Genomic DNA, 72,089 nt, shown 5'->3' on the forward strand with positions numbered 1-72,089 from the left:
TTAACAAAAAAACCATATATATTAATTTTTATATTTGGGAAAAATTAAAAATATCCCTTATATTTCTTATTTGACATCCATGTCCTACTTTTTAAAAGCGTATCTAGTATTTTCATTTTATCTTTTTTTAGTATAAATAAGATTGAACTCAAATTTTGTTTCTCATACTTCTCACTATCACCCATTTGTAAAAAAAAATGTAATAAATAGTTAATTAAAATAAGATGATTAAGATATTTTAGAGGTATTTTAGTTATCTTACTTATTGAAAAATTTCGTGTTTATGTATTTTAAAGGTGTGTGATAATAAGAAGTATGAATACTCAAAATTTAAGCTTAATCTAATGTATAACAAAATTAAAATTAAAGTAAGATACATGCACTAGAAAGTTGCACGAGTATACGAATATTGAGAATAATTTTTAAAGGAAAGAGTTATAATAGAGCCGAGGCTCTAAATAATCAAATTAGAGTCCACGTAAAAAATTTCACTAGAAGAGGTTGTTTTGATGCCCAAGTATCATCAAATTGATCATTTTGACATCAAGATGCATGGACATGATAAACCATTTTGGTTTTTGAAAAACAAAAACTAGGCATTTTCGTTTTTTTTTTTTTAATTATTAGGAAATAGAAAAAATAGGTATAAGTGTAATAATAAAAACTTGGAGATAATCCCATAATAAAGATAAATATGACAAATATATACGCAGATATACCAAAATTTATCGTTTAAAACCCTTATACTCATATTTTATTTTACCCACACAATGGATATAATAAGTCTGTAGTGGTGCATAAAACTCCAACCCTACTTGTTGTACATGAGGGTAATGCATATGCATTTTGGTGCTTTTGAAATGCTTCTTTGCATAATCGTACACATCCCCACTTGCATCGTGAACAAGGTACCCACTTTATGAACATGCCAATAATATATAGCGTTCTCTTGCGATGCATTGTGTTTGACTTTTGATATATATATATATTTGAACCACCCTTAGCCAGGGCATTAGCCACATAGTTTACTTAACGATAAAGAGACCGATAAAGGGTAAACAAGATCTAAAATATGCAACTATAATGGCCGTAAATCCCATCGCACACATTGCTCCTTGTTACGCCACTTTATAATATTCAGAGAGTCCCCTTCAATCCAACATTTGTTACCATAATTCCTTTCGATAAAAATTTTCAAACTTTCAAGTAACGCGCTAAGCTCCGCACAATTTACAGTTGCAACACCTATAGGTTCAGCATTGGCAAAAATGGTGTTACCTAAACAATCGCGCACCACTCCTCCAATTCCGGCTAAACCATGATTGCCAAGAGAACTCCCGTCAAAGTTGAGTTTCAAGGTACCTGCTGGAGGTGCAATCTAGATATTTATCGGTCTATTACTCATACAACCAAGACAAAAAAGTTTGTTTAAGTTTGCCATAACATCCACTTTAGAGATACCCCATCGCTCTTTTAAAACAGATAGCCATGGCCATATTGAAAATTTGATAGCATGAATTAGTATGTCAATAGCCATAGAAGTCCCTTCAAAGGTCATTCTATTTCTTTCTTTCCAAACCTCCCACATGATTACGCCTTTAGCAATCCTTCAGATAATCGTATTCACCTTAGGTAAATGAGGAAGGGAAAATTGGGAAACTAACCCAGGAAGTGCTAAATTGATAGCTAGAACACTAAACAGCCAGTTCCAAATTCTCACCGTAAAAGAACAATGGATAAAAAGATGTACACCAAAATCACCATCAGCTTTGCATAGAAGGCACACATTCGGTAAAAATTAACCCCTTTTAATCAAATTATCAATGGTCAGTACTTTATTTATAGCAGCCAACCAAATAAAAACTTTTACTTTATGGGGTATCGGCCATGTCCAAATTTGAAGCAATCTGTGGGCACGACCATCTCCATTCGATCGTAAAAGAAAAGACTATGACGAGATTTAATAATGAAAACACTATCACTTTCGATCTCCCAAACCATAACAAGATTTGACTTTTGATATTTCTCAACATGAAAAGAAGGGAGGAAATGATGGAAATGGTTGAAGAGTGCCAGAGTGGTTGCGATAATGTCACAGACATGCTGTCTATGATGGTTTGGATACCTCTTGAACACTAAATAGGTGTCATAAAGAAGACCAGGAACCCTTGAATCCTCACGGCTCTTACCGTGTCGACACCGTAACGGTCCTGATACATCTGTGGTGGTTTAGTCGCCTCCTGGACATTGAAAAGGCATCCTTAAGGGTTTTCAGGAACATCTGAATCGCTACGACTCTAATAGAGACGCAGCGAGGGGTGAAAACCAAAGCAATGGGTGGGTTTGAGGTTTAATACACTGCCACAAACCTATTATGTCTGTGGTGGAGGCAAAAATGTCATTTATAAAAAAGGAAAATATAGCTATGGGCGTATTAAACGGTAAATTTTGATATATTCGAAATATAAAGAACTTTATAGGATATATATGATAATTTCCCTTCAAAATATCCCTAATATTTCTTATTTTACATTCATGTCCTACTTGTAAGAGTATGTATAGTTTATTAATTCTATATTTTTTAATATAAATTAGAGCTCAAATTTTATTTCTCATTCTTCTGACTATCACATATTTGCAAAAAGAATAAGAAGAAATAATTAATTAAAATGACTAAGATATTGGTACAAATTTTAGAGTTATTTTATTTATTTAAAATCTTTATGTTTGTGTGTGTTTAAAGGTGTGTGGTAGTGAGAAATATGAATACTCAAAATTTGAACTTAATTTGATGCATAAAAAAATTGAAATTAAAATAAAAATTTGTACATTTGCATATTTACAAAAGAAAATTTGTTTCATACAGCGAGTGTCGCATTTCTACATTTGCGGTCCCCGAGGTAGAAAGCATCCATCTTAAAGATGGATGCAAATAGGTGGTTCATCTAAAAATAATTAAAACTAATAATCAAAATGTTTTTTTAATAAAATTATTGTTTTTAATTTTCAAAATTTATTTATTTTTCCATATTAATAGTCTCCATGTTAGCGATTACATATCCTTAAAAATTAAATCTAAAAATCCATTTCAGAAATAGATTTTTAAGGGGTGACTCATATTTACATGGACATGTAGAAACCATGCCTTTTAACAAAATGGAAAATTGTTTCATGTGAGTTGGACCACATTTTTACATAGGACCCAGTTTCTATGCAGCCAAGCTCGCATAGGTAGAAATGCAGGCCTCTTAATAAATCTATCTTTAATATGAGTTTTCAGACTTAATTTTTGAGGACATGTAATCTCGAACATGGAGATCATGAATATGAAATATAAATAAATTTTTAAAAAGATTGTATACAATGATATCATTTACCTTTGATACAAAATAATTACAATTACTTACAACTATCCGATGTGAAATTTGATAGCTTGAATGTGTCACAAAATTTAAAAAAATTTATCTTCTAGTTTGAACTTTGATCCTTGGAATAATTGATCTCTCGACCTAAGATAGATGGTCTCACTCTCCACTTTTCCATTTTTTTTTAAATAAATAATATTAGCAGTTTTTATTGTTTTCAAATGAAAGGCATGTTTTCATCCATCTTTAAAAAGGAAGGTTTAGAACCGCATAGGTAGGTCAACACTGTAGCAGTGGCTATAAAAGAGGCGACGAAAGTCTAAGCGTAGGCCTTGACAAGACTAAACACCGTACGTAGATGCATGGCCCACCCCTCCCAACGTATGGTCCAAATTCCTCTGCGGGTTGAATTTTTCTCCGTGGATCTCAGGAATTCATCTCATTCGGTCAAAGCGCCGCGCTTTCTGCGGGAATACCATTCCTCTCTCTCTATAATTCCATTAAAGATATGCACCTTCACGCGCTGTCCTTTGGGACATCAGGGTAGACTCCATCCAGGTCCTGGTGTACGTTCAAAATTTGAACTACATGGGGCGGGTCCAGATCCAAATCTTGGACTCGGACACTTTTCACTGTCTAGGTATTTTTTGGGTTTATATTTATAAAATATACTTTAATACAGGTAAATACATAGATATTTTTAATTTTTTAGGTTGGGTCCCTTCGGATCCACGTCCTACACTATATTTTCAGGTTTGGATCCGACTCTCACCTGACCCGACCTTTTGCTTCCCCTAGCTTGGCCCCAAAAACACTAGCACTGGCCCATATGTGCCTATGGGTTGGACTTAGGCCAAGCCAAGATATGTCCCGCCCGGGTTTGACCTTTACTCTCTTCTTCTTCTTCCTCTCTTTTTTTTTTTTTTTTTTTTTAAATTTTTTATTTAATTTCCTTAAATTTTACCCGCTAAGATATATGTCCAGCCCGGTTTATCCTGGCTAAGCCTTTACATTTTCATTTTTTTTTTAAATTTTCTTAAATTTTACCCGGCCCGATCCTAATAAGGCTAGTTCTCGGCCCAGTCTGGCCAGGGCATAGGATGGCGTTAGACATAGGGCGGGCCCGGCACGTCACCAGCCCTACAAGTGATTGAAGGTTTTGAGAGAGACACGTGGAGGTGATCGTAGAGAGAGAAATAACAGGGAGATGAATTGTAGAGAGAGAAAGGACATGAGATTTAAAACAAAGGAGCCCGGCACCAGCGACTCTGTGCGCTGCGTTACCTGAGTGGAGTACCAGTAGAGGGTCATTGAAGGCTTCTCATTTGTGTGTGCAGAGCACAGAAAGTTCGATTTTAATTGGGGGGCTTGTCTTTTTCTCTCTCTTATTAAAACTCGTCTTCTCTGCTCTGCTCTTCTCTGCTCTGCTCTGTTATATACGCGACACTTCGTGGAGGAGAGAGAGCGACGAAACGGGGTGCTGTAGCGTTCATTCTCGGAACACTTCTCTCTCTCTCTAGGTTTCCCTTCGTCTCTTTGTGGTTGATTTCTTGTCTTTGCAAGTTGGAGAAATATGGCGGAAGAAGGTACTGGTCTCACTCGCAGGGTGCTGTTTATCTCAGCAGGAGCCAGCCACTCTGTAGCCCTTCTCTGTAAGTTCACTGCTGTCTCCTCTAATTTACAGAGAGAGAGAAAGATGCCTTTATTTCATTTTCTCAATGCAGAGCTCTGGTAGTTTTACTCCTGGTAAATGTAACTCTCTCTCCATCTCTCTCTCTTTCTCTCTCACGTCCCCCCTCGCTCGCTCGCTCTTGTATTTCTGACTTGATCTGGGTTTAGGAAAAATTGGGTTGGCTTGGGATTTAAGAGGTGTTCAATTCATCAATGTGGAACACTTATTTTTTCCCTTTATTTGTAGTTGACCCCAATTTATTCGAATTGTGGGGTTGGTCTGGGAATGTTAGTCATATCAGCAGTTCAGTGGTTGTTGTTGTTTGAGTGTTTCTCCTTTTTGTCTCCTGGGAATCAGATTCAGGGGATAAAAAGGATGTAGAAATGGGGGTTCCCATGGAGTGTTAAGAATTCAGATGAGCCTTTCTCCAATGCATGTTACATAACTAGGAGTTGAGAAGCTGAAGTAGCTTGTTTGTTTATTTGGTTAATATGAAGCTGAAGTCATATGGTGACAAAAATTTGAAGGCAATATTTGTTAGTGTGGATGGTGGAGAAGCTTAGAAATGATTGAACATTCTCATACCAAAATCTGAGTGTGAATCATTTCTGGTTGGATGAAAATTTAGACATTGAGACGCATATTTATGTCGGCCATTTCTTAACTATGAGAGCATTCGAGTTATCGATAACAGTGCATTCTGCAGTTGCCTGCCATTTTCTTTTTATTATCTTAATCATACCACTCCTACACCATTATAGGGAATCTCCATGGTCAGTGAGTATGATCAGCTAGGACGTAAAGATGCTAATCCTCCTTGATATCCATGGGTTCATATTTAGCTAGAGGAGAGAAAAATTTCCCACTGTTATGAGATGACTAAATGATCTCAAAACACGTCTCACCACTTTCATACAAGTATGGGTGGTGAGGTAATTGGTGCATTTGCCCACCTCAACTTCTAAATGGTTTCCATTTTCCCCATGTTCTACAGGAGGATGTGCTATGGATGGTTCTTGTCCAAATCCCTATATGCCATGAATTATATTAATGGTGAATATGTCCTTGTGCATTGCATTTTGTGATGGCCGAGATCTTGCATATATTAGTAGAGAAAATTAGACATCATTTGAGGGTTTTGGGGGAAGTGTCCATTGAAAAAAAGCATGGGTCAAATACTACTAACCAAGGGAAGCCCAACGGAAACTGTCCTAATCCCTGAACTGAAAGATTTTTAAGCCCATGCCATCTTGACTGCCCTTGTTATCACCTTCCAGTTTTTTATATTAAAGCTGATAGGAACATGAGGCAGGTCAGACATTTAAGAGGACCTCTGAAATTCTTTAGAGTGATTGAGGCAGATACAAGGACTCTGGAATCTAGTCTCTCATCCTTACCCACTTCTAAAATGACCATCAAATGGGCTCTACTCTCACCACAGATGCTTGGGCCAACATAGAGTGGACAAACGCAAAGAAAACTTGTTCTTGACAATCGCATTACAACTGGCTGGCCTAGATTGCAAGCTCTGGTAGTGCTGTGCTTGAACATGTTAGCTTTTTGCTTTAAAATTGTTTCAAAACAACCATTTGTTAAAAATTTGGATGGTCCAATTTTATTGTGGTGGACCTTAGGTCCACCATTATTTGCTTCCAGTTTTTACATGAGGAGGTTGGTTTTTACCACCTCTTATGTGGCATCTTAACACCCCCATTTGATGTTTTATTGACACCTCTTAACTGAGGTGTTACAAACGTTTATCTCTCCTATCTTTTTTATGATGAGACTCTCTCTCTCACGTTATGGGAATTAATGCCTCAGGGGCTTTCTGTTATCTTTGCAGTGAGAGCTCTTTCTCCTCATGAGTTTTTTTTGATGTCTCTCTCATGAGAAGTACTAGCCTCATGCAGATTTTCAGGTAAGAGGAATTGTTACATTTAATGATTTATTTTAAGGTGTGGGTTGATCATCTATGTACTTTTGTTTCCTAATCGATCTTAAAATTGTTGTTATATTACCTGATTGGAAGACTTATTTTAGTCAGAGAGAGGATGTTCCCAATTGATATTTTATTGTAATATTTACCGATTGGATGATAAAGTTTTGTAGTAAGAGAGTGAAGTCCCTTTCCAATTGACTTTTGTAGAACCATACCAATTGGAAAGACACATCAATATTTTTCGTGACTGTGCTTTTCTACGGGTCTCATGAGTAAGCAACTCAGGGACTCAAGAATTATTTTCCAATTTGGCTATATCCTGGGAGTGCACTCACCAGGACCCATTTGCACCTTGGAATTTTATTAAGATGGGGGCATTTAACACTTCGAAGAAAGTGAGCTCCTCTAGTGCCTCCAGATCCCCTGTTTATGGTCCAATTATTTGGGAGCTTATGAACAATGTGATGCATAGTTAACTGCAGTGAGACCCCGAACAACTAACAGAACAATCACGCAAGGAGATGGACAAGTTGTATTAGGATGATGTGGGAGTAGGTCTTGTGAAGAAAACCCTAGTATCTCTTGCAGATTTTGGCTTGATGTCTGAATGCGCCAATCAACTGTTTATTGCTTAGGTTTTTCCATGCCTCGTGCCATTCAAAACTCTATGTTGAGCAAGCCTTGACTCCCTACTCAATTTGGGAACCAATGCTACGTAAGATAGTTCCCCTAGTTCCAGTCTAGAAATATCTTGCATCAAGTGCTTGCGGGCATGCATGAGATCATATGATATGATCTGGGTGACTTATAGGTGTGGGCTTAGCTCTTTTAAGAGTGGGCTTCGTAATGTGGGTTTAGTGATTGTTGGAATGGGGTTGGTTATATAGAGTTTGTAATTTGTGATTTGGTTACGAGGGACTGCATTTAGTTATGTGGGATTGAGTTGGTAGAATCAGGATTTATGATGAGAGACAAAGTGAGTATACAAATTGGGGTAGTCATTGAGTTAGACATTAGGTTTTTAATTTGGGAACGTGTTATGAGGAGTTACCCTTCAAATAGAAAGATTATTCTTTGATTTTTTTTTTAGGTTTTATCCATTGGTTATAACGATCCCACATTCTTGCTTCCTCCTCAAATTTCAACATCAAATGGTTGTTATAGTATAATCGTATCTCAAACTTGCATACTTAGTGCAAATCCTTGAGGTGCTGGCTTAAGCACTTCTTTCTACCCCAAAATGTAGTTTTTAGGGTTTTTTTCCTTTATGTGGGATGGAAGGGTTTTGTTGGTAGAAGCAGGATTTATAATGAGAGCCAAAGTGAGTATACAAATTGGGGAAGTCTTGGAGTTGGACATTGGGTTTTAAATTTGGGAAGGTGTTATGAGGAGTTACCCATCAAATACAAAGATTATTCTTTGTTTTTTTTTTATAGGTTTTATCCATTGGCAATAACGATCCAGTATTCTTGCTTCCTCTTCAAATTTCAAATCAAATGGTTGTGATAGTATCACTATATTTCAAACTTGCATACTTAGTTCAAATCCTTGAGCCTTAATGGTGCTGGCTTAAGCACTTCTTGCTACAAGCCCAAAATGTAGCTTTTAGGTTGTTTTTTTTCCTATAGGAGAGCCTTTATGAGAGATGTGGACACTTTTTTGTATTTTTATAGCAACAAACACAAAAGAGGAATGAGGGTGGTGGAGGCTAGGCTCCTCTCTCCCACATATTTATAATATTTCAGTAGGTTTTGTAAATGATTAGAAAACCCTCTCTTCATTCTATTTTGAATAGGATTTGTCATAAATTTCCTTTACCTTCTTTCCTTTTCAAATTGGGATTATGTATTTGTATATCCTTTCATAACTTTCCTAACGTAAGCCTCTTAAGACAAACCAAAACACCTCGTTGAAAAATCGCACTTGATCTTAGTACGAACTACATAAATGTGCTTCGCCAACATTGTTCGCAAAATCGCCCGATCTAACCGCTAACCGCCCAGTTAGATTGGAACCGGCCACTGGTCGGTTCCGGTTTCGGGCGGTTAGGGTGATCAACCGGTATTTTAAAAAAAAAATTCAAAAAAATGTATATAAATTCTCAAAAATAAGGAATTTGATTTGTAATGCATTTTTAAATATTCTTTTCATTATGGTAAAGATTAAAAATTGTTTTGGTCATTATTACTCACTTTTATATTTTCCCATCTTTTTTAGAAAATTTTAAGCGTAGCCATTGGAAAATATAAAATAGGCTAAAATCCATTTTTTTCATTAATTTTCAACTTCTTTTGAATGTGTTTTGTTTTAATCATTCTTTATATGCTTTTCATATTTTAGTACATTTTTTTTTATAATTTTTTTTTTTATTTTCTTTCAACACTTTTTTGACCGCCTCGGACTTGCCCAGTTAGAGCAATTGAATCGGTTGGTTTACCGGTTAGGCTGGTTAAACCGCTTCCGCGCCCACGTCCGGTTAACCGTCCCTGTTCGATTTTGCGAACACTGTTCGCCAATGAACTCCATATGAAAATTTTAGGACAGGAGCTCCTTAGTGGCATTGATTATCTCCTTATCGCTTCAACATAAAATGAAAAGATCATGAAACTTCTCTTATGATGGTTAATGTATACAGTGGTCCTATTCAATCATTGAAGTTCCATCGGAATACAACTTTATAAAATTTAATATACCACAAAGAATACTATAAAATTTCATGAGCCTTACCATGTCCATTAGGAAACAATTCCTTCTCTCTTTCTCTCTACAGTACTATTACGTTCTGTAGTATAGGTTATCATTTCTTGCCGATGAATACTGTGATCCTCACGTTACTAAACGTCCAAAGGAATATTGGTGTCCACTATCAGCTCAAAGAGCCTTAATTCTTTCTCCTAATTGGTTCCCAACTTACAATTGAATCTCTTGGAGCAGTCAATTGCCTCAGATGTGTGTTGGATAGAATATACATAACCATAATGCAAGTAATTGTCAATTGAATTAATGAAATAGCTTACCATAAAAAAGAAAAAGAAAAAAAGAAGAGTAATGAAACATTGGGATTTGTTGTGAGACTTAACATTAAAAGGTTTACATATGTCATAAGGGATTACTTTTAAAAAGTCTTTTGATCTTTGAGCTTCGGGAAAGTGTTTTCTTATGGATTTTCCCATTAGCCAAGGTTAATTGGCAGTAGATTTATTTTGGTTAGTGATCCCAAAACCCTTTTTTGACTAACCTGGCCATCCTATCTCTACCACTATTGCCCCATCTAGCATGCTTACTATAAAGAGTCAGAGACATTATTCTGAGCAATAGAAAAAGAAGAAAGAAGGATCATTATCAAAAAAAAAAAAGAAAAAAAGAAAAGTAGAAGAAGAGACGAGAGTGAAAAATCAATCTTCCAGATCCAAAGTAACCAGCCCATGAACATGAAATCCGCTAAATAAAGTACGTTCTAAAATTTTAATCTGAACCCTATCACCTGAAAAAGAAATTAAATGTCCATCAGAAGAGAAACACGATATTGCTTCTCCTCATTTCAAGAATGTAGAGCATATTATGGAGAAGCATGATAAGACCATATTGAAACTGCAATTGATAGGTCTCTACCCTCAACACATTCTCTAAGGCATTGTTTCCCATGAAAATCTTCATTCGTCCTACTGGAACTCTGCGAAGATCAACAAACCCATCCACATCTCTTACTATATGTTTTGAATTTGATGCTTTTGAACCCATAATTCAACCATGAGCAAGTGTATGAGTGATAGACAATTTAGTGCAAACATTTGAAAAAATAGAGGAATGAATGGTTCATAACCTCTTCGGTTTTGTGTATTCATGAGCAAAGTGACTAGTCTTCCTACAGGTCAAGGAGAGTGTTGCTTGCCTCGCCTTTGCATGTTGTTCTTGCCTTTTCTGGTTTCAGTCTCCATTTCCTTCCTCCTCTATGAAAACTTACCCCCTGGACTTGACCTTGGGTTTGTTAACACCCTTAGGCTTGCCTGCCTGGCAAGCATGGCATCGTTGCTATCACTTGTAGAGCTGCGCTCAGCCTCTAATTCCTAATGTTGAGATAATTGAGCAACAGTAGTGGTGTTCTCATTATGCGCATTGTTATCTTCATCTGATCCCAAAAAGGAGGTTGTGATTGAAGCACCATCAGCATCTATTGCTCATCACTTGAGAGTGTTGCCAACGACCAAAGTTAGAAAACTTGGACTTGCTCTAGGACTTGGGTGTTGCCTGGGGTGTGTTTTAGTTCAGTGAGTTTTGAGTGAACTTACCTAGTTTGGCTTGAGTTGCCAAAAATTTGAAATAATTTCTAGAAGAAACGAGCTTTGTAGTTTTCTATTGTAAATAAGCCTATGATTTGATGAGGAAAACAAACATAGGCCTAGGAAACAATTTTCATCCATGATTGGCTAATGGTTGCAAAGAAATCACAACTTTCAGAATTCAGCCAAAATATATGTTACAATTATTGATCTCTTAAATCCCTAAACTTTTGATGCTTTTCCTCAAATCTGATCTTTGCAATTCATAGGTCATGTAGAAAGGGACAGACAACCAAATTTTTGCTCAATTAGATATTTATATGAAGAGGAATGAGGAAAAATAGGGTCAGATTTCTGTCGTGCTTTACATCAATGAAAAACTATCGAACATCAACAATTTTTGACAACCTTGTTGAGTTTGTCAAAACTCACTAAGTTGCTATAGTGTGACTTGCTATAGTAACTTGCCCGAGTATTGTAGCAGTTCCATATCCCCCGAGCTGGGGGTTTTTGGGCTTGATGGGGTTCCGAGCATAATGAACTCAGTTGAGTCTAAGTTGACTTGGCCGAGTTTTCTAGCTCCCTCGGCCAATGAACTAGTATTTCAAGGCCTGCCACATGGCCTAGAGTGTCCCTAGCCTTTGAATTGGGCAATTAGGTCCTTGTGATGCTACCGAGCATGGTGAAGCGCAACAATTCTTCTTGAAGAAAAGCCTTATGGGCTTCCATCCTGCGAAGGGCGTGGCCAGCCCCTTCCATCTTGCGAAGGGCGTGGATCTCACATTGCCACATATCATAGTGTTTTTATCTAGTTTTCCGTCTTTTGAGATCTACTATCACATTCTTGAATTCTGCTGCAATCTATACATGAAAGAATGGAACTTACATTTACTATCGTGGATGGAGTGGTTTGCTTGCACATGGGCATTCGCACACGCACATAAATATATCATTATGTCTATCTCTTACTTGTATCTTCAAGGATAAAGACAGTCCAACCTCCAAATCAAACTGGCCACTGCTAATAATTAGCATCAAGTCAGGGTCAGAAGTTTGACTTCCTAATCCACGTCATTAAGTGAATGTTTGCATTTTCAATGCAAATTTCCACTATTTGGTGCAATCTATGATAATCGCTGTTTGAACAATAATCACAACTAGATTGCTTGCTAACCTATTTATGCTATGTGCATACAGGTTTTCTAACCCCAAAAGATATGCATAAATCATACATAATGCTCATGTAATGCAAGAGAAAAGACATATTATGAACTACTGAATTTGCTGTTGGGATAGTTTTTTGGGTATTGGATGTGCAATCAGCAAGCGGAAACCTGCTGGTTGCATTCGTCTAATCGAGCTACCCCAAAAACATATGTTACATGATGAAAACTGATGCCCAGATGCAAACTTATGCCCCTTCTGAAAAATCAGTGCAATTTTGCATAAATCATTATATATAATAAACATAAACATGGGGTCCACAAAACGTTTTCTTAAGTCTTTTGTGCATGCATGGTCTCCCTATTGAAATCCATATGCGTGTCTTAATAATAAAAAAGTTCTCCAGCTTGATTTGGGCACACCTAGGTCTTGGGTTGGTCACTGCTTCTTCATGTTACCTGGTTAGCCAGGCTGGTTGAGGAACCAGCCTCTCTGAGGCTGGACATGGCTGGCCTCATGGTCTAGCTGGGCTGGGCAAAGCTAGCCTGCCGTTCATTTGCAGCCGACACCAAATGAGGCCACAGGCTGGCCCATTTTGAAGGTTGACTAACATGGCTAGTTTGTGATGCTAGCCAACCAACTCGACACCCACGCAGCCTAGCAAGTTATGGCCTATCTAGCCCTAACTTCATCTAAATGGTGGCCGGGTGTGCTGCTACAGAGTGAGGCTTTAACTACAAGGTCATCAAGCCCTTTTGATGAGGCTTGGTGGCCTCAAGGCGTGGTCTCTGGCTGATGGCTTTAGAGGCCATAGCCGTTTGTGGAAGGCCCGTGGTAGGCTTTCACAGCCGTCTTGTGGCCCAGGTCATTGAATCGCATGGCCTCAATCTCTCGTTCCCTTATGATCAAAATCAAGGCAGCCCTTGTGGAACTAAACCATGAACCATAGGTGGTTGAATGGGTTCAGCCAGCAAGCATTCAGATAGGGCATATGCTAGGCAGGCCATTGGGGCATCCTATACCAAGAAACGTGCCTCTATAGCTAAGCCAGCAAGGCCTTCAACAATGGCTTCATTCAATTATCACAAAACAGAAACGTTTCTCAAAATTGGGACGTGCAAAGAGAGATGATTTTGTTTGTGGACCATAGAGGCAATAGGATCTAAGAGATAGGTATTTGTATCCTCGAGAGGCAAAACTCTATGAGAGGATTAAATCATAGTTGATGGGATCAGGACCAGAGTTAGAAGTGGGATTAGGATCGCAGCGGAAGTGAGGTATTGTGAAATGCTAGAACTTCCCTATGGTTGGAAATGTCGTTCATACAATGCATATGTTTGGGATCTAGCTCCCCAAATGTTAGGAATCGAGATCCCAACCTCTTGGGGATCTTGACCCCAACCATTTGGGATAATGACCCCGACCATTTGGTATCTTGATCCCAACGTTTTGAGGATCTTGCTTCTAACCTTAAAGAGTATGTATAGTCTATGACTCTATGATTATATATACTCTTTAAAGTAAGGATCTCTTTATTTATTTCCAACAAGCAATGCAACTATATTATAAGTATAATTGTATTGTTGGCTGGCTATAAATAAAGAAACCCATCGGCTTGATTGTTTTCTTGGAGGTTGGGATTGAGATCGGTAGGAATTGGGATACATAAAATTTAAAATAGAGATCCCTCAAAGATCTTTAAAAATAGAGATCCCTTGAAGATCTTTAAACATAGAGAACCCTTGAAGCTCCCTTTCTGGGAATGTGGGAACGAGATTCCAGAGTGGGATCACCAGATATGTTGGGAAATTTTGTTAGCTACATATCAAATCAATCTTCTTCTCCCTAAGTGGCGAACCACTATTAGGGGTGTAGACCTCTATTAGGGGCTCTGATACCAATTGTTGGCTTGCAAGGCGAGTCATGATGTTGTGGAAGCATAATGCAGGTGCGCACATAAGTGGCCTGCCAACATGCAGAACATTCTTTTGCATGTGGATTGAAAACAGATAGCCAGGTATTACATTCTTTCACCCCCTTGTAGAATGGGCATTTTTTCAGAAGTCTGCTTGTTCAATGCAGATTTTTCAAGTGGCATTGAAAGTTGCCTAGGCGCTATTAGGCTCGTGAACTCCACTCGTTCTCCGGGAGAGGAGCTTTTTGCCTAACTAACTTACTTGTTTTTGATGGCTCATATTAAGCTCCATCAAAGTCTGCTAGTGCACATGCCTTGAACTCCTGTGTGGTCATACTTGAAACATCGTCAAAGGCTGTTTCTGGGCATCTTCCAAACTGGCTCTAAGTTAATGGGTTGCTAGTCATCTCACTTGCGGACAAAAAAACTTAAAATTATTTCATGATTGCTTCAATTTGTTATTCCATTTGTTGCTCTTTGTTATTTAATTTGTTTTTTAAAATTATGTTCACTCTAATTGAAGACGTGCCAATTTTTCAAAGTTAAGTGGTATCCTAAAATCTTTTCATTGAAAGTCATAGCTTGCTTCATCTCCATGAAAGTCAATTTATGTGCTCTACATTGATTTGTTTTCATTTATACGTCTCTGTGAATAAGTGGGTTCTCATTTGATCATATCACTATCCATCTTTGTCTAAGTTTTATGTTTCTTTAGTTCTGTTTATTCACTTAAGTGACGTTTTGGTATGGGATTTCAGCTGAAAATGTTGTTTGTTCTTGGGGCCGTGGTGAGGATGGCCAACTGGGGCACGGGGATGCTGAAGATCGTCTGTGGCCAACTATATTGAGTGCACTTGATGGTCATGGAGTAGTTTCAGTTACCAGTGGAGCTGATCATACAACTGCATATTCAGAATCTCCATTTCAAGTCTATAGTTGGGGATGGTATGCTTAATTTGATTTGAATGGCGATCATTCCTTTATAATATTCCATTTGCAGTGATATAGAGTCCTCTATTTGGGTAGATATGAATCAAGACCAATATTGATTTTTCTGGTAATTTTTTCTAGAATTTTCTTTGTCATTGACATGGACTTGATCTTCCCTTTTGTGTAAAGTGGGCACATTTTAAATGTGAAAATCTGTATAAAGTTTTTCTAATGTTAACTAAAGCAGACTTGATTCCTTTGGGCTGCTATGTTATGTTTGGACTTCAGAATGTTTGGACTTTATTGTCTCCATGTCATTATACATGTATGAGAGAAGAAGGAAGATCATTCTTTATTCATGTGTCTGTATGTCAGAGAGACACAAATTTATGTATGTTTGTATATGTGTACATGAATGTATGCCTCCCTGAATCCTGTTTTCCATGGCATGGAAAGTAGTTTTGTTTGATGATTGAACATAGGGTTCCTGTACAACATACAGATGACGTGGGAATGTAAGCTTGTCTGCTGTTTCTGTTGACAAGAAATGAGGTTCATCTAGTCAGTCCCTTTGTCAACCACACGTGTCTATCTTTTTGATCACCTCATCATTCACAACATGTTCTGTCATCGGGTTGTTCTTTTCCTTCAAGATTTAGGACAAGGGGACATGAGCTATTCTTTACATTAACTGCTACTCATGCTAGAAAGTTTACTTGCCCAGTTGTCTAATTGGGAAATATTAGTGGGCATTTCTTATCCTGGACTCCAAGATGGAGATTGAGGACTCCAAGGCTAATTATCCATCCTGGAGACCATTTGATTACTTGAATTGAAATTTCTTAGGTGCAAATGACTTCATGACATTGATTCGGTCAGTTTGATGAAAACTGCCTTGAATCTCACTAGTCTTGAGCTTCTATGGCTAATTATACGAGGGATAGTTATGTTGAGTGGTCTTCTTATTGTTCTCTTAACCCTATCTTGGCTGTTCTCAAGTTTTGTTGGTGTGCATTTTCCTCTTGTGTGCATTCTGTGGGTGAAGTGTTTGTTAAATATGTATGAGCTAGTGGTCGTTTTTTCATACATTTTGTTGTATGACTTTTACTTTTATGGTTCTTTTCCCCAAATTTATATATTCTTAAATGATTCTATTATTAAATGTGTCACTTTTCACTATAGAATGTTACTTATTCTTGTTGCATATCAGGGTATTAATCATACTTCTATTGGATTGGAAAAGAGAAAACCTTCCTTTTATCTAAATCCCATTATTCTGGAATCCCGCATTTTTTTCCCTTTTCTTTTAAACCTTAAGGTACAGCAATATTTCTTCTTGTCGAGCGTGCTGAAAATTACATGTCGTATTTGGCAATATATGTGTTGCATGGAGGATTTTTCTTGTATTTTGGTCTGAGGGATCGAAAATTGTATTTGAATCTGGTTTCTGTTGATAGCTACTTGTGTTTTTACTTGCAGGGGGGATTTTGGAAGGCTTGGGCATGGTAATTCCAGTGATTTGTTTACCCCTCGTCCTATTAAGTCATTACAAGGATTAAAGATAAAGCAAATTACTTGTGGGGATAGCCATTGTCTGGCTGTTACTGCACAAGGAGAGGTCCAGAGGTTAGTTTCTCTCAACAGAAGATGTACATTCTAATTCTAGATATCTTTGACTTCTACTCTTATGTGTATTAGTATGGATTATTGAAGAAAGATCTTGACTTTGTATTTTTGACATGTGGTTGACTGTCTTGCTAAGGAGTGGTAGGGTGGAATTTCATAATGAGCCCTGGACCCCAAGTCCTTTAATTTCTAGCCTACTACTGCCCTCTCATCCTTTTTGTTTCTTTTCCTTCTTACTCCCATCTCCACTCCTCTTGTCATACTCTTTTTCATTGTATCACTCTTCTTTTTCTTTATAGGTTCTCTAATGAGCACATCTTGATGTAAACTCCTGCCGATTAATACAATATTTCTTATCAAAGAAGAAAAAATATATATGAACGTGACTTAGATTCCAGCTTCAAGAAGCCCTGCCCTTAGTTTGCTACAGTGGTCGAGATTTAGTCCAGCATGTGTTCATGTATGCATGTACATATGTGTAAACAGTGTAAACATATGTGAGCTAGTTCCTTGCAGTCCTGTGTGCACCATAATTCTTTGTGTAAACATGCTTACATGGAGTAAATATTTATAGCTAATTTGGAAAATAAATCATGTTTTGACCACAAGAAACATAAGAATTGGCCAGTGAGTTTTTGTGGTCCCTCATATTCCAGATTGATGTTACAAAAACAGAGGAGCAATATTCCTTTTGCTTGGGTGTCCCAGGCATCGTTCCTCTAGATGGCCCCCACACCCCCAAAAAAAAACCCACCCCACCATGTTAATATTTTTCTTGGAATATCCAGGGCCTGGGACACCCGAGCAAACGAATGCAGTGCAAGACACTTGCACCCGCTATTGTCCCATCATCCTCTCCCTTTCTGAAACTAAAATGCTCTCCCCCTCTCTTCACTTTGTTAGACAGGTTTGGGGTCGCAGGCCTTGCAATTGGATTGCCCTCTCTGCTGTGGGTGCGTCGAGTGGCATATGGATCATCTGGGATCCATCTCTCCATACCCTCTCTTCGTCTCACATTGCATCTTTCTCAGTAACAGTGGTACTTTCAAGACTCTCAGATGGTCTCTCTTGGCCGTCTATGGTCCCCCATTCGGATAACCTCAGAGAACAGTTGTGGAATTAACTGGACCTTGTAGCAGCAATTCCTCCCTCAAGGTCGTGCATTGGGGGCGACTTCAACATTACGAGATGGTCTTATGAGCACAATTCTCACTCAAGAATATCCCAGGGATGCTCTTTTTCTTTCATTTCATCTCTAGATAGTCTTTTAAACATCCCTCTGGAAGGGGCTCACTTTATGTGGTGAAACCACTTGGCCTTCCCCTCCCTTTCTAAACTAGACAGATTTCTACGTCCACCAATTGAGATGCCTCATTCCCAGTTTCTCATGCCTTGGCTGTACCAAAACCAACCTAGGACCACTGCCGTATCCTTCTAAACACTAAGCCTGTGCTCAGAGGCCCTAAACCTTTTGAGTTTGAATTATCTTGGCTCAACGAGCCTATTTCTCTCAAATTGTCCCGTAGTGGTGGGATTCTTTTGCTTCTCAGGTGTCGGGTAAGGCTGGCTACTGCCTCCAGCGCAAAATTCAGATGCTCAAAGCATCCCTGAAAGATTGGATAAGCAATTTCCCGGCTATTTCCATTCCCGCAAAGACTTTCAGCTTCAGTCCATTCGAGACTGGGATGCCATCGAAGAACATCGGACTCTAGTAGAAGCCAAGAGGCAGCAGAGAGTCTAACTCAAAAATCGATGAGCAGTCACTTCTCAAACTGGAAGAAACTTACTAGAATCAACGATCCCAAGTTAAGTGGTTAAAATTGGGGGACCTCAACATCGCCTTTTTCCACCAGATAGCGAGTTGTAGGGAGGTGTGACAAGTCTATCACGCGCATTAGAGTCGGGGAATTTGTCTTTGAAGAACCTCCTGAGGTCGATTGGGCAATCCTCACTTTCTTCAAAGACGTTTTCTCCCCCTTCCGGCCCAAAACCCTCGATGGGCGACCCATCTTTTTTCCTCCTTCTGCCTGAGAAGGCTTCCTGACTTGAGAGGCCATTCACTGATGTTGAAATTCTCAAGGCCATACAACAGCTTGGTCAAGATCGTGCCCCAGGGCCCGATGGATTCCCCATTGCTTTTTTCAAAACCTCTTGAAATTCTCTTCCACCTGACTTCCTCGCCTTCTTCGAGGAATTCTTTCAGCAGGGTACCCTTCATAGCCTCATTCCCATAGTCGAAGGGTCCGAAGAACTCAAAGACTATTGTTCCATCAACCTCATAACAACACTTATAAAATCCTCTCGAAGGTCCTTGCCTCCTGTCTTAGATAGGTTTTGGGCTATGTTATTCCCCCCAGCAAGGGGCTTTTGTTAAGGACTGCCAGATTCTCGATGGAGCCTTCATAAGCCATGAATGCTTAAGGCCCCTTAATTACCCATCTTTAGTACGTAGACGTCACATTAGTCTTCTGCGAAGCCTCCCCTCAGGGGGTTGTCACTCTCATTCTATTCCTCAAGTGCTTTGAATGGGCAATTGGGTTTAAAGTCAATATGAACAAGACTAAAATGATAAGGGTGGCCTGGACCTCCCGTCTACACAAGCCATTGCTGACCCGATAGGGTTGTCGTTCTGAAAGTCTACCCTCCACTTACCTTGGCCTTAGTAAAACTAAACATAGCATGTTAGCCCACATTATTGACAAAATCGACCGTTAAGTTTGCAATTTGGAAGGGTCGTTATCTCTCTACTGCTGGACAAGTCACCCTCATAAAGGCCACTCTCTGCAATGTGCCACCAAATGTCCCTTTTTCTTATGCCGCCGTCAATTCACTCTCGGCTTGAGTAGCTCATGAGAAATTTCTCATTTTGCGGAGATGATCATCACCGCAAAATCCACCTTTATATCCTAAGATAAGATCTGCTCACAACACCACTCAGGGGTGAGAGTGTATAATAATCAAATCTCATACACTTGGAGTCAACTATGTCAAGACTCAAGACAGTACGACTTTAATTTTACACAATATAGTTGGGATTGAACTTACAAATTGAAATTATACAAAGGTTACTGTGATTACAATGAACAATTGACTCCAAAATACATCAAATAATAGAGAATACAACTCAATTAGGGTCCCTTGTGCATCAACAAAACAAACTACTCAAGGATATCATCAAACTACACATGTATGATGTGCTTTTGAAAACTTCTGCACCACTCGAAATAAAAATATAAAATTATGCATCAATAAACTCTATAAAACTCAATATGACATGATCTCCAACATAACAACACACATATGTTCGAGGGTATAATGCAACATGTCCATGGGAAGCCGATTAGAGCTCTCTGGTGCTCAGTTACAGCCTTGGGTCTTAGCTATGTACCATTGGGTGACATGTGCTGGCATAACTAAGAATTGGGCCAAATTCATCATCTCAAGAGTGAGAAGCCAATCATTTACTGATATACACTTAAAACATGGAAGGATTTGCAGAGATCAAGTGATCAAATCAAGTGAAAAAATCGTGGGAGAAAATGAGGCTCTTAAAACACAAATCTGGTTTGATTGAGTTACAAATCGAGCCACATAAATTTGGCATAATCTCCTCATATGAAAAAACAATTAGAGGCATCAAAATGAGGATTTAATTGACTGATTTGGTCATGAAAATCTTTGAAAATGCTCCAAAATTTAAAGGTAAAAGCTCATAGAAATAGATCAAATTATGCATGGCTGATGCTTCAACTATATGGATCAACAGGGATCAAGGTAGATTGAAGAGATCAATGATCTAACATCAAAATGATGGAGATAACTTGCTGTAATTAGGTATTTTTTGCAAGAAGAATCAACTTGAATAAAAAAAAAAGATCTTACTCAATTGATGAAGGCCTTAAGACGAGATCATCCACGGCTTGAATTTGAGCTTTGGATCACTACTAATGAAGTTATCAAGGAGCTTCAATAGTGCTCTCTCACATCATCTTCGAACCAACTTTCAAGAGAGAGAAAGGACGAGAAGGCCTAGGGGCGTGCCACTTTGATGGTAGCGAGATAGAGAGAGTGGCGTGCCACTTAGAGACAGAGTGAACTCGTATGTATGGAGTGGAGGCTTAAGGGGGTATTTATAGGCTTCTAACCATTAAGTGTATAGATTCTTATAGATTGATGAATCTTGGCCCTCCATGTCATCATCCAATGGCTACAAAGAGAGGCTTGATCATAGCCCACTATCGACCATTATGCCATCAAGATGTGGTATGGATTTAAACACCTTTATCCTCTAATTCACTCCAATTTCCCTTGTTATTAGAATACCTATGCTCCTTTAATTAAACCAAAAACCAAGTTGGATGGCATATCATTGTTGTAATTTGTCAAAATTCTAGCAAATAACCAATCTCAAAAGTTCTCTCCATTTTATAAGAGCATGTGAGGGTGAGGCTAATGAAATAATGCCACATAAGCTAGTTGGTTAATTACACAATTACCATATACCCTTAGGGTTAGGCTTGTAATTACAAACCCTATGCCTCTTCTAGAATCCTCACACATGTGCACAAACCCCTTGCTTTTCACATTAAACATGTGCTCAAATTTTTTTTTTTCTAAAATCATAATATTCCATAAAATAACAAAAGACAGTGCCCCTCACTTAATACAACAAAATACAAAAGGACCCCATGGGGGGTTGATATCACCCCCATGTCATCCTTCATATGGTGTGATGTGGGACCCCCTAGGCCTCCACGTGGACACCCATTGGCCATTTGGGTGTCACGTGCTTGGGGACTGTCTTTAATGATCATTTCATCCAAACAATTCTGAAAAATGCATTTTATCAAAAAAATATCCGAAAAAATTCCAAAAAGTCCACAAAAATCTTTTTAATTATTTTCCATCAAAATAAATGACTTTGACATTGTTTAAAAACATTTACAAGGGAAATTAGGATCCTTGAAGTTGAATTATGAATTGGAGCACTCCACTTGGCTAGATCACAAATCCAAAGCCACCTTCTTGGTATGACCCAATAGACTCATGACCCACAATGTATAATCAGGGGCTCATGATCTTATTCTATCAAAGTCAAATCAATGAGTGGCCCTGAATCATCTAGTATAAGTGGATATCAAGTGCACCCCTTAAAGGACACGCACACACAGTGCGGGTTCCTCTCTTGGCTCATGTGCATACTTCTTATCGGTGGATCCTTGGAAGAGCGGCTTCTCATGTGTTGCGACTGTATATGCACATGTTAGGAAAATGATCTAAGAGTCAGGGATTTAGGCAATACCTTTTATTGGCCCCTAACCTTCCTGTATAGGGGTATTTCATCATTGAGTTCATATCACATAATAACATAGATACATAAATCGTATTGTTGCCCTAACCCATCACTCAATCATGAGGCACAAATATAATAATCGACACTGGCTAAGAGGTAACCCTCTCTCGGTACCATGTATATAAATTCTTCTCATGACTCACTCGGGGTTCCATGCCTCTTGGTCCCAGTGCACCAAGATCTTGGAGTCATGTCGCTCTTTTACTCCCATTGAAGTTAAGAGTTATCTAAAATGTCAGAATTTAAGGCCTTGAAGGGACATAATTCCAACAAGTGGGCTCAACATCCGAGGGCTCAAGAAGGCAAACATAGCCTTGTTGGGCAAGTGGTGGTGGCAAAATGCCACCGAAGAACACCATCTTAGGTAGCAAGTGATTTGCCACAAACATCATCGGCACTACCAATCTTCTTGGCCGCTAAACTGCAGAACCAACAACAGGTCCTCCGGTATTTGGAGATCACTCCTTGCATTCGCCACCCCTTCAAAACCCATGTCTTCTTTCAGAAATTAGGTTTTGGTTCGTCGGTTCCCTTAAAGGCCTCTTCCCCTCTCTCTTCCTTCTCGTTCTGAACCGCCAGGCTACAGTCGTTGACTACTTTCCTCCCTAGGCGTCTTCTAGAACCCAGACTCCCACCTTCAGACATTCACCCCCAAATGAAGAGATGCAGGAAGTTTTAGACATTTCCTCCCTCCTTCGTTCCACCTTCCTTCCTCTCTCAGTGCTAGACAAGATCAGTTGATGCCCATCGCCTGCTGGACAATATGCAATCTCTTCTTTATACAAAAAGCTTCTTGAACCCCCCACCTTCCCTCATACCTTGCCCTTACCCCAGTTGCCATTAAAACTTGGTCTACCCTTGCCCCTCCCAAAATCAAGTTTTCACTTGGATTGCCGTTGCTGAGAGGGTCCTCATGATAGACCAATTGCAAAGAAGAGGTATGCCTTCCCCAACGGTTGCACTCTTTGCTAGGCAGCAGAAGAAACCAATGCTCATCTCTTCCTCCATTGCCTATTCTCACACGAACTGTGGGGTGCCCGTGCCCTGCTATGACTCTTTGGATGGCAATGGGTAACTCCTTCCTCGATTCCTTCCCTCTTTTGCTCTCTCCAGCCCTTTCCATGGCAAAATCTGGTATCTTGCTCTAGAAGCCTCAAAGGCAGCCTTACTTTGAACCCACTGGATCAAACACAACAATAGGATATTCCAGGGTGAATCGTCATTCCCAACAACTCTATTCGACAAAATTAAATCCCAGGTTATATTCTGGGTTTCCATTCAAAGGTTTCCCTTCCTCTGTATATTATCAAGACTGGCAGGCCTTGCTTCATCTCAATCACCAACAACCTTCTCGTGCCTCTCTTTGGAGACCACCGGAGATTGGTCTAGTCAAACTAAATTTTGATGCTTGTTCCCTAGGTAACCCATGCCTTGCTGGAATTGGAGGCCTTTTCCGAAATCACCAAGGCTCTGTCCTGGCCTCTTTCTCCAAACCCATTGGCCATGCATATGTGCAAATAACGGAGGCTGTGCCCTTCTCGAAGGGCTAAAAAATTTTGACCCTTCCTGGAGCCTTGGCCTGGTAATAGAAGGTGACTCTTAGAACACAATCACCTGGGCTTCAGGCTCCACTGCATGCCCATTGTACCTGCTTCACATCTTCAATAAAATTTCCCACCTAACAAGTAGCCTCCCTTACTTCTGGAATAATGTTTGGCGAGTGTACAATGGGTGTAGATGCCCTTGCCAAGGCTGGTGCTAACTCTACTTGTGATTGAGTGGATTTTGTTAGACTCAGTCACTTCCTAGACTGAAGCCTTTCCTCCCCTTGTGACTTCCTTTTTTAGCCCTCTTTCACCTAAGGTGGTGTTGTATAGAGCTTCCCCCTCAGGGGGAGCCAATTTGTGATGTATATAGCTTCCATCTTGCAATAAAATTTTTGTACTCGATTATCTTCAATAGAAAACCATTAACATTCTAAAAAAACTGGTTAAAAAAAAAAACATTCTAAAAAAACAGTGACATTTTATTTTATTATTTTCTACATACTTGAAATGTTTTGGTGAGGATGACAGTGTCATATTTTACTTTGGATAATTACTTGATAAAAAGTGTTGTCCTCTGCCTGTGAAATCCTATAGCTTTGTTGTTTACGCACATTGGACATGATGTTGAAGTATTGAATTGGAGTGATTTTTTCATTCTTGCTTATTGTGGAACATGTGTTTTTAAAACTTGTATCAAGCATAGTCTTTTCAATTTATGGAAATGGTTGGGTTTCTATCATACTGGGCTCAGTTTTCATAATTGATGGAACTCTATTGTCCTCTGGTCAATGTTAATATGCTAGAACTTTGGTCACATTTTCATGAGCTCTTCACATATAATGCTTTTTTATAATATGGTGGCATCTAGATTCCTTTTGTTAGTCATATTTTGCACAATTTTCTCCTCTTTTAGATACTTTTCTGTAATGAACTTTGGGATGACTTTATAATAATGTTTGGGTACATTATAGAATTTTATTGTTTATGATTAATTATTTTAACATTTTTTGCAATAACCATTTGGATTGTTTTTCTATTTCATCTCTTTTTTCGCGTTCTTTACCTCTCTTTTTGTTCGGTGCAGCTGGGGTCGAAATCAAAATGGACAACTTGGGCTTGGCCACACTGAAGATTCACTTGTTCCACAAAGGATTCAGGCATTCCAGGTAATCAATTCTGTCTTCTTAAGATATGGATTTTTCAAGTACTGTGTATGGATTTATTGAGACCATGACTTCTGATGCATGGATACTTAAATACAAATGCCATTCTGTGTCCTACATTTGAAAACATAAATGGAGTCGGAAAAAGCTGATGTGTTAGCCAAGCCCATTGCTGCTTGGCATCATATGCACTTGAAAAAGTTCATTATGGTCCGTCTTTTTCTCATTTTTAAACCTAATGACATCATATACACTTGAAAATGCTATTGAATCGTCTTCTCAGTGGTTGCCAGAGTGCTTGGCAAAATAAGATGGAGTTTCATTTTACTACTTTCTCGTTCTGCCCTTCAATTTGTCAAGACACATGATTAGAATGTATTACCATGGATTTTGGTTGTTTACATTTGTTGATGGATCTATTCATATGGGCTGAGGGATATATATCTCAATTATACTCTATGGACTCTCTCAGATTATGGTGTTTCAAACATTTCAGCATAAATGACTGTCACATGCTTGTCACTTGAGTAATGTTTGTTTAAAGGTAAGGTTCATAGTGATCCTTTTGGACATTCTTGATATTTACCATGCTATTAGTGATCTGGCTTAGTTAAATGCAGTTCTCAGTCCATGAATAGATCTATAACTGCAAAGTTTATAAGTTTTTTCATGGAGAATACTCAAAATATTGGGTCCAACAAGTATATAATATTTGCTATTCTTGCTTTTTATATATGTATAAAGTTTATAGAGTTAACAACCCCTAAAAATATAGGGTTGTCAATTTTATATCTCGTAGTTTATATCTGTAACAGTCAAATATTCATAAAAAGCATATCCATGGGGTTTGTTTAGCTTCAAATTTTGGAACACTCTCTTACATTGGCCACTAATTTTTGGAAAATAGAAAGAAATATAAAAATAGATTTCATTAAGAGGGAGAAGATTTGGTGAATGCCAAGTATCTGTAAGAGAATGGTTAATCTGAAATTTTCAGTACTACGTTGGCTTGAGAGATTCTAATGTACGGTGGACTTGTAGGTACTTGAGTAATATGGGAAGGTAGTAATGTGGGCCATGATATGATTGTATCTTGAGATTTTTTACTACTATATGAGGTTGGATCTGAACGATTTTGTACTAACATTCAAGGCGTGAGAAGCTAAACATTTCGATCTTTACACTAGTTAAGCAAATAACTAGAATTAGTTTCTTTGGGGTCTTGGATATCTTGATTTGATACTTCACCAAAAAGCCTGAACAGCAATTTAGTATAGTTGATGGACCGAAAAAGTTCCTAGGCAGATGTAGGAATGCAAGTTGTTCCTATGCAAACCAGGTCGCTGACGGGCTACCAAACAGGGAGCTGCCTCTGTTCTACTTGTGGGCTAAACGCATCTCTTGCCTATGACGTGGGCCTATCCTTTTTCGGTCTTTTGCCTCCACTGCGCTTGGTGGCCTTTGTTTTCTTAGTCAGTTGTAACGATGGGGCTCTTTTGACCCCGTTTATGGCTTTCTCTTTTGTCACTCTCCTTGGTGACATTTTGTGTTGTATCTCTCTCACCATCAACGCAATGTTAACAGTATAAAAAAAAGTTGTTCCTATGCAAACGGAACACCAAACGACTCTTTTCCAAGGATGAGTTTCAAATTTCGTTATCAGCCAAATTTTTTCTGAGAGAATGATTTTGAAATTTCGTACTCAGCCAAATCTTTTCTAAGTATCCTTTAGCTTATGCACATTCTTCTAAGAACAACACATGCCTGACTTTTGTATCTCATTGAAGTAAATGACTAGATCAAGTGCATGGTATAACAGCATAAATAAAATATATGGTGGCTTTGTGTAAAATAATGTTGTATGAAAGATAATGTAAGGTAGACAGAATATTATGAGGAATGCACACTCAATTTTCTCTTGTGCTATAACTCATAATTATTCCCTGGTGGCTTGGGTTTGAACTGGTCATGGCAGTTCTTAAAGGGCTTTATTTATTTATTTTATTTTATTTTTAATGACAATTGAGATGCTAATAGGTGGATGCAATGTGCATTGCACAAGGTTTTCTAGTGAAACAGCTAGTTTTGGAAAAAAAGATTATCCAACTCAACATGTTTGCCTTGGTCATGGATATAATATTTGTGGACAAATGATGAGTGATCTTGTTTTGACATAATAATTGGGAGGAAGAGATTACGAACCCCGAGTTCATCCACAAAATACTGTCGGCCCATTCTTTTTGGTGTCTATATATAAGTAAAGGATCTGAGACTGGCAAAGATCTTGATGATAAGAAAGTATTATCAGGAACAATCCCTATAAATGAGAGTTCATGGGGCTAATGCAGCAAATTATTATTTGCAGCTTATATTATTTAGGATACTAACATCATGGATTATGGATATTTCAATGCACACTTCATTTCAATGATATACACATTTCAACGTGGCAGGGATACTGTCAACATAAATTATGAATATTCTAGTTGCACTAATGATATTAATATCTCACTGTGTTGTCCGACCCATGTGTGACCATGCACATGTGGGCTACTTTTGTAAATACAATGTCTTGACCTGCCAATCCGAAGTTTCATTTCCTTTCATTCAGGGGAGAGGAGCAATAGGGCTCCTTATTGTTTACTTTCTGAGAGAACTAGATTGGGAGTTAGGTAGACTGGGACATCACTCTTTTGGATAAACATGTAGAAACTGGACAAGCTAAACAAAATTTTTAATATTATATTTATAAATTATGGTTGGTCCATAAGGACATCGTTGGAAGTAGAGAGAAAAGATATAGTGACTTATGGTCTCATTGAGGGTATGACCCTTGATATAGGCAGACTATGATTCGTGTAGTCAACCCCAAATAGTTGGGAAAGACTCTAATGATGATGATTATGATCATCGGGATTCATGGAAAATTTTAACAAAGTTTTACGATGGCTGCCTACTGGACACAACCCACCTCTTTGAAAATGATGATTTATAAATTCTAGTAGAAGTTTCTTTGTATCCACAGGGTGCTAGTGGGAAATCACCACAATCTTTCGGTTTAAGGGTTGGTTTTTCTTAGAAAATCAATTACTACATTTTTTTTCTCACTGTGCAACATGAAACCTTTGATTTCTCACAGCATCTCTTTCCCATTTAATTCATTTTAAGTTAAACCACTAGATAATCCTGCTTCAGTCAAAAAGTTCATCTAAAATCAACCCTAAAACCTCTTGAGAGAATTTAGCTGCCTCCCAGTACATGGACAATTATGGACTTATTAGAGGATTTGAAATTGGGTTTTTGTATTATGTAGCTGCTGATTGACTTAGTTGACCTCTGACATGGTCTTGGACAGAAATGGTGTGGGAATACTTTAAAGGTTTGGTAAATTTTAGGACGAGATATTGGTAGACTTCTTATAAGACGCAACTAGGCTAGAATTCTGACTAGAAGCAACTAGGCTGAATCGGGAAAGGGTTAGCATCCTGGGTTTCTCTTCATTTGTTAGCCTCTTCTAGATATACCGTATGTATAAATGAATGCAAAACACTCGCCTCTTCTAGATATACTGTATGTATAAATGAAAGCAAAACCTGTTGTTGAGTGATTTGCACATCTTAGCAATTTTTCCCTTTAATCATCCGTAATTGGTGGTATGATCTTTGTTAACTAGAGCATCCAGACACATTTTAAATATCATTATGTCAAATTGGAATATAAGGTTAGTTCATAATCAGTCTTGGCATCATCCAGCCTTTCGTATTAAATTTTTATTAACTATTTGAATGCTTTTAATTGGGCATATTTTGAAGTTTAGGGTGAAGTCTCTTTAATTTGTGTGTCAGCAGCATATTCAGCTAGTAGTTGTAAAAATGCTGAAACAGTATTGCTGCGGTGACTCTGTTTTGCAGTGAGTTGGCAAATATGGAAACTTTGATTTGAAAGCTACATACATATATTGATGAATTTGATCCTACTTTTCATTATGTTATGGAATTAATGTGCTGTGAATTTGTAGGTACCTTTCTTAGAATAGATTTTTATTTTTACTTTTTCTATAAATTTCCTTCTGAGGATATTGATTGCCTGTCAATAGTAAAGGCATTATATGTAGCTTAATCACTGTCATGTTTGAATTGATGATTCACACTAATTAAATAAAACTGCAGTTGATGGATATTTCTTCACTTTAATCTGAGGTGTGACCTAGAAGTTTCTACTATATTATTTTTGCTGTTTGATCATATTGTTCATATATAGTGTACTTGATTAAATATATTTTGATCCAGGGAGTACCTGTCAAAATGGTTGCAGCAGGTGCTGAACACACTGCTGCTGTTACAGAAGATGGAGAACTTTTTGGATGGGGCTGGGGTCGATACGGAAATTTGGGACTAGGTGACAGGAATGATCGTTTATTTCCTGAGAAAGTTGCTGCAATTGATGTATGATCATTTAGCCTTTTGTTTAATATACCAGCTGCAATTGACATGTTTGTACAGATTATTTTATTTAGGTGGTGATTATTTCTTGTTCTTATCATTGTTGTAGATGATATCTAATGTTCTGGATGCTAATTTGATGATGTATGAAACATAATGGGCTCTTATGTGTGCTGAGTTTCTTGATTTTCTCATTTCTGATTAAATTGATGTTCCTGAATGGAAATTGCTAAACATCTTACAGTTCCTAATTCATACATTTTTGCTTTCCCTCCTGTTGTACTTTTGGTACATAATCCTGTGTCTCAGGGGAAAAATGGTGTTGATGGACCTACTTATTTTTCTGTGCAACAGTGTATGTTCTTTTTGCAAGTATTTGGTTTGTTAAGTTTGTGTACTCTGAAGTTCTGACAAGTGAATACAATATTTTTATCCTAAAGTTAGAATAATTATGTCACCAGATTATTCAGCAGTCATTGACATGTCATGAAAGATGTCACACCCTAAGTTTTATAACACTGAAATTCCGGAGATGTGATAGTTTATTCTTAACAAACAAAACAAATTCTAAATTTCTACTATAAAGTTGTATGTATGTATATATATATATATATATATATATATATATATATATATATATATATATATATATATATATATATATATATATATATATATATATATATATATACAACATTACTTAAGCAAGATCACCTTAGGTAAGCAAGTACACAAACAAGGATTAATTATTTTTAAATCCAAAAGTTGATATTCTAAATTTCTACTATATATATATATATAGTAGAAATTTAGAATTTTTATATATCAACTTTTAAATCCAAAAGTTGATATTCAAAATTTCTACTATATATATATATATATATCAAATTCTAAATTTCTACTATATATATATATATATATATATATATATTTACAAAAGTTACAAAGATGAATTTATCCATGACTACAAACTTCTTCCAAACTCCTCCTGCTCTACATATGAACAATACGGTTGCGATTACTCTGAAAAATTTCACAATAGCTTGATGAGTATGGCTACTCAGTAATTGACCATCATTATCCTTACAAATCATAGCTAGAAAGTGTAAATATTTTATAAAAGAATGCATAATACGAGGAAGCGCATACATGGAGAACATATTCAAATTCATAAAAAACAATTTAACATAATTCGAAGATTTGAATGCATACTAAACTAGTATGAGAAAGTGCATATATAATTTCTTTAACAGAACTGCCCAGTTTAATATAATACAAATGATTTCACAAGATGCCCTACTTGCATCCCAAGTAGGTCATTGATATACCCAACCAGCGTCCTGGATGGGTCTACTCATATCTCACCGGCGTACCAGATGTGTCCACTTAGACACACGATTCATATCAAGGTCAACAATATTCTAACATTACTGTAATTAAATATCAGATAGAATCAAACACGCATTCACAACAATAGAAGTCCTGCAGTAGAAGCACTAACCTTACAAACATTCACAACAACAAAAGTCCTGCAGTAGAAGGACTAACCTTACAAACATTCACAACAGCAGAAGTCTTGCAGTAGAAGCACTAACCATACAAACATTCACACAACAAAAATCCTGTAATAGAAGCCCTAACCTTACAAACATTCACACAACAGAAATCCTGCAGTAGAAGCACTAAGCTTGGGTCCAAGGTTAGATCTTCTACCACCCCGCAGGGGGAAGCACCACCAATGGGTAAATCCATTGTGGTACCTCACACACGCACAATGTCCCAGCGTGCTTTGGAACTTTTGATAGGTTTGCAAGCCACGACCCTCTCATGTGCCCATCTGGCGAGAGAGCGTTATACTACCAAAGAGGTTCCAATGAGTAGTGCCTCACACAGATTTTTGGGGGTACGACCTCCCAAACACAATCCACTCCTAACTCTAATCCTATCATAGAGAGTCATGATAAATCACAGTTGTTGGCACACATATCTCATCAGATCTTAACAGAGGCATGTTGCCATGCACACATATCTTATCAGAAGCATGTTGCCATGCACACATATCTTATCAGAAGCATGTTGCCATGCACACATATCTTATCAGAAGCATGTTGCCATGCACAATCTTATTAGAAGCATGTTGCCATGCACAATCTTATTAGAAGCATGTTGCCATGCACACATATCTTATCAGAAGCATGTTGCCATGCACACATCTTATCAAAAGCATGTTGCCATGCACACATATCTTATCAGAAGCATGTTATCATGCACATATTTCTCATCAGAAGTATGTTACCATGCACACATATCTGATCAAAAGCATGTTATCATGCACACATCTCTCATCAGAAGTATGTTACCATGCACACATATCTTATCATAAGTATGATGCCATGCACACATATCTCATCAGTAGCATGTTACCATGCACACATATCTCATCAGAAGTATATTACCATGCACACATCTCTTATCAGAAGCATGTTGCCATGTACACATATCTTATCAGAAGCATGATATCATGCACACATATCTTATCAGAAGCATATTGCCCTGCACACATACTTTATTATCATGCACATAAATTTTAAAATACATTATTATGTCAATTGCAGGCCATATATCAATGTAGTCGATATTAGGAAACAATAATATCGTATTTTCAAAATATTCTTGAAATTATTAACATAAATTCACATGAAGCAATTTATAACAATCACTTGCACATAACACTTGCACACAACACCTGCACATAACATGTGCACATAACACTTGCACATAACATCTGCACATAACACTTGCACATAATACTTGCACATTATACGTGCACATGACATTTATAGTATCTAAGATTTATGCTGCAAATATTACAATTAAATACAGAAATACGTAAAACTTACGGTTTCATAGTATTACAATTAAATGCAGAAATATCTTTGGGAATATTATAGAAATATAAGTTTTCTTCAAATAATGATTTTACAGGAAAAATGAAACCACTTACACATAAAACTTACAATGACTAAAATTTATAACAATAAACGGAAATATTACAATTTTATTGAAAGAGGAAATACCATAATTTACAGTATCTAAAATTCATAACAGTAAACGGAATATCACAATTTTATTGAAAGAGGAAATACATAATTTATAGTATCTAAAATTCATAACAATAAACGGAATATCACAATTTTATTAAAAGCAAAAATACCAATTTTTAAATAGCTGTTTTACAGGAAAACAAGATCACTTACCTTCATGATGCTGATATACCTATGGGATGATCATCCGTGAACTGATACATATCACTAAAAAGAGGAGAAACCATGGGATTGGTTGGGCCATCGATTACGGGCCTCTGTATTAATCTCCATCGCTACCTAAAAGGTTTCTATCAAACTTCTGAGCGCTCATCATGTCATGTGCTACAAGGCTCACAATCTACTTTATTAGGCATAAGAGAGAGAGAGAGAGAATTCAATAGTCCATTTGTTGCTGAAAATGCATGATCCCATCATCTTTCAAAGCTTTTGCATTTTCAGCCCCAATTCACAAGATCCATTAGTTAAAATTGAAGAAGTTTGAACTGGTTTTATTTACTAACAAGAGAGGTTTTAGAGAGAAAGAGAGGGGTTTTTGAGAGAGAAATGATTTGCTTTCTTCATATAAAGGATAAGAGGGAGAGACTAATTTAACACCTCAAAATAAGGTGTCTAGATAATGAGAATGAGGGTTACAAGGTTGCCACATAGGTGGTTGTACCAGCCACCTCTTAAGGTAAAAAAAAACCTTTTGCAAAAGTTGGTGGACCAAAGGTCTGCACTAACAAAATGGACCAACACAATTTTAAGTGCTTTTGGAACACTTTATTTTAACAAAAAGGTAACAAATCCCCACCTATTTTGAAAATAACAAGACCTCTTTCCAATAATATCGGGAAAGATGAAAAGAATGGTATCTATGGTGTATTAATAATACAATGGACCATCACTCAAAATCATTTCTTTATGTAAGTATCTTTTTTTTTTTTATATTATTATCATTGCTATTATTATTATTATTATTATTATTATTTTTCAGTTTTAGAAAATTTTGGGTCGTTGGTTGCTAATTTATTTGGGATAAGACATAGTTGATGCAACTAGTGTTCTATTTGGAGACCAACTTTTATTAGTTCTTTTTATAACGATAAGTTCTTACTCAGAAAAGCTAATGATAAGTTTGATATGAGTTTAAGATTTAGTTTTATTCCATTTTAGGGAGATCGATATAAATATTTTTAAAGGTAAAAAAAAAGAAATCTTTTTGAAGAGCTTGCTCAGCCAAAATATGCTAATATCGTCCACGTACTTCTAAACCTCTTTTGATATACCAATTGTCATGGGAGAGATTTGAAATATTCTGGTTGACCAAGCTGTTCAACAAGATCTTGAGAACAAAGAAATTACCAGGTGAATGGAGAAAAAGTACAGTGGTACCCATTTACAAGAACGAAGGAGACATACAGAGTTGTACACACTATCGAGGGATTGAATTTATGAGCCACACTATGATATTATGGGAGAGAATGTTTGAGCAACGACTAAGACATAAAACAAGAATTAGTTTGGCTTTCCTACTTAGATAATTGGTTGAGAAGTTTAGAAAGAAGAGAAAAGACCTTCACATGGTCTTTATTGATTTAGAGAAAGCATATATTAGGGTACCGTAAGAGTTAATCTTGTGGATGTTGGAAAAGAAAAGAGTCTCTGTAGGATATTACCATGGTGAGGGATATTTAAAACGGAGTGATAACTAATGTGAGGACATCTAGTGGAGAGACAAGTGAGTTTCGATAGGCCTATATCATCGGTCAATGTTGAGCCCAAAGCTCTTTTCTTTGGTTATGGATTAGTTAACTAGACATTTACAAGATGAGTTCCTGTGGTGTAAGTTGTTTGCGATTAACATAGCTTTGATTGATGAGGCCAGAGATAGCCTGAATGCAAAGTTAGAACTTTGGAGGAATGCTTTAGAATATGAATATTTTAAAATTGGCCGAACTAGGACATAATACGTGGAATGCAAATTTAATAATACTAGGAGTAGAAACGAGGAACTAGTTAAGATTGATGACCAAGAAGTAACTAAAAGACATTATTTTTAATGTCTTGGGTCAATAAACTTCATGAGAAAGGAGAGACTAAGGTAGATGTCACACATTGAATTAGACCTGGTTGGACGACATGGAGATGTGCTTTTGGAGTCTTATGTGATTGTTGCATACTAATGAAACTGAGGGGGAAGTTCTATAGGATGGCTGTAAGACCTGTCATGGTTTATAGGACGGATCATTGGATGGTTAAAAAACAATATATCCATGAAGGAGTTTAGTCGAGTTGAGGATATTGAAATGGATAAAGGGAGGATAGAATTTAGAATAAATACATCCGAGGCGAATCTTATGGGTAGCTCCAATAGGCAATAAGATGAAGGAAAGTAGACTTAGGTGGTCTAGTCATGTGGGTCGACCTAGAGTAGCACCAGTTATGAGGGGTGATTTGGTTCAAGTGGAAGGATCTAAAGGGGTAAGTAGAAGGCCCAAAAGGGCATGGATGAAAGTAGTAGAACAAGATACGGTAACTTATGGTCTTACTAAAGGTATGATGCTCTATAGAGCGGAATGACGGAACAGGATTTGGAACAAGATTTGTATAGCCGACCCAAGTGGTTGGGATAAGGCTCAGATGCTGGAAAAAATAAGTGTTTAGAGGCATGAAAATATTGGTTATTAAAGTTTTTGTTTTTTTTTTTCGAAATTGACTTTTGTGTCTCTGTCGACAAATTGAATCTTTTTCAAAATTTGATGGATGTTTGGGTGGGATTTTGTAGATGAGGATGGTAGGGATTAAATCTATTTGGGTCCATTGTGGATATGTGATTTTACATTTGCAAAGGCTCGTGCTTTTAAGTCCACGGATCTGCCCCTTCCATCCGGAGAGGGATTGTTTAAATGACATAACATGGGTCTGTAAAAAGTCTTCTATTTCACAAAGGGTTACTATGACATTTGGTGAGATCTTCGACATCTGTGACACAAAGAATGTGGACTTGGTGCATATTCTTTGGAGAGCTCTCCTGGAGGCTGATACCCTCGCTGATCAAAGCATTCCTTGAGAGTCGCTCTATTTTGGCAGAATTTCAGTGTTGGAGTACTGATGTTGTCTTGACATCTCTTGATCTTTATTTTATATTTTTTAATTTCGTTGTAATTTTATTTTAGTAATAGAACTTTCGTTGATGACTATTTTTTTTCAAGCCACAACAAATTTTGTGATATTGCATAAAAAGTTTTCATTTGATATAATTTATTGGATTGTGTAAAACTCTTCCCATTTTTAATTATTATTTGAAGAGACTTGAGCATTTTTATTGTAAAATGCCCCTTTCGCTGCTTATTTTCCTTTGTATATGGGTAGCCTTCTACCTTAATTCACTACTTAGTTGACCACCAAGTTTGCTCTTTATGTAGGGTCAAAAGATGAGCATGGTCGCATGTGGGTGGCGGCATACAATTGTTGTTTCATCCATTGGGAAACTGTACACTTATGGCTGGAGTAAATATGGTCAGCTTGGGCATGGGGATTATGAGGATCATCTCATTCCACATCAATTAAGAGCTTTAAGCAATGATTATATCACTCAGGTTTGTGATGGATGTGATTATTTTGATGAGATGTTTCTCCCAATATATTTGGCAGACTTGTTATCTTTAGATGCAATATGAGTTTCCAGGGAGGCCTTACCTACCCTAGTCTGTGGTGGAATGTTGCGTTCAGTGCTTCTTCTGCACGTAAAGTATGTGTTTCAGTTCATTTGAAATTTCAAATATTTGAGTTATACTTATTTCTCTATGGTGATAAATATGTTTCGGTATCATAGCATACGAGTTGCAATTTTGTTGTTTGATCTTTAATTTGATGGATGGTTTCTGGGAGGGTAACCACCTCCTCCAGGCAAGTTCTAGGTTCTATTAAGAGTGTTAATGTTTCAGCCAATGCCTGTCCTAGTGTATATACTACTTGTTTTGTTAAAGGGGTCTTTCGGTTTTACAAGGGCACATTCAAGCCCAATGCCTTGACAGCAGATTTCGAAGAAAAAAACTGTCTTTGAAGTCATGACCTATAGTCTAAAACAATGTGCTTTCAGCCTTTGTCTCCTCAGGAAGATTTCAATGGGACATAATTGTCTCTGTTTCTTTTTGAAATATTTTTCTGGGTTCTGATGAAAATTTCCATATATTCTCGAATTTGGAGTCATATCATATTGCAATGTGTTAAATTTGGCTCCTTCAGATGGGCAAGAACAGGGGTTTTAGCATATTTTATTTATGATTTTCTGGACCTGTCTTCATACAGCATATGCAAAGGTTTCACATATTTCACTGTCCCTTGGAATTTGATGGCAAGTTTTTATTTCATACTACATGTCGCCTTGTATTCAATTTTTTAAGTTATATCTTATTCCTTTAGGTCCTCAAGGAACGTTGTTGCTTTTTAATATTATTTGTACTTATTTTGGCTTATGGTTTCAGATTTCAGGTGGTTGGCGTCATACTATGGCCCTTACATCTGATGGAATGTTATATGGATGGGGGTGGAATAAGGTACATATGTTCCCTTTCCATAATGTCTTCGAGGTTCTTGTTGGGACGTTCACATGTAAAAGGATTGTCGTCGGTTTTTGAGACATATATGTAAATCTCATTAAAGAAGTAACCCTTGGTGTATAATGTTTTCATGAGATTTACATTACTGAGGCTGATTCAACCGGTTTGCTTGGATTTTACAGTTAGAAATAAGGGAATGGAACTCTTGTACAAAATGTTAATGCCCTTGAATATGTCAAAGATGTGGGTAGTATCATTCATTTGAAAAGAAAGTGATGTGTATGTAAAGCTGTGGGAGAATTTTTCAATATACACTTGTTTTTATAAACCATAGGCTTTCAATGATGAATAAGGCTTTGTATGCCAACTTCACCTTTCTATAGCTTTGGCGCGATAGGCTGGTCTCATCATTGTAGAAAGCGATGTAGCAGCGGAAAGATCTTATGCACTTCCTACTGTTATACATCGGTGGGGAGCTGGAATTTGTTCCTATTGCAGTATTTTGTTCCTGTGGACATGATAGAAGTGATACAACCTGGAAGGGAGCAAGCCATATTAGGCTGCTTGACAGAGGAGTAAAATTGACATATTTTCTGCTGCTGCAATATGGATGCTATAGTAAAGATGTGGTGCATTGCTAGAGCAGAATGCAAGGAATATAAGGAAAATAAACAAATGTTCTGATGTGAACCTGACAGCTTGTCTAGGCCTTTGTTGCAGTTGCAAACTTCAGGAACAGGAAGACAACACACACACATCTAGTGACTCATGGTCATGAATAATTAGGATGTTGTTGAGAAAACTGAATTATAGGGAATTTTTCATTTAATACATGAGTGGGTACTTGATTTGTAAATTACTTATATCACACCATTGGGCCAGAAACGTTTTGGAGCATGGGATTCATTGAGAAGGCTTTTTGCACATTCAACAGCACCGGAACCTTTTGTTTTTACAGCCCCATTTTGTTGTGGTGTATGTGGACAATATTAAATGTTTCTGGTGTATAATGATTAAGTACATAAATAGTCTTGAAGCTCATTTTCCTCTTCAGTTTAATTGGAGAATTTTGATTTGCTTTTGATAGTGAATTTGACTCATTGTAGAAAAGTTGGAAGATTTTACTCATCAGATTTGAACCTCATGAAGTAATTCCATTGGAAACAAAAAAAGGTAATACGATATAAGGAATCACCTTTGGACATTAGTGGTGTGGCTCCTCAAACATCAGAGTGAATGGCGTTAAAAAGGATAGTGATAGAAACCCATGCTGTTACTTGATATAAAACGTAAAGAGCCTTGAACTCTCAATGGGAAAGAGGCAAATTAGTTAAAACCTCCCACTTCGAGGTTTGTTATATTTTATCTATTTGGATTCAAGTCATTGAACTTAGTTTTATAGTGGAAAAAATTTAAAGAGAGATTGCAAGCCTTTGGTTTAGAAATTTGTTTAACTCTCTGCATATATCCAATGAGGATGGTAAGTTATTAGGCTTAATATGGATCTTTTTGTTTTTCAATTTCATTATTAAGTTATTTAACGATGGTGGAGGCTTTTCAATGGCGATTTGTTGCTAAGCTTTCTACCGCATAAAGTTCAACCATGTTAGGATTTGAATCGCACAGTAGACAACTCCACTTTTAAAAACGTCATTTTTTTGGAGTTTAAAAAAAAGTAGCCCCCACCAGAATGGAACTCAAGACCTCATGTAAAGAGGTCTATTAACACGGGGAGCACTAACCAACACACCAATCTGCTGCTTGATGATAAAAAGTGGCACTCATGCTATATATAACTGTTTTTCTATTTTCATTATCTTTAAAAAAAAATGAGGACTCGGGTGTCGGACTTGCCCGAGTACTTTGGCTGAGTTGATTTTCTGAACACTGGAGCAAACTAATAATCATTGCATATGTTTTCCTAAATGTATTTCTTATGATGGCAGCTATTGAAATGGCTTTTCCTCCTTCCATCTCCCTGAAAGTCGTAGAAAAGTTCATTACATCAGTTTGCATGTTCATCTGATGAAGTCTTGGAAACCATATCCTATGGATATACATGTTACTGGGTTTTCTGCAGCCGTTGCGCACAGTACATCTAATTTGTCTTGAAAATTATATTTTGTGATTACAGTGACATAACTGATCCATTGGGTATTAACATCGATTTGTTTGCATTATTGGGTTGCAATAATATTAATGTTGGATACATTACTTATCCTCTATATTGCCTTATTGAAATGCATTTGAAGTACAGTTTTGATCATGTTTAGCAATTGACTGTTGGTCAGTCTTCCAGATAACTTTTTAATGCCTCCTTTTATCACAGTTTGGGCAGCTCGGTGTGGGGGACAATGCTGATCACTGTTCACCAAAACAAGTGATATTTCCTCCAGAGCAGGCATGAACTTATTCATGCATAAAACAGAGTTTGGTTGTTCTATTTTGAACTATGCCATTTCATTGTTTCTTTGTATTGCATGTATAATTACTGTCTTGACAGAATTAGAAGATGTAGGTCTATGTGGCTTTTCTGGAACATACAGAATTTGAAACTTGAATTGAACTGTGTGCAGAAAGTTATCCGAGTCTCCTGTGGTTGGAGGCACACACTTGCCATTACAGACAAGGGAAATGTATTTTCATGGGGAAGGGGTACAAGTGGACAGCTTGGACATGGCGATTCCATTGACCGGTAATTGCAACTGCACCATGAAATAGTGAGTTGTGTGATCCTTTTGTTTCTTACTATTCTTTGCTCATTGATCTTTGTGCAATTAGTCTCATATAATTCTTTGATCTTTCGTAAGTCCACAAAAACAGTTTGATTTCTCACCAAGCATTTGCAGGATGGGGGCTTGAAACTTTTCACCTATGTAAGGTGAAGATTATTGATCAACTGAAAAAAGAAACCTAAGGAAACTGAAAGTTTTTAGAAATAATCAGATTGATTTGTAATCAGACTGCAACTCCTCATGTAAGTCTAAATCAACACAGAAATCATCATTCTGTTGCTTGTCCTACCCATGTAGTAAAAGTGGTTTGAATTGGTAACTTCTAAGATTTCGATAGGAAGTTACTTTGTACGATGTGTTTGCAAAAATTTGGATGGTTGGAGTCTATTTATGTGTGTCTGAAATCACTATATGTGAGATTGTATTTTAATCATCCAAAACACTACGATGTAACCTTCTAGTCCTGAAACCCATGCTAAAGATTTCATACTTCTCCAGATAGAAATAATTGTTCTATCTGATCTACCTGGTTCCCAAAAGGTTAAGCTTTGAAGCCACTAATTTACAGCATGAAAATATAATCTTTTTGAGGGCTGCTTCATGCAAGGGACTGGGGACTTTCTCTTTTGTCTGTTTTTTTTTTTTTCCTTATCCTTGTTTTCAATGTATCTCTATATATGATGTTAATAAATGTTTCAATGTCATGAGGAGCCTAAGCCTACTGACATGACAAATGGAGTGACCTCAATGGGGAGCAAAGAACCAAGATTAGTCTGCGATTTTGTTATTGAAATAATAACATGGCATATTTCTTTTTTAACGCTTTGGTTAATAGTAGGAAGTTGCATAAGTATATCTTACCTGATACTGGTCCTTGTCATTGGCAGAAAAACTGTCACTTGGTTGAAAATATATTTGTGGGCTTCGCCTAATGCGTTTCACCAGTCTGCCATCAAATTACCTTATCTAACCACATTCTGCACATATCCACAATCTCCCCATGGAATATGCTCAAGTAGAGCCATCTTATCCACAATCCAAGGCCACCATGGTGTCTTGGAATATAATAGCCTCTCCATCCAGGCGTGAGACATCAAACGTCCACACCTATCTTCAAGATATTGAATGAAGGGTCGTCTTTTATACATATATCATTTTTTTCATTGCAAATTAGTATCTGTTTCATGTCTGTACATTACAAAATTGGCTTTTTCATCAGGTGAAGACTCATATCTAATAGGACTAGATTAGAGATTTTCCAAGCCAGGCTAGCCTAACTTAAGAAAAACCCTTGTGATAATTGTTTCGTTGAAATTATTTCAGTCCTTGTAGTGATGATTCTGAAAGAGAAAGGAAAATGACATTTATGGATTAGCACCCAACGTGGAATTTTTTGTTTTCACTGTTGACGCCAATGGTTATTTCACTCAAAGAGATCTTCCTGTGCACAGGTTGGGCATCAAACACTGGACTTTTGATTGCCCATCTGCTGCCATTTTAAATACCCCAAAGTGTTGTTGTAATCTTCCTTTTGTTTTTTGGGTGTGTCAGTGGGGAGAGGGCCCCTACCCTCGGTAGGAATTGAGCCTTGGATGTAGTGTTGCAAATCGTCAAGCGCTAACCAATTAAGCCCGAGCTCTTTTCCTAATCTTCCTTTTACTATAGCATACAGACAGAGTGGTGAAGAGCTGCTTTCTTCAGAAGTTTGCTCATCTTCACTTCACAATAATATATGTCATTATTGAGCACAAAATGGTTAATTTAGTTCGAACATTAGTTCCTTAGGAATAAACCCATTTTTCTTGGTGCCAATGTATTATTTTGATGCGAGTGTTAGCCCAGAAAAACTTTGCATTTGATGTAATATATTAATTTTATCAAGATTGTACATTTGTGTAATTTTTCTTTTTATGAAAGGTCAATTTGATAAGAGGCTGTTGCATATGTACGTCATAAGCGGGCTTTGAATCCCCCGACTAATGATGTTTTTCCTCAAGCTTGACATTGTTTCTTTTAAAATATTCGCAATGTATCTATGGATTAGTCTTGCATTCCATGGCAGGTGGTTGGATCAAGTTTTTGTAGCAAGATGTTTCAATATTCCCGCACAATTTCCATATTAGAGGTTTTCTATATGGAAAAAGTTTATATAAGGTTGCAACCTTAAAATGTAGAATTAAAGATGCACCTCATAAATCCATCATAAAAGGTTGTTTGGATTTTGGAAATCCCTCTAATTGATCATCTCAACATCGAGATGTATGAATATGAAAAGAAAAAAAAGATTTCGTGTCTGCGAAATAGTGCGTCTTGCAACACATTATCTGGACCGTCCATTTTCAAGATTTTCATGTGTTTATAGTTCTACTTGATGTGAACCATTTTTAGAGTTTAAAATTTTATAACTAGAGATGAAAGTAAATTCTCATCTTCCTATAAGAATTTTTGACATCAAAGTTACATTTATGATAAAATTTGGAGGTGCGCCTTAGTTGGATTGTTTAAGGTTGCAACCTTATGCAAACCACACCTTTTCTATATTCCTGCACAATATTCATATTATAAGTTTTCTGTGTTTGGAAGCATTTGCAAAGCACCATAACTGTCCCCTGAAAATTGCTTAAAACATATTTATCAACCAGTTGTAAATTTTTGTATAATCTCAGCATGTGAAGTTGGACATGATCTAGCTACATGAGGTGATCTTAAATTCAAAATTCAAACTTCTAATCTAATGTTATCAGGTTATCCATCATCATATATAGCCTTCACTCCATGCTAAACTTGTATGTAGACATTGGAGGGCTTTATTGTTTGCTGCACATGCGCCTGATTGTTGTTTTTGTGCATGGAAAGATTTTTTTACTTTTTTTTTTTTTTTTTTGAGTTTTCTGTGTATGATATGGCGAGTCTATTGCTAATCAACAAAGAAACAAAAAAAACATGATAGCTCCACCATATTAGCCAGGCATGATAGGGAAGCAGCATCTCCTGGGGCTTGTATTGTGATTTGCTAGTACTTACACACCCATCACTTCAAGTATGTCTGCAACTTCATGGTCATTGAAACCAGTTTTTCCTTGCAGCCTCTTCCACATTGGCTTTCTCAGTTCCATGCATCAGTTGGTTGTTGGTTTGGAAGGGTTTTAGGTGTTTCCTGTCGATGGTGTATTTTATAAAATTAGGATGTACTTGAACTTCTCATGCGTCCCTCCATATATTGCACCTCCTTTTCAGGGAATGAGAATACAGGTCTGTTGTCCTCTTTTACTAAAACTCATTCATCTTTTTCACAGCTACCATCAAGTCTAGGTGTCATAGCTTAGTATCATGGAAATATCGAAGCAGTTATTTACATGGCTCAGAGCCACATGCATAAGCATTTAACATCCATGTGTCTGGCTTGGCTTGACACTCAGGCCTTCATAACAGACGGGCACATGTTTTTGAACTATTAGAGCAAACTTAGAGAGCCATGTGAGAACTCTTCTCTGAATATCTGAAGCACCTGCAAAAAAAAAAGCAAAACAAGAGAGGAGCTTGCAGGTGCTTCAGATATTCAGAATGGATTGAATGCATATTGAGTTATTTTTCAACTAGTGACTAAACTACTAAGGCTACCTGAGTCCAGATATTGTTGCCTTTACTCTTCCTCCTTATCACATGAACATCTGGATTCAAGGAAACTTCCTCTCCCCTTAGACTACAAAATCAATCAAGATTACGGCTTGTCATTAGAAAAATTTGAAGTTTTATTTCATGGATGGGCCCATAAAGAATGTTTCAAGCCCAATGATTTTGTGATTTTCTTCTTTTTTTTTTTTTTTTGTTCCCTGAGTTAGTGGGGGTTTGTACGGAACCCCATCCATTATATTAATGTCAAAATGACATGTACAGTAGGCCTAAGACCATGGTTGTGGGAACCTTGGGGGTAAGGCCACGGTCATACCTTAGGAACTCAATCCCATGATACCTCTATGGGATCTTAGAGGGAGCTGGGTTTAAAGAAATAGAGATCTCTCACCCATAAAGTGGATCTCAGTTTACATGCTTTTAGGATCTCTTCAAGGAGAGGAGCTATATTATTAATTGAACTATTGGTCTTCCCCTTGGTGTTATAGATTTATTTCTTTTAAATATGTTAAACTGTGGCGCATAGCACATCGTGGAATACTAGAACTACGGTATTAAAAAACTATAGTTTAATATCATTGCAAGCCAATTATGATATTATATCATTAAACTATGTTATTTACTAATTCGAGTACTATAGCTATGGCATTGGTAATAAGCTAAGGTGTACGATAATGGGTGCAACAGGCATTGGTTGGATCCTAATTTTATCGTATACTATTAATGTATCTCGTTTTATGTATAGTTGAGCTTAGATCCCTCCAAGTCAAAACCTCAATCCCGGTAACATGGGATCTCACTCCCAAATATGTTAGGATCTAGCTCTTTAACTTGTTGAATATATGGGCGCTGATCCTAACCCAGGGAGCTTCCACCCTATGGTGGTTCGGTGTTCCCCAAATTGATCCCACTCCCACTCCCGACCCGCTTCTGCCTCCAACAATTATGCATCATCATCATCATCATAGATAATAATCCAGTTACAAGAGGTTATCGATGCCTAACTCTATTTTCCAGTGTTGGAAACCCTACTTGAGGTAAGTACTTGGCCAATGCCCGATCCAAGTACTTGGCCCAAGTGTGAGTAACTCGACCCATGTAAGGCCGAGTACTATAATAGCAAATAAAAGGTTAAAAGAATACAAAAAATATCCAAAAAAAAGGGAAATGTAAAAAATCCAAAAAAAAGAAAGAAATGTATGTTTAAAGTAAGATCAAGGAAAATACTATCAACATGAGGTTAAAAAAGTAGTAAAAAAAATACATTTTAGAAAATCAACTTGTGACTGGAGGTGTTTTCGAAACAATCCAAAAAACATGGGAAAATGTAAAAAGAAGTATTCAAAACAATTTTCTAATCTTTGCCAAAATGATAGAAAACATAAAAAAAAGATATCACAAATAAATTCCTTATTTTTTTGAGATTTTTTATGATTTGTTTTAATATCCCCGAGTGGGACACTCAACTTGGGGAAACTAGGGCTGGGCAACATGGCTAGCCTGAGTACTCAGGACTTGGACCGAGTAGTCAAACACTGCTATTTTTAGACTATGAGTTGTATGGATTAAGCTCCATTTTACTGCTTATTTACATTTATTTATATTTCGATTTCCCTAGTCTTTCTTCATTTGCATTCTACCTGTACGGCAGCAAACAGCATATTTTTCCCTAACTTTCCATCGTCTTCTATGTCTTTGATTTCTTTTACTTTGGGACAATGTTTAGCCCTACTGTGTTGTTTCTGCGTTACCTGTCCCGCTGGTAACATATATATGAAGCATGTTCACTTCCTATTCTGGTGCTACATCAAACTGTGATTCCTCATCTACTGCTTTGGCCCCCTTTCAATGGATTTTAGATGATTGTAGCTCATTGTGCTTTCTCTTGCATGTCCTGTTCATTTGCCATGATATGTGTAATATGCTTTTCCCCACCCTGTTGAGACGCATTTTGGTAGCTTGGTTATGGGGTGCTACTATTCACTATGTGATCTTGTGCCACAGATAGCATCCTGTGTAGTTGGTGTATTTGTTCATGTCTTTTCATTGGCTCTTTGGATTTTATTCATGAATATGAGCTAGATATTTCCTGTTCTGGTTGCTTCTAGTCTAAATATTGCGGAATGAGTTGAGTTTGGGCTTGGACATGGAATTTCATTTCTTGCCAGAGATCTCTGCTCGTATAACCTCAAATTTGAACCGTCAAATGGGTCTGGTGACTGATCTGGAATTTGGTAGGGCAATGAGGGGGTTGGATCTGGATCCAAGATTTGATCCAACCAATGGGAAGCCAATGTCTTAGGATTTTTGTAGGTTTGGGCAGTTTCGGCTGGCGGAGAAGATTCCGGCCCTGGAAAGTCACCGAAATCTGCTTTCTAGATTTCTTGCAAAAATGCTTGTTTTGTTTCTTATTTTTGTCTTTTTGTGTTTTTATTTTTCGTGCGATAACTTCTTTGTTATTTCTTGATATTTTGGAAATCTTTTTCTTTCAAAATATCACTATATGTTGATGATTTTTTGCAGTGAAAACTCTCATGGCTCACTGAAGAATTTTTCTGCCATCATTTGGGCTTTCTTTCTTTAACTCATCTTTGCCTGCCGGACTAGAGTCCCCTCCAACTTTCCTGGCGGCTACTTGACACTATATTCCAATCAGAACCTCCAGAAATTGCGACCTTGTTCCAAGTTTTGACTTTCCGTCTGTTTTGGCAGCTGTTCTGCGTCTATTTCTTAAGTAGCCTCCTGCGGTTGGTCCTCTTGCAACTGTGACCCAGGCTCTTCATCTCGTGCATGAAATCATGAGCCTTATGAAGACATTGGAACAAGGTTTCTAACCGTTTGCTTGATTTGTTTCGTGCTCTTGTTTTTCTTGCGAACTGGTCTCCGTTGCTTCCTTCTGTTTAAATACTCTCCTTTTTCATTTCTGTTTTGACTTTTTGTCGATTACTGGAATAAGGTTGCTGCAAACCCTTTCTACTGTTTAGCGTTAATTGAGAGTGAAGCTTCTTCGTGAGCCATTGAAAACAAACTGTACAAAATTTGGGGTATTCTCTTGCATTAAATTATGTGGTTGATTAATTCACCATTATGAGAGTCAAAAAACATTTCATGGGGTAGAGACGAATCAAGTTGAATTTCAATACAAACTCTGGCATATTTGCCTTCGCATTGGTTGCCTATCCATGCATATTGGCTTCTCAGTCACAGCAGCAATATAAACCGGGATTTGGATGACCTCCTGTAGTGTGGCATATCTGGTAGGGGAGCCTATATAAAAGTGGATTTCGGTTTTGTAATTTGTAAGAGTTTGCCTCAATTCCAACCTTCCAAATGCATGTAATGGCCACCAATTAACCAGGTCCCCGACTTGCCACTTTAGCAAGATCATCCCAGTTTATGACGATAAAAGGATGTAAAGTTACCCATAGGAATTCATTGAACCATAAAACTCCACTGAGGACCTCTCTCCCAGAAGTGGTCCATCAAACAATTTTTGAATTAGTCCATGGTGCATCGAACCTCTTCTTTGTCAAGGGATATTATTATTTTGCTATCAATTATCTGTGGCGAAGGATAAAAATCCGCTGTGAAGATCATGGGCTTCAATCAGATTGTAAAATGTTGTAGAATTGTTTGGCAGCTGACCTATGAGAAGCCTGGGTGTTTTACTCCGTTGAGAGTTTATTTGAAGCAACCTATGAGTTGGCCTGGTTCAGAGTTTCGATCTTGGACGCATATTCAAATGTGTTGATTGTTGGAAATGGTGTTGAAGAAGAGGATTGAGATGATGGAGGGATTGGGCGGTGTTGGTTGCTGGTTAGGGGTTGGAGTTGGGGGTGCTGGGTGTCTTTGGCATGAGGCAATAGGAGGGAAGTCTCTTCCGTCTTCATCCCATCTCTTGGTTCCTCTGGCCTCTTCTCAAGCCTCTAGGATTTATCCATGCAGCTTCTTCTGTGCATGAGATTGTTATTGATTGGGAAGAAGGATGTGCCAAGCAGTCATGTTGTTCCAGTTTTTAATGCATTGATTCAAGAAGTATAAACCAGTACAAGGACAGATTGATGATGTTTCATATACGGTAATCCTCCTGACCATGTTGGAGATGTGGTCGTGAGGCTCGTTGTTGTTCCATCAATGGATTGGATGGCGGAGAAAGTAGAAAGCACATCCAAGTCTTTTGTAGCGTGTCTCTCATTGACTCCATCATTGTCCAACTTGTTTATTGGACACAGATGACACTTCTGACCACATGCTCTACATAATCATGAGGACTGTATAGGTTTTACCTTTTGGAATTCACATGTTTTTTCCCATGCTATGTTGTCTTCATCTGCAATCTGCAATAAGCGATTAAATTCTCCATCAACAAACCCTGTCCCTTTGATAATTATCATCATCATCATCATCATAGCCTTTTCTCAATTAATTGGGGTCGGCTACACGATACCTAATCCTCCATTCTGCTCTATTAAAGGCTATATCCTCAATGAGGTCATAAGTCATATCTTTTTGGACCACTTCCAACCACATCCTTTTGGGCCTACCCTTTACCCTTTTCAATCCTTCCACTTGAACTAACTCGCACCTCCTAATGGGTACTGTACTTGGTCAGCGCCACACATGGCCAGCCTACCTAAGTCTACTCTCTTTCATCTCATCGCCTATTGGTGCCACACCTAAATTCTCCGGATTGGATTCATTTTGAATTCTATCCCCTTTTGTCTTGCCACTCATCCATCTCAATATCCTCATCTCCGTTACACTCATTCTATGGGTATATTGTTTTTTGTTTGCTCAACATTCTACCCCATAGAGTAAAGCTGGTCTCACAGTTGTCCTGTAGAACTTGCCCTCTAGCTTCATTGGTATGCGGTGATAACTACCATGAAGTATAAATACCTACATGGACAAACCCCGTCCCTTTGATAATGAGAAATATAAATATGTCCACTGGACTGATGTGATGATTACCATGAAGTAAGCATTATTGCCTACATCTACTATTAATAAATTTTAAATGGGCACTATTGATATATTTGTTATCATTTTGCAGAAATGTTCCCAAGGTTATTGAAGTTTTGAGCGTGGATGGATTGAGCTGCCAAAACATTGAATCTTCTAGTGCAGAACCATTTTCAGGTTTGCCTGTTTCCCTTGATTTTCTCCATTGTTTGACTATATGATATGATTGTTTGGAATGGTCATATTTTTTCTGTTGCTTATTTTGGTTGCTCTTGAATGTGCAGGCAAAGTGGCTGTTTTGCCTTCAGATCGATATGCTGTTGTCCCTGATGAAACTGTGAGTTTAAATTCTCTGTAGAACAAAATTTTGATTCTGAAAGCTTGTTGGTGGATGGAAATAGCATGCATTGTCCACCAAGTTAGTTTGAATATACTTACATATAGGGAACGAAACATCTTACCAAACATGGTTGGATCTTCAAAATTTTGTGGGAAAAGGCAAATTTTACAAAGGTATAAGATCAACTTGTGTAAACTGATACTAAAGGGCAATATGCTTTTGCAAATAGTTATAGATCTGGCACCTATCGCAGTAATGTCTCGTATCTTATTTTTCTTTGATACTTGTGTCCCCTGACTACCAGACCTGGATTTTTGGACAATCTTTGCACATTTTCTCAAATCAATAATTGAATATTGAAAGTTAGAAGTATATATGCAGGCCCAAGGCCAGCCACCTGCTACTGGCAGGAGCGGTGGAAATGATGCAAGTGTTCCAGATAATGATGTCAAGCGGGTACGGATTTAGGTATCACAACCTGGTTGCAAATCTCCTTCCCCAATTCAGCAGTTCTTTCCCAGATATTCTATATGCTTGTTTGTTTATTAGTGTCTCACGTTTGTACCCAGTTTACTTATTTGTAAATTAATGCATGTTTGAGTCGTTTTCTTTATCAAATGTTATTTGAGCTAATCTTTTATGTAATGACCACAAATGATTTGCTTCCTTTCTAACTTAAAATAAATGAATAAATAAAAGAAATGCTTCTTTTTTATTTTTTCTTTTCCTAGGCGATCAAAATATTTCATGTACATGTGGTTGGAGAATGTATGATATTTATGAGTCGGGAAAGCCCCCATGGCAAGGGATGGAACAATGACCAGCTTCCTAATGATTAAACTGTCTACTCGACGAATTGGTATAATGAATCGACCCATTCTCCACTGATGTGTAATTGTGCAACTTAATGGAACTGAACCATGAAAATCAAATGTTCAGCAGCCAATGTCTCCAGTAAGAATCCATGGTGCCTTATGGCATGTTGCCATTTGCTGGTATTACTGAACTTTGGACACCATCCTGATTTTCTTAGAGTATAGGTGCACCTTCTTCCCTGAGAGTTCATTTTGAGGCTGGTTAAGAAGCCAAGGTTTGCATTGAATATGACATCCATGTTTCATAGATCCAAGGCCAAGCTTGACTTGTTTTGCTGATGAATATTAGGATTTAGTTTCCGTACTCTATGGTGCAACAAGCTGGTCATGCCGGTTCCATGCCCGGTAAAAGGAGGGTTGTGTTAGGCAGGGTAACCAGCATAAAACTTTGGCAAATCTTGTCATGAGTATTGGACCCATGAACAGAATGGCGGAACATGAAGCATGTAGCCGACCCCAAATACTTGGGACAAGTCTTGATGACGACCTTGATGATGATGACTCTATGATGCAGCAATGGGGAAGGATTGATATTAATATAACTTGCCTTTATCTGCTGGTCACTATCAAAGTCATCAGTTTTATTTCAGAGATCAAAGAAAAATAACCTGTTTATATCTGTTTCCCACTTGATTGAAACATCTAGGAGCAAACTTGCCCAAAGCATGAATGGCAATGTTCAAATGTACTGTTTGAAGCAATTATGGTATTGCAAGAATGAACTTACCATTGGATAAACTTTGGATAGCCTACATTTTAGTTTGATTGTCATCTCCTAAGCCTTCTTTCTTTTTTAAGCTGTATTGTCTGGAAGTTATGCTTCCTCTTACATTTCATCATAAAAGTTACTGAGTCTATGGACCTGGTGAGAATGAAACTCTAGAAGTCATCTATAGCACCTGTTAACCTGACCATCTTTGCCTAGAGCCAGTGGACTTGGTTGCTGGTCATAAAGATCGTAAAGATTGCATGAGTCGTCTTAAGAAACTGATCATCCTAAATTTTTGGGAAGTGGTCAAATACAAAGTTAACAAGGGAGATTGGTTTTCTGGGTTCTTCCTTTGGGAAACTTTGATCGAAGTTCTATTGGTAACTGGGAATAGCAGGTGTGAGGGGGATGATAGTGGATCATAGAGGAGCTGTACTTTCTCAGGGCCATGCAGGGAGGTGACACAAATAAGGTAGAGGTTAAAGCTCTTTTGCAAGGTTTGAGAGTACTCTCTATGATTACAAGACCAAAGATGGTAGAAGATAATTCTGCCAATACAGTTGCTTGGGGTAGAGGCCAAATGGGAGTTCCTTGGAGATTAATACCTTTACTGGATGAAATAAAGGGTAACCATTCGAGGGAGAATATTCAGTTATCCCATTGCTTCCGTGAAGCCAAGAATGCAGATACTTAAAGCAAAAGGGACGCCTAGCACAATTCTGACTGTCAACAGATTTATTAATAAATTTGGATCTTCTTTGTAAATCATAAATAAATTTGGATCTTTGAAAATCATAAATTTATATATATTCTGAATGCAATGAAAAGTCACACTTTGTTAGTCCCAAAAAAAAGGAAGAGGAAGGAGGGAAGACATTAGAATTTTTACTCTTTCAGTCAGATCCTTTGCAAGGGTGTAGTGAATCAAAAGGTAGCATTTAGGGCCAGTTTGGATGTCAAATAAAAATAAATTGTTATCAAATAAAAATACAATTTTTCAAATACCAATTGTAAAAAATATCAAGCATTTTTTTGTTTCTTATAAAGCCGTTTGGGTGTTAAAATCTATTTTTCTCTCTGCGATCCTCTCCCTCAACAAGACGGGGATAACTACGTAATTACCGTACTCTCTCACCTTGCTGTGCATTCTTCTTTTAATCTTGATGCAACCACAAATCTACGAGCAGAATGGAGCAAACCGTAACGGTGAATTAAAGATCACTTTGCTTCCCTTTTCTCTTCTCCCTTTTAGCAATAGATTCAAGTTTCTGTTATTGTTGTTCTTCATATCTCATCTTCGAGTTGATGTAGTGTGGAGAGCGAGTAGATTTGAGGTTTTTGAGGTAGAGAGAGTAGACTTGAGATTGTATAATTTTTTATTTTAATTAAAAAAATCTAGTAAAATCATGTGATTGTTCAAACGGTTCAAATCTATTTCACAATATTTTTGGATTGCAATTCAAAATTAAAAAATATTGCAATTTTGGGTACATCCAAACTAGCACTTAATTATCACTGAAATTTATCACTGAAATACAATCTTAGTGCTCGAGAGGTCCACCTTACCGCCTAGGGGTCCATTACCAGGTTATAAAATTGAATTGTAATAGATGCACTGGCAGCAAATACTATAAATTGCATCCATGCATCATAGAAATGAGTTCCACCTTGGGAAAATAAAAATGATTGAATATTTTTAACATGGTCCATGTCAAAAAACAATTTCTATATCAAAAAAAAAGAAAAAAAAAAAACATGGGATACTTGCTTTCATTTAAAACTAACTGCAATATTCTTCCCATTTAAATTTGAATACATGATCCCAAATGAGATATATCTTGTCACTGTTTGGGTTTGGAATAGGCATGTAATAAAGTAATTTTGAATATAAGCTGTCTAGAGGTGAGCCTGTGATCTTATGTGATTGGGTTTAGTGTCTCTTGTCAAACATATTTTGATGGATCAAGGGTCTTTAGAAACGTAGAAGGACGGCTCAGTGTTGTCAAAATGATTCAAGAAAGCTTTTAGAAAGTCCTTCCTTTAAAATTCACGTGGACAGCAACCTTTGGACATCAACCTTTTATTCCTTCTCGAAACAATTTTGGAAAATCTTGCATACTGACAATGTGTTTACTAATCACTTGAAAAATTTGCTTCAGTGCTAAAGAAATAGACCAATTACTTGTTTACAATGAGTTAATAAGAATAATAAGAACTAGGGACTCTTTGTATATGTACTAGTGGAATGAACGTGCTTAGTGCGTGTTGTGTTTATATGTATAAAGTATTGAAATGTTTTGGTAAAATTTTATGTTGGGCTGTCTTTTTAACACAACCCACTTCCTTTATACGGGTATGGGACAGGTTACTAGAAAGTTTAAGTCCTCAACCTTCTTAAGTATTAGATGGATGGTTTTTAGAAACTCATCTAAATTTAATTAAGTGAATTAAACATTGAAACGGAAATTATATACTTGACCTAACATTATAATAGAAAAGTTGAGATATAAAATTTCGTGGAGGCAGTGACTATGGCCTTGAGAACTTGGTTATATAGATGTAAGCAATCTCGATGTTATAGATTTGTGTATCGAGAAACTAAAAGCAGAGAACCAAGAGAAATGGAAATGCCTTTTGTAAGAAAAGAAAACTCACTGTATCAATGGGATTTCAGATATTAATACTTTTTTTTTTTTTGGATATATAATCTTGTACTTATATGATGCTAATTCTATGAAACTGATGTATTTAGATCTAGTTAAGAAACCTTCACGTTGAGAGATTATTTTCGATTGGCTGCCTATAGAGACATATATAAAAAGATTGGCTTTTACCTTAGGGGTCGTTTCGTTGATATGAACATAATGTTTGGAAAATTTTTAATATGAAAACTGAGGTTCCACATGTTTGGATCGTACTTTTAAACAAGTTAAAATTTATTCCATGTGAAAAATAATATTGACCACTTCGTGAATCCAATATGATAAAAATTTCAAGTTGAAAAGCTCTTCTCGACAAATATTTTTTGCCTATGGTACCAAATACACAGAGTGATCATATGGGACCAAAAAATATATAAATGAATAAAGGGCTAAACCCTTGTGTTGCGTGTTTATATATGTATGTGAAATGCAAGTGCTCCATAGTTCTTAGAGAGGAATTTCAACTAGATCACTGGACCATTGTGGACCATCATGCCTCTTCCATAAAGAGCAAAATGTTTTTATTCTGATTTGGCGTGAATCTTGAGATGAACAAAACGTATGGATGCATATTTTTAACCGATGTGATCCGGCAAACACATTTAATGAAAATAGAGGCTGAAATTGAGAAAGCTCAACCTTTAATACAATGGAGGGGACCGATTGGGAAGTTCGGTAAGCAAGTTAAATTTCTTTGTTTTTCCACACTACTGCTATTAAATAATTTTATGAACAATACTTTTTCTTTTTTTATCATTTTGGTTTTTAGTAGATTATCGATAATTTCATAGTCCTCCTATTAAATAATATTTATAAACAATAATTTTGTTATCACTTCCATTTTTTCTCTGTAGATTATCAATAACTAATCTGGAGTTTCGCCATAACTTTTTTATCATTTTCATTTTTTCTTAGTAGATTACCAATAACTAATATGTTGTGTTTCGCAATAATTCCTGTTGGGAGTTGTATTACATCTTTCCCATTTTCCACGAATATCGTCTTATCATGTCTATCTCTAAAAAAACCTCTCTTATTTATTATCTAAATTATTATTTAATCTTAAAAAATTAGAATAAAGATATCAAAATGGAGAATTAAAAAAAAATAAAATAAATAATTATCTGAAATAAATTAAAACTAAAGTAAAAATTCTAATTAAAAATTATTATTGACATTCTTCTTAATAAAAAAGGTAGAGAAAGAGTAACGATTGAACTAACGAAAAGTAAATATCTTGTCACTGTATCTAAATATCCCATGACAATATATTTTAGGCGCTAAATTTAATAATTGGAGATGAAAATATATTTTAAGGTTATGTCAACCCTTGGTTGATCACTGTGGTTTGGTTGTCTTTAACACCAACCTGGTGATTAGCTACTTGGTTTATTACCAAGCGCTTGCCTATGGGAGGTCTCCGTGACTGCTCGTCTTGGTCTAGGTCTGGGTTTGGGTCTGGGTTTGGGTCCCGTAATAGTTTTTCGGGTCTTGGATCCGGCCCAACTTGGCATGTTGCCACCCCTTCTGACTTATGAGCACATGAGCCTGAGTAAGACAATTAGAAGTTTCCCAAATAATCAGTAGTGAGACCTCCAAAGCGTGTTGTGCCTAGATCGCCCAAAAAAACTAATATTCAAATACAAATGATCTTACCTGAAAGTGGCGGTTTCTGAATACCCGACAATGTGCTTTTTGATGATGCTGATCTTATAACTTCGTCGTTATTAACCATGACATTCAGCCGTCCATTGACCAAGTTCAAAGTTCAAAAAAAAGAAGAAGTTTGAGTTGAAAGTTCAAAAAAAATTATTTTAACTTTTTGCCACACCCAAGCTATCAAATTTCACATCGAGTGGTTATAAATAATTGTGACCTCTTTATATCAAAGACAAATGGTTTCATTATATATAATCTCAATTTTTATATATTCTAAATATAATGAAAAATAACAATTTACTAGTTCTTAAAAGGGGGGGGGGAGGCGTTAAGAGTTTTACTCTTCGGTCTCTTCCTTTGCAAAAGAGCAGTGAATCAAAAGACGACATTTAATTCACTGAACTAAAATATTACCCCTTGAGAGGTCACCTATTGTCCATTGGCAGGTTATAAACTTGAATTGTAATAGATGCACTGGCACCAAATAATACAAAATTGCATCCATGCCTCGTAGAAATGAGTTCTATCTTGGGAAAATGATTGAATATTTTAAACATGGGACACTTGCTTTCATTTAAATTACTACCTTGGGAAATGAGTTCCATTTAAATTTGGATACATGATCCCAAATCAGATATATCTTGTCACTGTTTGGGTTTGCAATAAGCATATGATATTTTATACTTCTTGAAATATTTAATAGAGTAAATTGGAGTATAAGCTTTTTAGAGGTGAGCCTGTGATCTTATGTCATTGGGTTTAGTCTCTTTTCATACATATATGGAAGTATCAAGGGTCTGTATCTTTATTTTTATGCCTAAAAATAGAGAAGGATGGCTGGGTGTCCTCTCAAAATGATTCAAAAAAGCATTTAGAAAAGGGCGAGGTTTGTATAGGGTGTCAACCTTATACTATTGAAGTAAGATATACCTCAAAATTATGCCGAAAATGCAGTTTCGGTACCTCAAAGCCTTGCAAAGATATGAAAATCTATTGTTTCCTCCAATTATAAAATTTAAATTTCAAAAATGATGATGATTAAGCATATCTATAAACACTTGAAAATCTTGAAAATAGACGGTCCAGATAATGTGTTAGAAGATGAACTATTTTTAGGGATAGAAATCCGCTTATTTTCACGTCTATGAATCTCAAGTTCAGGATGACCGATTTGAGGGTTTTCCAGCATAGGAATAACCTTCTCTAGTAAGTTTTTTAGGTGCACCTTACTTGTACAGTATAAGGTTGAAACCTTATATGAACTTTTTCCCTTAGAAAATCCTTCCACAAGAATTTTAAAATCACCTGGACAACGACCTTTTATCCCATCTCAAAACAACATTGGAAAATCGAGCATACTAATATTGTGTTTGCCATATGTGGCGGTAAGCACTTGAAAATTTTGCTTTAGTGCTGAAGAAATCGACCAATTGCTTGTTTACCGGGAGTTAAGAAGAGTAATAAGAATTGGGGTTCTTTATATATGTACTAGTGGAATGAATGTGCTTAGCATGTGTTTATATGCATTAAGTATTGGAATGTTTTGATAAAGTTTTATGTTGTCTGTCTATCTAACACAACTCATTTCTTCTTCTTTTTTTTTTTGAGTAAATAAGTTGGGGAGATGGCCCCCTACTCGTTTTTCATTAATAAAAAGAGATAAAAAATACAACCCACTATTTTACAACCTTAGAATAGGGCACATGTGCCAAGTCATGAATTAAGGCTAGTGAAACAAATTCTGCTCTCGTCAAACTGTAGTCTTAGAATAAGACGTTGCTCGTTTAGCAAGAGCGCCGGCTACCGTGTTGGCCTCTCGAAATATGTGGGTGATGGACCACTCCTAATTAGAGAGTTTGGATATACAATTGGCTGCAACTGTATGTAAAGTCCATGGGGAACGACAACGATCAATCATTACATTCACGAGCAAAGATAAGTCACTTTCAATTTGAAGAGCAAAGCAATTCATCTAGCTAGCGAGAGTTAAATCTTCTTTCAAAGCAAAGAATTTAGCAAAATTATTAAAGGCGATACCAAAGGGTTTGACAAACACAGCTGTTAAAGCCCAATCACTATATTTGAGAACGCCTCCACCACCTACTAGACCAGGGTTCTGTAAGGAAGCACCATCAATATTTAGCTTAAAATACTCGAGGTTAGGAAAATGCCATGCAATTAGAATGATAAATTTTGATTTATGTTGGTGCCATGTGATTTGTAAATTTTCACCCTTTCTGACAAGTGAAAGGCCCATACTTTATCTTCTTATAAGTCCCTGATATGAGCGATAATCTGTCTGATTAATTGTTCCCCTCATGCAATTTTTGACTGAAAAACTCTCTGGTTCCGCTCCGCCCATAAAAACTAGATAGTAGTGAAAATGATAGAAGACTAGATGTTGAACATACAATCTGATTGGAATCTAAAGGCTAACCAATTTCTCATCATGATAGGAATAGAAGAGCCCAAAATAAAGCGCTTACCAAACCTCCATGCAACCGATCTCCATATATTTAGCAAGAAATGACAATGAAACAATGAATGACATAGACTCTCATCATTATGTTTACAGAAAGGACATACAGAAGGTGCCTAGACAAGACAATGCTGCTGGAACAGAGATATAGTAGGTGATCTGTGATGGAGGGCCAGCCATGAAAACCATTTAGCTCTAGAGTGACATATTTAAAGTCAGTGAGAATCTCCCTGATGCAAATAAAGTCACTCACTCCTTTAAACGAGAATAAACCACTTGTAGAATGAATCCATACTAGAAAGTCCTTCTGTGGTTGCAGAAGAATAATAAAGCTCTTGACCTCTTTCCATATCGTAACCAAGTGGGCAGATGTAGGCAATGGAAGGACCCAAGCCTGAGGAGAGCCCACTATATCATTCGATACCTTGGACTTAGAGACAACCCAAAGATCCGCATGGACATTGACACCATAAAAGCCCATATTGATTTTTCTGATAGCCAAAGATCCTCCAATAAATTCACAAGCGAACCATCTCCAATAATCCATAGGACATTGTTCTTCATGTGAGATAATCCCAACTGAATACCCCTCCATGCATGAGAACAACATCTCTTCCTGGTGGTCTCCTATATGGAGCAATTTTTGTAGTATCTGTGCTTAAAAAATCGAACTAGCAAAGAAGAAGGATCTGCCAAAATATGCCAAGCTACTTTCATCCAAGCTACTTTCATCATCCCTCCAATAAAATATGCCAAGCTACTTTCATCATCCCTCCAATAAAATATGCCAAGCTACTTTCATCATCCCTGCAATATTGTAATCACCAATATCACGCACCCCAAGCCCCCCTCGTATTGAGGAAGGCAAATTGTTTTCCATTTGACAAGATGTACATATTTCTTCTCAGCCATGCTTGCCCATAGGAAATTTCTTTGCTACCGTTCAATCATATTACAAGTTTGATTGGTAGAAGAAATGAAAGAATACAAAACATTGTATAAGCCAATTGTGCTTAAGACGTTTGAAATGATTTGGCTAATGATTTTATACAATACATTGTATAAGCCAATTGGACAAAAATCCTTCATAACACTAGTAGAATCCACTTTAGGTATCAAGCAAATCAAGGTGGAATTTATTTGTTTGAGAAATTTACCTTTCTTGAAAAAATCTCCAAGTGCCACTAAAAAAAGATCCTTCTTGATTACCTCCAGCCAAACTTATAAAATTCCATTGAAAACCCATCTAGGCTCAACGCACTTTCACACTTCATTTCCCATATACAATCTTTTGTCTCTTGCATAGAAACATCTTCAACCAATTTTTCATGTTGATTCTGGCTAATTAAAGATGCATGCAAGAAATGCCCATCCAAGTGAGTATCAATATCGCCTTTCTGGGCTAAGAGATCCTCGAATAACCCAATCATATGATTGTCAATATCTACTTTCGTAGCCAACAAATTCCCATTATGATCTTCGAGAAATAATAAGGCAATTTTTTCTTCTTATCACAATAGATAAATGGAAAAAATTGGTGTTAGAATCTCCTTCCAATAGCCAATTTTGTCGCGATTTCTACCTCCATATATTTTTTTCATGACCCAAAAGCTGCTGCAATTTCTAGGTACAAGCCTTCTCTCTATCATCAAAGTTTCATTTCAATGATCAAGGATTAAGTTATCGTGTAAAGATATCGTGTAAAGAAGATAATTGTTTTCTAACTGCTAAAATTGATTCATCCACTAGACTAATTGCATCCTTATTCCATGCACGCAATTATCTCCTTTAACCTCTTTAGCTTTGTGACAAAGGTGTTCCTCCCACTCTACCTTGCCAAGATGCCAAGATAATATCCAAAAAACTAGGGACTTTTTGCCAAGTTGAGAAATACTTAAAGGGCTTCGGGCCAACCAGACCTAAATCTGACATGGATACCAATAGAGGACAATGATCAGAGTTTCCCTTTGGAAAAAGCTCTACTTTAGACTTTAGATTCTAGATAAACAAGTATCCAATCTGTGGTTGCCATAGCATGATCCAATCTTATTTTTATACATCTCCGATCAAGCTAGTTCTTAGACAAAAAAAACCATTCTCTTGCAACACCAAGGTCAGTTAGTGCGCAATCGAAAATAACCTGTGCAAAGTCTCTTGAGTTCAAGGGTAAAGAATTACTGCCACCCATTCTCTCTCAACTATCGAACAAAGTATTGAAATGACCTAGTACTAACCAAGGTACTAAATGGGTAGGCCCAACACATTTTTTTTTTTCCAGGCTTGGGATGGGTTAAAAGAAAGTTTAAGATCCTAACCTTCTTAAGTATTAAATGAATGGTTTTTATAAACTCATCTAAATTTACTCAAGTGAATTAAACATTGAAATGGAAATTATAAACGTTACCTAACATTATAATACAAAAATTGAGATGTAAAATTTTATGGAGGCGGTGACTATGGCCTTGAGAACTTGGCTGTTGGCAAGTTGTATATAGAGAAACTAAAAATACAGAATCAAGATAAAAAAATGGAAATGCTTTTTATAAGAAAAGAAAACTCAAATGGGATTTGGATATTAATACTTTTTATTTTTTTGGATATATAATCTTGTACTCATGTGATGTTAATTCTACAAAACTGATGTACTTATATTTGCTTAATGTTGATATATTATTTTGGATTGGCTACCTATATATATATATATATAAAAGTTTGTTACCTTTTGCCTAGCTATTCGGAGCTCATTTATTATTTTCTTAACCAATTTACTCTCTAGTAATTTGAAATCAATCGATTTCTCTATTTGAAGAATTCAATTTACAATGATTAATTGTTTTTCTATTTCTTTATTTGAAGAATTTAATTTACAATAGCTATTTGTTTTTTTCTTTGGTAATTTAAGTGAATTTATTTTTATATTTGAAGAATTTGATTTATAAACTTTCATTCTTACAGAAGTTAATGACCAAAGTTAAGGACCGAGTGAGAATAATAATCCGGGCTTAAACAAAGTTATAATCACTATGAATTATGGAAGGTGATCCACCTCTCGCTATTATTGGACACCAAACCCGATAGCATTATAGTATGGAAGGTGATCATTGGAGGAGATTGAGGCGGGAGAGTAGGGATGTTTAAGGAAATCGAAATCCTTGAAATTGAAGAGTAGACATAGAGTAAGTAGTACATTACACAAGATTGAGGTGAGAGAGTCGAGGTGTTTAAAGAAATCGAAATCCTTGAAATTGAAGAGTAGACATAGAGTGAGTACATTGCACAAGATTGAGAGGCGGGAGAGTAGGAGTGTTAAAGAAATCGAAATCCCTGAAATTGAAGAGTAGACATAGAGTAAATATTCAGTGCAGAAGATTTTTGTGAAATCAATCAATCACTGTGAGAATAGCTAAGCTCATGCGGTTGAAGGGTATCGTTTCTCATATTGTTTTTCTAACATGTTGTTATTTAAGAATTCTCGCTATTGGAATTTTTCTACTTTTATTATGAATTTATTTTCATATATTCTACGTCATTGTATAAGTTATTTTGATTTATTCTACACATTGTTATATAGGCATGGACAGATAAGTAGAAGGAGAATGAAATGGATTGAAACAACCAGTAAATTAATGTATTTCATACCACCCTATGTTAAAATCACACCTTCCTAACTGCCATTAAAATTCGGATAATAATACGACCATGGTATGAATTGTCATATTAACCGACGGTGGTATAAATTGCCATATTAACTGACGTGGGTGGCAAGAGCTGTCCATCATCAAGTAGGGTCAACCTATAGACCTAATGGGTCAACCCGACTCAATTCTTGATTTGTGGTGCAGTTAAAGTTATTAGGATTGTATCGATAATCGAGCTAATGAAGAGTATGGTCCAATCAAAATCAATCGATAAAACAAATTTGATCAGATTTTAAAAGTATCAATAAGAAGTATAGATAATAGATTAAAATATATAATACATTAAAAAAATTACTCACTTTGATTTGTTGACCGAATTGGCCAAAACCGACGGGTAGGAATGACCAAAATTAAACAAAAGTCAATTTTGATAGATTGTTTACCAAACCCTATTTTTACTCTAGACTAAACTGGATAAGACACCAGTTGACAGTCCAACCGGTCGGACATTGGTTTAACCCGGTCTTGATATCTATTGGTGCAACCTTTGGGATCTTTCAGTGGGGTGTGAGTCGAAGAGAATAGATCCGAGTCTAGCCTAGCTCAAATCAGGTTAGGTCGGACCCTATCCTACACATTGTTTTTTATGCACAAATATATTTTTATATTGCAAATATATTTGTAATTTAAAATTATTTCTATATTTTGAGTCGGACTCTACATCAGGTCCAATCCGCCTTTGGACTTGTCGAGGACCCGTTAACGGGGAGAAACCCCTATGTGTGAGTGGACTTCAAATTCTTTTTCTTCGACTACAAATTTTTTTTTTTTAACAATCTTAGACCCGTACTCGTTTTGAAAAGAGTAGAATTTTTCCAAAGTGTCTATAACAATCGAAATTGAAACTTTTAACTAGGGGTTATGGTGATACTGCCACCACGACACCAGCCCCAAACTGCCAATTATTATTAGGAAATGAAGGGAAAAAAAATGATAAAGACATTCAAATATTGATCCTCGTAGTTTCTTTTCAAGCATCTTTTAGTGAGGGGACACGTGCAAGGCTGAGAGTAGGAGCCGTGTCTGGATTTGCACGTGTAAAGTCGGGGTTTCATGTTAAGTTCGGATTTTTTTCAAGCATCTTTTAGTGACGGGACACGTGCAAGGCCGAGAGTAAGAGCAGTGTCTGGATTTGCACGTGTAAAGTCGGGGTTTCATGTTAAGTTCGGATTTTTTGGTGGTCCCTACTGGTGATCTTGTCACGGTGCTCAAAGTCTTCACACGCTACTTGCTGTCCGCTGAGTGGGTTGGCGAGGAGGGGTCACGTCACGATACATTTCTTTTGTCTTTTAGAGAGAGAAAGGGATAGAGAGAGGGGAAAAGCAAGTCAAAGTAGCGCGTGTGTACAGGGGTTATTGGGTGATGGACTATTATTGGAATTGGAAATATGTTTACGAAACGCTTTTTGGTGGTCGTGGTCGCTCCGCTTTTTGGTGGTCATATGGTGGAAGCCCGGTCCATGGGGACCACCAAACTAAGCGTACCATTGCGGCATGTTTGGCAATAATAAATATATTTTCAATGGAAAGTATTTTCAGGAAAAGTTGTTTCTTCTTGGTTCTCAGTAAGAAGGAAAAGGAACTACCGTAGTTCCTGCAACTTAGGTATTGATAATGATTCTCTTTTACAATGCCTCGTTCAAAGACTCGGATTTTGGTCCCGGTGGTAGCATGCTTATACCTAGTTAGTAGTTATTATGTTGTGGTTTATATGTTGACACCACGCTGACACTTTCAAAAAAGCTAACTCTTTACTTTATATGAAAAAAAATGGAGAAGCATGTTTTTTCCATTGAATTACCCAAAAAAAAAAAAGACTCGGTGTTGAATTTACAATGAAGGACCTTTGGTTCTCTATATTATTTTCTTTCTTGGAATGGAAGTCAAAGCGATTATAGGTCGATTAGCCATCACTCAATCTAAGAATGCTTGTGGGCTGCTTGTGCAAGCTCAAATGCATGACGGCAAAGCTATATCAACACCATTGGCCGAAAAGCACCATGATTAACGTTTATCGAATCTTCTCTTTGACTCCTTCTATCTGAGTATTGTTGGGGCTCTCTAATATTTGATTGTAACATGCCTTGGCCTATCCTATGCTATTGGATTGTCACATGCCTTGACCTATCCTATGCAGTCGATGTAGTGTATCGTTTTATGTATGCCCCAACAAAAGTTCATATTCAAGTTAAACAAACATCATCATCGTAGCTTTTTTCTAATTAATTGGAGTCGGCTACATGAATTTAAGTCTGTCATTCTGCTCTATTAAAAGTCATATTCTTAGTGAGGCCATAGTTCCCATATCGTTTCTCACTACTTCCAACAATATTCTTTTAAGTCTACCCCTTGCCCTTTCTTAGCTTTCTACTGGAACTAACTTGTACATTTTAATATGTGTTGTACTGGGTTTGCGCCAAACATGACCAGCACACCTAAGTCTACTCTCTCTCTCATCTTATCAAACGTATTCTATGGTATTTGAAGCAAACTCCCAACTATGGTCTCAATTTTCTTTCCTTGAGCACTTTTCACCTTCATCTGTAGGCCTACTCAGATGCTAACTAGGATATGATTCCTAAGATATGTCGGTTTACTACTAGATTCTATGTGCTCATTGGTGCTAACTGTATCTCTTGGAGTGCTAAAAAGCAGCCCATCATTGCTCGGTCAAGTGTCAAAGTAAAGTATCATTCTATGGCATTCGCTGCTGCCAATATGATGTAGATCACCATCTTGCTTCGTAATTTGGGTGTATCACTATATTGTGCTCCTCAACAATTCTGTGATGATGTTTGTGCCCTCTACATGAGTATCAATCCCTTCTTTCATGTACACACTAAATATATTGAATTAAACTATCATTTCGTACATGAGAAAGTGGCCCTTGGATCTCTTAGTACCCAATTTGTTCCTTTTGTTACCAACTTGCAGATGTATTCACCATATCACTTCCTAGGGATATTATTTCTACTATACTTTGCATGCTGGGCATTCATTTCACTTCCCCTTCCAGCTTGAGGGTGCAGTCACATATGCAGCTGCTACGACATGCAACAATTACCATATTCCTGCATTTTTTTATTATTATTGTTTCTATGTATTTCCAATAATCGTCCTGTAACCTTTGCTGTATTTTTAACTGCTACCTCTTGTAACCCTAAGATACAACTAATGAAATCATAGACATGGTTGTTATGTCTCCTCCAATGTCTTTTTTTGTGCGATCAACTTCTATGCTTCATCCTTGAACAAGGTTATAGCAGAAAGAGGCTCATTAAATGTGTTATTACATGGTGTAATGGTACTAAAAGACTGCCATACGATCTACATCGAACTTTTGGTAAGATAAAAGACTTGGTAACGGAAGGAGGAAAGAGTGGAACTGTAGAACTTTTTAAGGAACTATTCTTAGTTTAATGGAGGTAAGGAAAAAAATATCCAAGACTGATGTTGTTGGTTCTCGATTACTAAAGAGGACGGAGGCTTCTCGAAGGTGGATGTATGGACACATCTTCATAACATTGTTAAAGTGGCTCCTAGAGCCTTCATCCCAAAGGAAGGTGGTATCTGCCTCCTGACAATTCCATCAAGTTAAACTTCGATGGTAGTAGCTTCAAAAATCCTGATCTTGTAAGAATTGGTGGTGTCTCTAGAAACTAGGCCTCTTAGATTCTCCTCTCTTTCGCAAGACCATGTAGCTTCGGATGGCTAATGAGGCCGAGTTCGAAGCGGTTTTGCAGGGGTTGATAATCATCAAGGATAAATAGCTTCATGATGGCTAAGGAGGCCGAGTTCCAGGCCTTGATATGCAGAATGGTGGACCAAAATTTTTGTAACCGCCCCCGAAGGGTTCGAAAAAGACTTTGATGATATATATATATATATATAGATGTGTGTGTGTGTCTCTCCTAATGTATAAAACTTATATACTTCCCTCTATCTAGTCATCCGATCTAAATGGACGGCTGAGATGGATCCAATCATAATGTCACATTTGTACACTATTTTATTTCTACTTTTTTTGTACAAAACGTTTTGACAATAAATTTTGCGCAACTACTCCTCTTTTAAACTTGCATCTGCAAAAAATTTAATAAAAAATATTTCCAATAAACTAGAATAACCAAAATATTCTTAACGGTTTTAAGGGTCATTTTATTTTATCAAAAATATTTTTAAAATATTTTTTTAGGAACGTCCATTGAGCTGATGGTACGTACCAAATTTTATATTTATATGATATGTAAACAAATTTTAAAATAAATAATCTGAAGCATCTGTGGCTCACTTGATGTAAATTAGACGATTGGATGGGGGATCTAAATTGGACGATTGGAGGGAGGGGAAGTATATAACTTCTATACAGTAGAGAAAGTAGAAAAAAATTTCATACACACACACACATATATATATAGATATATATATATATATGAAAAAGATCATGTCAGCCCGTGGGCTGATAGAATAGTGTAAGCCCAATGGCACATATTGAATTTCAATCTTATGTAACGGTCACGGCTGTATTTCGTATTTAAATTTGTACCTCTCAGTTCTGTTGATGTACATCTCATACTTTGCTATGAAAATCGCTTTTACATTAATGAAGAGCCGCCAACAAGAAAAAACACATGTTAATTTCTGGATTCCATGAAAAGTTTTCCATGTTATATACATGGTACCAAAGAGGAGAACAATTTTCCTAAGAAAATTATACCTCTGGTAAGTCATTTTTCGAAGGGACCATTATTCAGGGAAAAGATTTTCCCGATTGTAAAAGGTGCCCGTAGTACAATAGACCATACAAAAATTGTGTAAGAGGGAGAAAGTTGAGGAGAGAGAGAGTAGATTACACCATATGAGGTCAGAGATCGCATTTGAAAGTCCAACCACGTGACGTAAGTGTGAGAGCCCCTGTATTCGAAGGTCCAAAATCGTAATTAGAGATCAGTTTGGTTGGGAAAAAGTTTTATAGAGCCGAGGCTCTAAAAAATCAAATTAGAGACTACTTAAAAAACAGAGGTTGATTCCATGCCCAAATATCCTCCAATTGATCATCTTGACATCAAGTTGCGTCGACAGGAGAAAAAAAAGATTTCAAGTTTTGGAAATAGTTCTTCTTGTAACACGTATTTTTAGACTGTCAATTTCTAAGTTTATTAAGTTCTCATAGATTTGCTCGATCTACACTATTTTTTAAATTTTAAATTTTTTAATTAAAGATAAAATATATTTTAATACTGTCATAAAGATTTTCAATATTAAAACCACATTTTTCAATACACTATTTGAAGGTGTTCTTTACTTTGATTATTTAGAGCCTCGGCTCTATACAAACCGCACCCAATTACTTGGCCGAGAGAGAGAGAGTAGGCGTCGATAAAGACGGAAAACTCACGATCGAGAGGTTGATACATAAGGGTTTCTAAATGAGAACACATCTTTTGGCACTAAGCATGCGTGTATAGCGTGCTCATGCGAAGCATACTGTACATTAACTCCCTCAGATAGAACTGACATTTTGGAGCATTTTTTTTCATTTGAGGTTTTGGGATCCACTAATAATTAGAAGACTATCTTCAAACAACAAATGATAAATTTGAGCTCTTCAACTCCTCGATCTTGTCCTCCAAAAACACCTGACGTTCCTTTGCTCATTTACATTATTTTATTTTTCGAAGAAAATAAAATATATGCAATTTGAAAAAAGCAAAATGCAGGTTAATCACTACAAGGTCACATCCCCAAACTTCTAGGTCCTAAAACTATATCTACCTTGATATTTACCTCAGGAACAAATAGACAGTATGCTCTCGCAGGAGAGAGGTGAAGGGAAAAAAGAAGAGCAATAAGAGAGAGAGGGGGATAACGGGTCGGGTCGCATCAAATGATATGGGACCCAAGCCAAAATTCACCAGACCCGGAAGCATACCCAAAATATAGTGTGGGCCCTGAACTCGAATGGACCTGATCAAACATGACCTGAAAATTAAAATATCTATCTATTTAACTATATTTATATATATTTTATATATTGGGATCAATAAAATATTACGAAACCCATACCTAGACACCGACCCGACCCGATCGGACCAGGACCTAAATAGTATTCTGGTCCAAAATTTGGACCCCAACCCAACTCATCATGACCAATTTTTAAATCAATACCCGGACCTGGATCGGGTCCACCCTTAGGGGTCCCGGGTCAAGTCCGGGTCCATTGTCACCCCTATTGGATAGAGATGAGGTGGAAAGTGCAAAAGATGAGATAGGGTAAGCTCGCTCAAAATGGAACACGTATGGGGTGGCCTCAAAGTGGGGGCATCACATTTGACGGTCCACCGCCCCATGAGGGAAGAAAACATGGGAGGTGGATATCAAAAGACCAACGCCTCGCCCTCTCTACTCCGCTCGTTAGCCTTAAAACCCATGATTATGTTTACACCAAACTTTAGGAAATCATGGTTCCAACTCTCAAATAATCTTAATGTATCTCCTACTATTTACCCAAAAACGAAACAACTCTCTCTTTCTCTCTCTAGACTCTAGAGAGAGAGAGTGGGTGGGCCAAGACGATAAAAGATCAATCAAAAGTTACACCCACACTTTGGGAAATCATGGCTCCAACTCTCAAATAATCTAATATATTTTTCTCTATTTACCCAAAAAAAAAATATGCCTTGTCTTTCTCTCTAGACTATAGAGAGAGAGAGACGGTCAAGATATAAAAGATCAATTGATTTTGATCAACAAAGATTGGAACCCAACATATGCATTCACCAAAAACCAAAAGCTCAAATGTTGCCATTATAAATTCACATTAATCATTACTGGGGCAAAAAGTGCCTAGAAAATAAAAAACACACTGACTCTCTCTCTATGCAATGAGAAGTAAAGATAATATTACTAATTATGTAAGTATTGGGTAGTTGAAATGGGCTTTAAAGTAAAGCCTAGGGTTGGACTGGTATAATAGCGAATGCATATCACGAGTATAAATTGAAACGCCCCTAATATGGACAACTAAATTGCAGTATTTCAGTTCCAAAGAGATTCCCATTGCGAGCACATTTGTGTACTCCAAGGAAGCAACCACATGAGTTTCTGGCTAAAATTTGGGGCTTTGTGGCCCCCTCTTTCTCGGTGGCAGTTCGCGGACCGGGACCACCTGTTAAAACTCAAAAAGTAAAAGCCGCGTCCCAAATTATTATGGAGAACCGTGTTCGAAATATCGATCGAACCGACCTCGCAAACAGCCAATGGCTGGGTTGACTAACCCGTATTGGTCAGTTCAATCTGTTTAATCGGACAAATTTCGATGGGTGTTTAAAAAATAAAAAATATATAAAAAATACAAAAATTATACTTATAATATGATTAAATAAAACACATTCAAATCAAGTTAAAAAATATTGAAAAAATTGGTTTGTGCTTGAGGGTATTTTTAAAATTTAAAAAAATCAACAAAAATGTAAAGAGTAGCTAAAACACTTTTTAATATTTACCAAAACGATAAAAATATTAAAAAATATATTACAAATAAATCTCTTATTTTTTGGAATTTCATATATTCTTTTTATATTTTTTTTTAAAATACCCATCGGACCACCAAAACAAGCCAAAACTAGATTGGCCAATGCCCGGTTTCGGTTTGACCGACCAGTTCTGAGTTGGACTAGCCAAGTTTACAAACATTATGGAGAATACGGCTTCAGAGTTGAAAATCCTTATAACCTTTTGTTTCTCACATATGATTGTGAGAAATGGAAAAATATATGATAAGACCATTTCTTTTTAGCACAAGAAGGTCAAAATCACACTTGTCCTTTGGATTTCAATTCAGGTGGTTACGAGAATGTCAAGCTAGACTCAACGTTTCAAAAAAAAAAAAAATTTTGAAATTTGTAACCCACCCCATACCACATGATTTGTCATCTAATAGCCGGTGACATTGATTTCCCTATGAGAAAGATAATTGGTCTCCTAAGATACAATCCCGAAATGGAATTTGAAACTAAAAATAATGGTGGGTTTGTAAAATACCATTGTTTTAAAACCTAGTGATATTTTACCCGGAACGGATATCTAGATGGGTAGTATGGGTCCCACACTAGTTCCACCCTAATTAATATATATATATATATATATAAGGTTATTTTAATGTTTTTTGGGTCCCCTCTAAATCCTCAACCCATAAAATGCTATTACAATTTTATTTATTTATAATAATTTTTGGATCATCAATTTGGAACGATCCCAACTCGATCTGAATCATCGATCAGCAATCTGACAGATATGTTGATGAATGATCCTATACTAATACGGGTTGTGAAATATTGGTAAATATTTACAAAATAAAAAAAAAAGATCAAGCTACAATATTTTAAGTGAAAAGTTTATATAAGGTGCCAACTTTACATGATAGAAAACCTTCAAATTGATCGTGACTTCAAGATATATGGATATGAAAAATGATAATTTCAAGTCATAAAAATCGCATATTGAGTGCATTAGCTGGACCATCTATTTTCATGATAGATCTGCTTAGTCGACATCATTTTTAGATCTTTAAATTTCATGATTAGGGGGTGACAATTGATTTTCATAGGCCTTTCAGCACTAAAACCACATCTTTTGACATAGTTTTGAAGTGCGTCTTACTTTGATTGTTTGTGGTTCATGCCTTAAGCCTCACCCATTTTTAAGACTTGAAATCTATTTTTCTCTAGATCTATAATTTCGTGGTCGAGATCATTTCAAAAGTATCCACTACAAAAGTGCTTTTTTTATAAGATTTTATAGTGCAAGTATGCTTTTGTTTTCTTTTTTTTGTAGACAAGAGTACTTACTTTTCATTTATTGAAATGGAAATACAAAACATATATCAGAATAAAACAGTAGAAATAACAATGAATCCAACGATAATACAATGCAATATACTTTCTATGTAAAGCCTATTCACTGTATAAAATTTCTCTAAACAGTAAAAATGCAAAATTGTGATTAAACTTTGGGAAACTTCAAACACGCACCCACAATGTGCACTCTCTCTTGCAACAGGGCTCGCAATGAGCATGGTTTGGGCTGGGCTGACCCTAGTCAAGTGCTGGTCCCTACAAGGCCGGCTTGAGCTTGACCCAACCTAGATGGGGCTGAAAAGGCGCCAGGCTTTGCTGTGTCTGGCAAGGCGAAGAAAAAGATAAAGGGCAAAAAAATAAAAATTTGGCCTCAGCTAGGCTGGTGCTGTGGTGGTCCTCACCTTTTAGATCATTTTGTGGCTCAACCCCTAGTTTTTAAAACACAGACTAGCGGGCATGTTGTAAGGACTGTGTAAAAAGTTACAAATGAGATAAAGGTTTGAAGTTCAAAAAGCATCTTTCTCCCTCTCATCACTCATGCAAGGGACGAAATCCCAAGCTTAAACAGCATCTCTTTTGATTTGATGGTCTCTCACTCCTCACAAAGCCAGAGATGCGATCGACCAGACGAGAGATGTGATTTTAAAGTCTAAAATGTAAACAGTATCACTTTTGATTTCTCCCTCTCTCTCCTTTACTTTTCTCTCTTTCCTTTGAATCCAAAACAGTAAAGCGTGAAATGATTTCTCACACTACCACGAATTTGGTCCTCCTCTTTCTAATCTCATAAACTGAATCTTCCTTGATCCTATATATCGGTGTTTCCATGAAATACCTGAGTAGGAAATAAATCAGCCTAAAGAGTAGGAAATAAATTAGCCTAAAGATATTACATTCCTACCGGAGTCATCGTCATAGCTTTTTTTTTAATTAATTGGGATCGGCTAAACGAATCATGGTCTCCCATTCTCTGTTCTATTAAAGGTCATACCAGTGAAGCCATAAGTTCCCATATTCTCCCTCTCTCTCCTCCACCTTTCCCTTTCTTTTGAATCCAAAATATATCACTGTTTCAAATGAAATACCTGGGTTGGAAACAAATTAACCTAAAGATATTATACTCCTGCTGGAGTCATTCATAGCCTTTTCTCAATTAATTGGGATCGTCTAAACGAATCATGATCTCCTATTTTGCTCTATTAAAGTTCATACCTATGATAAGTTCTCATATCTTTTCGGACTATTCCAACACGTCATTTTAGATCTACCTCTAGCCGTTTTCAGTCATTTTACTTGAACTAACTCGCACTTTCTAACAAGTGTTATACTTGATTGATGTCACATATGGCCAGCCTTCCTAAGTCTACTCACTTTCATCTTATCGCCTGCCATACCTAAATTTTTCTAAATGGATTTATTCTATCCCTTATTGTCTTGCCACTCATCCACCTTAACATCATCATCTCGGCTACACTTATTTTATAGGTACAAGAGGAGAGAGATAGTTTGTGGAGAGATGCGAAAGAATAAAATCCCCATAGATATAGTTTACATCAGGGTTTTAAAAATCGGTGAATCGCAATGGACTCGTCCGAGTCGACACGAGAATCGAGCACCCCATGTCGATTCTTCTGCAAAACCGGAAGTCGCCCGATCCTAAAAGAGAATTGACGATTTTAAATCCCGATTGAATCGCTCCTATTATGTTATAAATCACGATTCCAGCCTCTTGGTGAGGTCACAGGGCCACTAGGTAACGTCACAGGGCGAGTCCTTACCTAAGGACATTTTGGTAATTTTTTTCAAAATATCATTTAGGTTACCCTTTCTCTCCATCGCGCTGGTATTAAAGCTTTTACGAAGGTATTTATATCTTATTGACTTTCTCCAATTCTTCGATGTGGGACTCGAGCTAAGCCATATTATATTGGAAATTTATACAATATAGGTAATTATTGTACAAAATTATTCAACAGTGCGGTTAGCAGCAGAGGTTTTATGCGTAACGTCCTAAGTTCGAATCCCAGTAAGAACGCTATTGTGCAAAATTCACTTTTGTCTTCATAAAAAATAATAATAATAATAATATCATAAAAAAAAATAAAAATAAAAATATCATAAAATAATAATAATAATATCATAAAAAAAAAAAAAAGATAGGTTTTTACTTTTGTCTTAAAAAAAAAACTAAAATTTATCTTCATAAAAAAAAAAGAAAAAAAGAAAAAAAAAAAAGAAGATAGGTTTTTACTTTTGTCTTAAAAAAAAAACTAAAATGAAGAAAATAATATGATAAAAGAAATAAAAAAAATAAAAGCAATAAAAAGTAATACAACAAGCAAAAAAAAAAAGGTAATATAACATATTCTTTTTTTTTCTTGTCAAAAAAAAAA

At 36.8% G+C, this 72,089-nt stretch overlaps 1 protein-coding gene across 14 annotated transcripts; it reads left to right on the forward strand.

The window, feature by feature from the left end:
• The first annotated feature begins 4,635 nt into the window (after nt 1–4,635).
• Nucleotides 4,636–49,432, forward strand: UVR8 (Regulator of chromosome condensation (RCC1) family protein). Of its 14 annotated transcripts, none has more exons than XR_016043582.1 (14): nt 4,636–5,017; nt 15,094–15,280; nt 16,745–16,891; nt 24,876–24,957; nt 29,244–29,399; nt 32,636–32,786; nt 35,911–36,084; nt 36,973–37,044; nt 39,377–39,448; nt 39,624–39,767; nt 45,939–46,241; nt 48,469–48,554; nt 48,662–48,714; nt 49,099–49,432. XR_016043582.1 is itself a non-coding variant. In XM_088850736.1 (12 exons), the coding sequence occupies exons 6-12, from the start codon at nt 36,663–36,665 to the stop codon at nt 49,183–49,185; spliced, it is 669 nt and encodes a 222-aa protein (XP_088706862.1). In that variant the 5' UTR covers nt 4,636–5,017; nt 15,094–15,280; nt 16,745–16,891; nt 24,876–24,957; nt 29,244–29,399; nt 35,911–36,662; the 3' UTR covers nt 49,186–49,432. The 14 variants fall into 14 exon arrangements, 4 of the variants coding, with proteins under 4 accessions (XP_088706862.1, XP_006847198.1, XP_088706861.1 ...); XR_016043581.1 differs by having other exon boundaries at nt 46,128–46,241; XR_016043580.1 differs by lacking the exon at nt 45,939–46,241.
• Nucleotides 49,433–72,089: the final 22,657 nt, after the last annotated feature.

The sequence above is a fragment of the Amborella trichopoda genome, chromosome 11, assembly GCF_054954075.1.
Source record: "Amborella trichopoda isolate Santa Cruz 75 chromosome 11, AtrichopodaSantaCruz75HAP2 v2.0, whole genome shotgun sequence".
Lineage (NCBI taxonomy): Eukaryota > Viridiplantae > Streptophyta > Magnoliopsida > Amborellales > Amborellaceae > Amborella > Amborella trichopoda.

What these genes read in the sequence shown, in the direction of transcription:
- UVR8 (XM_006847135.4), top strand. Translation starts at nt 4,939, where the DNA reads ATGGCGGAAGAAGGTACTGGTCTCACTCGCAGGGTGCTGTTTATCTCA. An exon ending in AGAAAGTTGCTGCAATTGAT is followed by an intron (nt 29,400 to 35,910) that starts GTATGATCATTT and finishes CTCTTTATGTAG; the next exon opens with GGTCAAAAGATGAGCATGGT. An exon ending in CTGTTGTCCCTGATGAAACT is followed by an intron (nt 48,715 to 49,098) that starts GTGAGTTTAAAT and finishes GTATATATGCAG; the next exon opens with GCCCAAGGCCAGCCACCTGC.